Source organism: Halichoerus grypus, chromosome 15, assembly GCF_964656455.1.
Source record: "Halichoerus grypus chromosome 15, mHalGry1.hap1.1, whole genome shotgun sequence".
Lineage (NCBI taxonomy): Eukaryota > Metazoa > Chordata > Mammalia > Carnivora > Phocidae > Halichoerus > Halichoerus grypus.
Window position 1 is genome coordinate 58,980,729 of NC_135726.1, and position 57,519 is coordinate 59,038,247.

At 49.0% G+C, this 57,519-nt stretch overlaps 2 protein-coding genes, 1 long non-coding RNA gene and 1 other non-coding gene across 5 annotated transcripts; 1 reads left to right on the top strand and 3 right to left on the bottom strand.

Annotated features, from left to right (window-relative positions):
• Positions 1-332: 332 nt before the first annotated feature.
• ZIM2 (zinc finger imprinted 2) lies at positions 333-8,154 on the bottom strand. The gene is given in 4 exon segments (XM_078062649.1): positions 333-1,566; positions 4,226-4,318; positions 7,120-7,263; positions 8,142-8,154. Coding segments are annotated over 4 exon segments (1,101 nt in total). The 3' UTR covers positions 333-715.
• A 2,036-nt stretch (positions 8,155-10,190) lies between these two features.
• On the bottom strand, positions 10,191-29,765 carry LOC144378778 (uncharacterized). Its single transcript, XR_013444064.1, has 3 exons — positions 29,695-29,765; positions 12,601-12,825; positions 10,191-10,292 (listed from the first exon to the last, which is right to left on the bottom strand). It is a non-coding gene; the product is annotated as an uncharacterized LOC144378778 (long non-coding RNA).
• On the top strand, positions 20,383-20,489 carry LOC118526220 (U6 spliceosomal RNA). The gene has a single exon (XR_004912514.1). It is a non-coding gene; the product is annotated as a U6 spliceosomal RNA (small nuclear RNA).
• Positions 29,766-32,672: 2,907 nt separating the features above from the next.
• LOC118526208 (uncharacterized) lies at positions 32,673-51,844 on the bottom strand. 2 transcript variants are annotated; one of them, XM_036077266.2, is made up of 6 exons: positions 51,730-51,844; positions 47,561-47,650; positions 45,208-45,299; positions 39,284-39,410; positions 37,843-37,974; positions 32,673-35,545 (listed from the first exon to the last, which is right to left on the bottom strand). In XM_036077266.2, the coding sequence occupies exons 2-6, from the start codon at positions 47,592-47,594 to the stop codon at positions 34,239-34,241; spliced, it is 1,692 nt and encodes a 563-aa protein (XP_035933159.1). In that variant the 5' UTR covers positions 47,595-47,650; positions 51,730-51,844; the 3' UTR covers positions 32,673-34,238. The 2 variants fall into 2 exon arrangements, with proteins under 2 accessions (XP_035933159.1, XP_077918559.1); XM_078062433.1 differs by lacking the exon at positions 51,730-51,844 and adding an exon at positions 51,507-51,627.
• Positions 51,845-57,519: the final 5,675 nt, after the last annotated feature.

Below are 57,519 nucleotides of genomic sequence, written 5' to 3' on the forward strand. Positions count from 1 at the left end.
GAAATCTCAAAATAAAACAAAGCCTGGGTTCATTTCCTACTTCATCACTTACAACCTAGGTCAGATCAACCAACAACTTGGGAGTTTCAAGTTCGCTTTGCCTGTAAAAATAGAATAAATATGCCCACTAGGTCCATTGCAGCATTCCTTAAAAGATCAAATAAAATAATATACATGACAATGTTTTGTGAATTATGAGGTATGATGTAAACACATTACCAGTTACGTCAGCCTTGTGGACGAATCAATATAAGCACACCTTGAAAATCTTTCTACCACGCTCTGTGTTGACACATCCCACATGGTGAAGATACTGTATGTAAACACTCCTAGAAAAACTTGGGAACAGATTGCCTGTCTGGAGTCCAACTGCCAGTCACAGAATTTTTGTCAGGGTGTCAAAATGAAAGTTTTCCATTCCACGAATACCACCAAAAGAAAGGCAAAATCTATTAACTTCTTTCCTATGCAACAAAAATATTCTTCGTAAGGATTTTCAGCTGTGTGAAAATCTTACATGTGCTGAATCTTCTTTTGCAAAAGACTGTTCTATACCCTTGCAACCATTCGCCATTTTTTTTATCACATCATGATGAGTTTTCAAGTTACTAAGTTGTGAGAGCTGGAGGAAGGTATTCTCACATTCAGAGCACTCAGAGGGTCTCTCTCCAGGATGGAGCCAAAGATGTGGAGAATGTTCTCTGACTGGAGGTTTTTAGTAATGACTGCACTCATCAGGTTTCTCCTGAGAATGGAGCTGATAATGGCGAGTGAGGTATGAGGGTCGGCTGAAACACCTCCCACACAGCTGGCACTGGTAAGGCCTCTCGTGAGCGTGGATCCGATAGTGCTGAATAAGATGCGAGCTCCGACTGAAGGCTCGGCCGCAGTCACAGCACTGACGGGCTCTCTCTCCAACATAGTCATGCTTCCGCTGGTACCGAATTAAATACGTCTTAATGCGGGGCAACCCAGGTGGAAGGGCTTTTGCTGCCTCGTGGGCTTTGAGATGTTGAAGAAGATGCACGTCCTGGATAAAGGCTCTGCCACACTGGAAACATTCATAGTAGTCTTCCTGACTGTGAGTTCTTACACGGCCACAGGTATTTGCATCCTGGATGAAAGACTTCCCACCTTTGTTGCATCCAGAGGACTTACCATTCCGGTGAGTCCTCTGATGTCTGGTGAGGTGTGGCATGAGGTAGAAGGCTTCTCCACATTGTTTACATTCAAAGGGTTTCTTCCCAGTATGGATCTGCTCATGTCTCTCACGAGCTGTCTGGGTAATAAAAGTTCTTTCACAAAATCCACATCTGTTCTCTTGGAGGAAAGGCTTGTCATCCACCGGCTGGGGACTGGTGCAAATTCCAGGAGTAGCACATTCCTGGGGATCCTTTCCTGGAGGCCCTTCCGATTGTTTAGTAAGATATGAGCTCCTCTCAAAATCATCACTGTCATGGCTTCTTTCTTGAGTGGGGGTCTTGGGCTCAGTCATTGTTACCGGACTCAAAGGTTTCTCTTGGTTGACCTGGTACAAATCTGATGGATCATCAGGAGAAGATTCTCCTACATAGACACTGCAGAAGTTACCTACCATCAGATCCTCCATTCCTGCCCCCAAGGATGACTTTTCCATAGGCAGGCTTTGCTCTGGAGTTAGGTCTTTGGTTTTAGGTCTTTTCTCCCCATCTAAAAGAAATGTAAAAGTTCCTCTATTCTTTCCTCACAGAGACTCATCATTATAGTAGAAACATAAGAAAGGGACCAAAAATAACAGAACAGATCTTATGCAGATTGGGAGGGATTTAAATGTTTTGCTGAAAGTTTGGATTTTCTTTTGAGAGTAGTAGTAGTCAAAAGTTTGTGCTTTACAAAGGCAACTCTCTGTGTGGGAAAAAAACTGACAAGAGACAAGGATGAACACAACGGTCTCGTCCTGGCAGATAGCAGGCTGCGTGAGCAAAGTACAGATGAAATAGTAGAGCCAGAATACAGATTAGGAAATCATCAGGAAAGGGATAACTGGACCCACAATGGATTAGATCTTTTAGGAAATGGTCTTTGAAGAGAAGACTCGCATAGAAGACTAAGAGACAGCTGTTCTGCCCGTTCTCCTCACAGAGAACACCTCAAACCTGTACTCGACAATCACAGCACCAACCTCCATCAGCTTTAGCCTGTAATACCAAGCTCCCAACGGGTTTCTCTGCTGGTCTTCCTAAAGCCCACTTTCCACAGAACAGTCAGAGGGATCTTTCTAGACACTGCTGCCCAGTGGAATGCCCTGCCATGAGGTAAATGATGGATATTTTTGCTGTCTGATATATAGCCACTAGACACATGTAGGTAAAGAACACGTGAAATGTGGCTGGTGTGACTGAGTTTAAATTTACGCAATTTTAATTCATGTAAATTCAACTATGTGTGTCTAGTGGCTGTCACATCAGACAGCCCAGTTCTAAGGAGTCAATAATACTACCTCATTCCCTGGGCTCAAAACCCTCTAATACCTTTTTCACATCTCACTTGTGATGAAATCCACATTCTTTAACATATCCTATGTGAGTTGGCCTATGTCTATCTTCTCAACGTTAACTCCTATCCCCCTCCGGTTTACTCAGACCATATTGCTTTTCTTCCTTTTTCTGGAACACCCAAGCTCATTCCAAACTTGCGGCCTCTGTATTTGCTATTCCCTCTGCCTGCAACACTCTTCCTCAAGATTTCTATGTGGCTCCTCCTCCATCTGACTACCTGTCTTAAGTGGCTTCCCATTTGTCACTGTCTGCTTTACACTCAGACTCTATTACTTGTCTGTGTATCAACTATCACCCCCATTAGAATGAAAGGACTATAAAGCAAGGGATTTTGTCTGACTTGATCGTTACTGTAGCCACAGAACCTAGAACAGGGCTGGCCCACCACAAGGGCTGAATAAGTATCTGTGGAATGACTGAAGGAGTCAAGGAGCGAATGTAAAGAAGACATGAGGGCAGCACAGAGGCAGGTAGAGGGGTCCCCTTGGGAGGTCCTTGAATTTTGTTTGGACATCTTCTCTGCCTACACAGGAAAAGGCAGGGAAAGCTGTATTGATTACCACTAGACTGGGCATAGCTACTGGTTCAGGAATGGGATATGACCCAAATGGAACACTGAAAATGAGGAGAGGTGTGTCAAGGGCTTCTAAGAAAGAAGCATCCTCACTCTTGCGAATGCTTTTTGGACACACCTGCTCGCTTGCTCTCTCTCTCTCTCTCTCCCCACTGCCCCACCCCCAGACTGGAACAAGAAAGCACACCCAGGATTTGTTGGCAGAGTAAAAAAAAAATGAAAGTAGGCCCTTGATAACATCACTGAGCCTCTGAATCCAGCCATCCCTGAAGCCCAGATGAGCAGTATTGTAATCCCCTTATGGCTTATACCAGTTTGGGTGTGGTTTTCTGTTAACAGGAGCTGAAGGGCAACAATGATCCTGGCTGATACACATAGTGACCCGGTTCAGAGAAGGAGAGGATTTCATAAAGATGACAAATGTTATCATATTGTAGCCATAGAGTTTGGAGAGGATTTTTGTCCTTGAGCCATAAGGATGTTGGTAGGGACCTTTGGGGGGCTGTGAAACAGTGTGAGAGACGGAGAGGGAAAGACGGAGAGAGATACAGTGAGACTCTGTGTGTGTGTGTGTGTGTGTGTGTGTGTGTGTGTGTTGGCAGAGGTAGGGGATGGAAACCAGATTGTGGGGGTTAAAGAGGGAAGGGAAAGGGAGCCTTTGGGTGTCAACAAGTCTGAAGAGCTGCCATGAGGGAAAATGCGAGGCAAGTGGAAAGAAGAGTGGTATCACGCCAAGGTTTTTTCTTGTCTCAGTTCTCTTTCTTGTCTCTTTCCTCTTTAAGGAAAGACCGAGGCTTTCTAGCTGCAAGGGGAAAGGCACGAAGAAGTACAGGGGTTGGAACACTAGAGAAAAGGGAAACGGGCCTCCCTGGCACCAGGCAAGAGAGTCACTCCGACTACAGGAAGAGCAGATGAAAGAAGAACTAAGTGCACACTAAGTGGTGAAACCTTGTGAGCCCTGAGATGAGAACATCTACCAGCCCTCTATTTCCCTGGCCTGAGTGGACTTGGAGGGATGCTCTCAGACCAACAGCTCCCAGACCCCATCCCGACTGACTGGGGGGATTGTCTTCCCGTAATTCCAGTCTCCATGGGCTTCCCCCTCACTACTTACCTTGACATATCTCTGTATTGCTGTCTTCCTCCCTCACACGTGACTCTTCCTCTTCCAGCTGTGAGATAATGTCGGGTTTAGGGAACTGGTACCCTGTTGAAGAAGGAGACTCATAACTTGGGGGTTTTACTTTGCACCCACAGCGACTCCCAGCTTAGGCTCTAAAGACTCAGAGATAATAAGGAAGATGCAAATTCACACAAAAGAAAAGTGAAGCCTGTTTCTAATGATTTTGGCCCAAATGGAGACATTTTTGGTTGTCACAAGTTCAGGGAGAGGAAGGAAGGCTATTGATATCTAGTACATAGAGGCCAGGTCACTAAACATCCTGCAATGCCCAGGACATTCCTCCACAGCAAGGAATGATCTGGCCCGAACGTCAACTGTGCCAAGGTTGAAAAACTCTGCTTTGGAGTAAAAATTGAAAAGGGGGCTTGAGAACAGTGTGCTAGGCTCTCTACTTAAGCTTGGGGGGATCTGATGTCATAGCTGCTCAACAAGTTCTTTTCCTCATGATAGCTTCAGTCCCCTTGTCTTAAACTGCTCCTTCTCCCTCCCCTAGTTCTGTGTTTCCCAAACTTCAGTCATTTGCAGGCCACCTGCCGTGGTCTGAATGTTTGTATCCCCCCAAAATTCCTATGTTAAAATCCTAAAGCCCACTGTGGTGTTATTAGAAAGTAGGCTTTTGAGAGGTGCTTAGGTCATAGGGTGGAGCCCTCATGAATTGGATTAGTGCCCTTATAAAAAAAAGTCTTCAGTGAGATTCCCTAGCCCTTTCCACCCAGTGAGGAGACAACAGGAAGCCTGTGACCTAGAAGACAGCCCTCACCTGACTGTGCTGGCACCCTGATCTTGGACTTCCAGACTCCAGAACTATGAGAAATAAATGTCTGTTGTTTAGAAACCACCCATTCTGGGATATTGTTATAACAGACCAAACGAACTAAGACACTACCTCATTATTTCCGTATTGTCTGTCTCACCCCACTAGAATTAGTAACATCCACAAAAACAGGAATCCTCATCCATTTTGTAACACCAATGCCTATTCCAGAACCCGCCATACTGACAATTTCACTGACAAATTTATTAACAACCTTCACATTCTGGCCCTATCTATGTGCTACCTGTTGTAATATTTAGCATTTAATACTCTTCTTTAGATCATCTCTCTTTTTAACTTAAATACACTTATTTAAATGGAAGCTTTATATCAACCTTAAAAACAGAAACCACAGTCATTTGCAAAAAAGAAAAAAAGCCCCGAAGATAATACAGCAATAGATCCAACCAAAATTAATGTTATTGAGTGCTACCTAGTTTTGGTCGCCTGTCTAAGACTCAGGGCCTGAGGTCTGCTCTCTCTTTACTAAAATGGAAGGCCAACAAAAGGTACTACCTAAAATAACCTTCTCTATAATCCACTGTACTCATTCCACACTTGGGAAGACAATGTCCTGGGTGATATGTAAAATCTCCATTAACCCAAAACCTTCGGGGATACAAGAAGCCAAGGCCTCACAAGAAGACAGAAATGCCTCCAGGTTACTGCATGAGGGCTAAAAAGGTAAAACTGACTTATTCCCTCTATTTTAAGTCATAAATGTGGTAACCGAGGGAAGAGTTATATTGGAAAGGCACTCCTTTTTGCCTTCCTTGTAACCAACAGAAGTCACAGTTCAAATTACACACTCTTCTTTTTAATATTTATTTATTTGAGAGAGAGAGAGAGAGTGCGCATGCATGAGCAGGAGGGGCAGAGGGAGAAGGAGAGAGAACCTCAAGCAGACTCCGTGCTGAGTACAGATCCCAGGACCCTGAGATCACGACCTGAGCCAAAACTAGCGTCCGACCCTTAACCGACTGTGCCACCCAGGCATCCCTCAAATTACACACTCTTGTGAGGTACGGCACTTCCATCTCCTCACACAGGTCTGACTGCACAAGGACAAGAGCGTCAGCTTACTGCCATTGGAACGGTGTTCGGTTTGACTGTGTGTTTCAGGAGACCTCAGCCCCCAAAAAGCCACTGAAATGAAGACCCTGGCACTGGTACTAAAAATCTTTAGCTTGTGGGGAGAGGTAAACAACCTTGCCTCTGGATATGAAGAGAGACCCGCAATCCCTTACTCTTAAACTTCAAGTCTAGTAGAAGCCTTTGGAGCTCCTGAAATTTTCATCAATTCCTTCACATTCAAAAAACCTCACTGCGAGCCTTCTACCGTGCCAAGACCTGATGAAACCCACCCCCATCCAACAGTACAGTCATTTAATTTAAGGGAGCAGATTGTGGAGCTGAACCGCTAAGGGTCAAATCTCCACCTGCCACTTTGTAGCCGTGTGGTTTTAGATAATTTAACTTTCCCATGGCTCTGTTTCCTCATCTGTAAAATGGCAATAATAATAAAAATAACAGGAAATATACCTCTCCCTCACAGGACTAGTGTAAGGATTAAAGGAATTAAGACATGTACAGTGCTTAGACTAATGCCTGATACATATTAAGTACTCAATGTTGGCCCTATTAGGAGTAAGAGTGAATTTGATATTAAAATACTGTCTTTGAGGGGCGCCTGGGTGGCTCAGATGGTTAAGCGTCTGCCTTCGGCTCAGGTCATGATCCCAGGGTCCTGGGATCGAGTCCCGCATCGGGCTCCCTGCTCAGCGGGGAGCCTGCTTCTCCGTCTGCCTCTCTCTCTCTCTCTGTGACTCTCGTGAATAAATAAATCATTTTAAAAAATAATAATAAAATAAAATACTGTCTTTGATCTGAGTTGAAATTCACTGACATGGTGAACCACTATTACTGATGTTCCTGATGTGAGGACAGAAAAGAGTTGAGAACCACTGCCCTAGTGGGCAGAAACCAAGTTCCAAGGAGAAGGCAGCCTTACCTAAGGAGACCAGGTTCCTGTAATTCTCCAGCATCACCTCCCGGTAGAGGTTCCTCTGAGCAGCACTAAGGTAGGTTAATTCCTCCGGACTGAAGTCCACAACCACATCCTTGAAAGTCACCAACTCCTAAAATACCAAAAACACTTCCAAATGGTCAAAATCCAGAAATTATCCCAAAGAGGGGGAAGGAGCCTGATGAGAGAGGACTGAACATAAAGCATTCAGACTGGCAGAAAGCTGCTTTTTTTTTTTCAAAGATTTTATTTATTTATTTGACAGAGAGAAAACACAAGCGGGGGAGGGGCAGAGGGAGAAGCAGGCTCCCTGCCGAGCAGGTAGCCCGATGCTGGGCTTAATCCTAGGACCCTGGGATCATGACCTGAGCCGAAGGCAGACGTTTGACTGACTGAGCCACCCAGGCGCCCCTGGCAGAAAGCTTCTAATCCAAATGTTCTAATCCAGAGGGTACAGGGACCTAGTAATGTACCTTTCTTTGTCGTGTAGTATGAAAGAAGGGGGAATATGTCTGAGATAGTGCCTGCTGCTAATTACCACAAATTTGGATTGAAGGCAAAAGATACTTCTAAGGGATTCCCTAGGTGGCTCAGTCCGTTAAGCGTCTACCTTTGGTTCAGGTTGTGAACCCAGGGTCCTGGGGTCGAGACCCGCATGGGGCCCTTGCTCAGCAGGGAGCCTCCTTCTCCCTTTGCCTGCTGCTCTCCCTGCTTGTGCACTCACACTCTCTCTCTCTCTGACAAATAAATAAAATCTTTAAAAAAAAAGATCCTTTTAAGCCACTTTATAAAGAAATAATGAATGTGCATAATTAAAAGCTAAGCAGTATACCTCAGCCTCAGGAATCAGAGAGAGTTAGGTTTAAGTCCTGGCTCTGGTTCTTACAATCTTTGTGAATGTGGGTAGGTTAAGCCTCAGTGACTCATCTGTAAAACCCAAAGAGCTCATAAAGAGATATTCAATCTTATTAATAAACAGAGAAATGCAAATCAAAATGACACAGTACCATTTATACTCATTCAACTGACAAAAATTAATAAGTCTAGCAATACCAAATGTTGTCTAGAATGTGGACTCATGAGACCTCTTATTAGATGCTAGGGGAAATGTAAATTGGTAAACCACTTTGGACCCAGAGATTATATTCCTAGGTATATTTGATTATGTGTACTTGGAGACACTTATATTCTTTTTTTTTTTAGTGAGTGAGTGAGAGAGAGAGAGAGAGAAAGCGTGCACAAATGCGTGAAATAGGGGGAGGGGCAGAGGGACAGGGTGCGAGAACCTTAAGCAGGCTCCACATCCAGCGTGGAGGCTGACATGGGGCTTGATCTCACGACCCCAAGATCATGACCTGAGCCGAAATCAAGAGTCAGATGCTTAACTGGCTACGCCAGTCAGGCACCCCCTGACATTTATATTCTTAACAGTGCTGTTTGTAACATCTAAAACCTAGAAACAATCCACATGTCTGTTTAGAGTAAAAGAGATAAATATATTACGGTAATAGTCACACAATGGAATAATATTCCAGCCATGCAAACCAATTAACTACAGTTACAACAGTCTTGATAACCTAAGGTTGAATCAATCAATTAATTAATTTAAAGATTTATTTGAGAGAGAGAGCGAGCGTGCGAGTGCATGTGCGTGCACATGTGCCTGGTGGGGGAGGGGCAGAAAGAAACCTAAGCAGACTCCACACTGAGTGCAGAGCCCAACATAGGACTTAACCCCACAACCCCCAGATCATGACCCAAGCCAAAACCAGCAGTCGGACACTCAACCGACTGTGCTACCCAGGTCCCCCTAAGGTTGAATTTAAAAAGTAGATACTGGGGCGCCTGGGTGGCTCAAATGGTTAAGCGTCTGCCTTTGGCTCAGGTCATGATCCCAGGGTCCTGGGATAGAGCCCCGCATCAGGCTCCTGGCTCAGCAGGGAGCCTGCTTCTCCCTCTCCCTCTGCTCTCTCTCTCTCTGTATCTCTGTGTCTCAAATGAATAAATAAAATAAATAGATAAATAAATAAAATAAAAAGTAGATATTAGAAGACTACATAAGAATATGATACACATTTTATTAATATACATCTTTTGTGTTTTCACGAAAACATTATGCAGATCTATGAACAACTGATTTAAAGTAGAAGTCATACACTGGCTGCCCAGCTCCTACCAAGGAGGTTATTTGGTTTTTATTATGGGTTTTTTTATTATTTTATTCAAAATTCATATTAACTGCCAACACTAAAAAATTTATAGATTTAGTACTATTAACTGGAGTTTTAAAATCAGAAATCAGGCTCCATGGAGTCTGCTCAGGATTCTCTCTCCCTCTTTCTCTGCCTTTCCCCCCCTAAAGTAAATAAATAAATTTTTAAAGAAATGACTTAACAAGAACATTAAGAACATTTTTGAAAAAAAAAATAAAACCTCACAACAGTATCACGTCCCTATAATAGCTGCCATTTATTTCACACATAAAAAGGAGCATAACAGTGCAAACCACATAAGAGTTGTTTTAAAGGAGCCAACACTGGGCATAAAATGGACTACTAAAAAAACAAACAAAACAATTAATTCAAGAGATAGAAAAAGCAGAAAAATGTTAAACGTGTAGTATGTGGGATGGTGATTAGTCCAACAGAGAAAAATAAAGCAGGGAAAGAGGATATAAAGAGTCAGAAAAAAATTTTTTTAAGATCTTATTTATTTGAGAGAGAGAGCGCACACATTAAGCAGGGGAGGAGCAGAGGGAGAGGGACAAGCAGACTCTGCACTGAGCATGGAGCCTGATGCGGGGCTCAATCCCACGACCCTGAGATCATGACCTGAGCTGAAACTAAGAGTCTGTAGCTCAACCGACTGAGCCACCCAGGCCCCCCAAGTCAGAAAAAAAATTTAAATAAGATAGCCAGGGAAAGGCTCAGTTAGGTGATACTTATATAAAGACTTAAAGGAAATGAGAATGTGATTTAATTCGATAGGGAAGGTCTAGAAATCAGGAAGGTGAGATCCCCATATTGGAGAACACAATCAGAAGAAAGCTTCACTTACCTGGGATCCAGCAGATGAGGGATTGTCAGACATCTCTGTGTCCTTTTGGAGGTCGTTGGTGTTCCTCTCTTCTGCAATGACAAAGTCCTGAGGAGGGAAACCTAGAAGAGAGAAGGAATGACCATGGAACTGAGTCCAGTCTGGCAGGACCCAGAGACACAGAGAGTGCTTGCCACCCAATACCATCCTTCCTGCCATGGAAGACGGCAGCAGTCCTGGACTTCCTGTAAGAGAAAAACCATAGACATCTTTTCTCCTTTCAGTATAGCAAGTTCCAAAAAAGAGCTCTGGGCATTTCCCAGCTTTAAACCCTTCAATGACTCCCTACTGCCTTCCAAATAAAGTGGAAATTCCTTCTTTATCAGTGGTTCCCAACCTCACTGTCCACTCATAATCACCAGGGAACCTCAGTTTCTCAACTGTAAAATGGAAATAATACTTATACTTCTAAGTGATCTTGTAAGGATTAAACATTACATATATAAAGGACACAAGCATTTTAAAAAGTGGCAGCTCTTAAAGATTTTCCTAAATCTTTTTCATTCACCACCGATCTAGAAGACGGCCACATTCCCTACAGTCACCAGAACCCTGAAGGCCTTCCCTGCCTGTAGTCTCTTCCCAAGTGCACCCTTTATTCATCTGTTGTTTCCTTCTCATATCCTAGATAGCTCTCTTTCTTTTCCCCTGAATTCCAGCTCCATCAATAGCTCTGGGCCTTTGGCCAAGTTTTTATTTATTTTTATTTATTTATTTTTTTAAAGATTTTATTTATTTATTTGACAGAGAGAGACACAGCGAGAGAGGGAACACAAGCAGGGGGAGTGGGAGAGGGAGAAGCAGGCTTCCCGTGGAGCAGGGAGCCCGATGCGGGGCTCGATCCCAGCACCCTGGGATCATGACCGAAGGCAGACGCTTAATGACTGAGCCACCTAGGTGCCCCTGGCCAAGTTTTTAACCTCTGGGACAATACCCACCTTGTCCACCTGAGGCACTATAACACCATGATTAGAGTACAGATGCTGGAGCCAGCTGCCCAGGTCTGAATCCTGACGAATTGTGGGGTCATGGGCAAGTTACTCAACCTCTATATGCCTGTCTCCTCATCTACAGAATAAGGGTAACACCTGTTTCAAAAGCACCTAGAATATAGTACATTGAAAGTATTCAACATGGGGCGCCTGGGTGGCTGTCAGTTAAGCATCTGCCTTCGGCTCAGGTCACGATCCCAGGGTCCTGGGATCGAGTCCTGCATCGGGCTCCTTGCTCACCAGGGACCCTGCTTCTCCCTCTCCCTCTGCCTACTGCTCCCCCCTGCTGTGCTCTCTCTGTATCAAATAAATAAATAAAATCTTAAAAAAAAAAGTATTCAACATGTTCACTATTATCATCTTCAAAATCCTTTTAAGAAATGCAGGTACAGGGACGCCTGGGTGGCTCAGATGGTTAAGCGTCTGCCTTCGGCTCAGGTCATGATCCCAGAGTCCTGGGATCGAGCCCCGCATCGGGCTCCTGGCTCAGCGGGGAGTCTGCTTCTCCCTCTCCCTCTGCTTCTCCCACTGCTCATGCTCTCTCTATATATATATCTCTGTGTCTCAAATGAATAAATAAAATCTTTAAAAAAAAAAAAGAAATGCAGGTACACATAATTGGATTAATCATAATCCTTAATTCATGGTATCAGTATTAAACCATGCATGACCTTGTTTACTTTAAATTTATTCATTTACATGCTTAAGTATAATTAATGCCTGTGAATTCACTACCCAACCCCCAATCTAGAACATTCCCAGTAACTTATATCTACCCGTGTGCTTTTTCCTGTCTACCCCCAGCCTTCTCTCCAGAGGTAATTGTGGTCTTATGTTCATACTTTTTTTTCCCTTGCCTGCCTCTCTGTCTACCTCTCTCTCTCTCTCTACATATATATATATATATGTATATAAATACCCCTAAACAATACTTTGTTTTTAGTATCACTTTTATTCAAAGGACAATGAGGAGTAAATGGCTTTCTTCTTTCACTATTAAAATACCCTTAGTTCCAATCTAGTAACTTGAGTTTCCAACAGACCAAATTTTGATAAAGGTTAAACTTCCAGGCCTCGTAGCTCCCACATTTTATAACCTCCTGTGTGTTGTCTTGTTTTGTGTTGATACTAAAGTTTAGGTGAGATAAGAAATGGAGCAGGGAAGAACAAAGCTGGAGAGAAGGGGTGCTCTCAGAGAAATAGTAAATATTAAAAGCAAAAGCCAAACCCAAAATTTCGTCCATCTCATATGAGGCAGATTAGACTGGATTATAAAATTTATTCTTTCACTTATTCATTTGACGTCTCCTATTGCATGCCAGGCATACAGAGGATGTTCAGTAAATGGAAATGGCTAGTGGCTTCCTTTCTCTCTCACCTTTCTCCTCACATGCTTGGATCAAACTGGCCACCAGGGTTCCCGCCTCCTTGCTGTTCTTAGGCTTTTTTGACCTCACCCAGGTCCGAACCTCCTCTGGTAGGGTGTTCAGAAACTGCTCCAGCACCAGCTGCTCCATCATCTGCTCCTTGGTGTGGGTCTCCGGCTGCAGCCACTGACGGCACAGCTCCTGGAGTTGGCTCACGGCTTGGTGAGGCCCGGTCACTGAAAGATACCGAAAATCCCTGAACTTTTGATGAGAAACTTTCAGAGCCCCTGGATTTCTTATGGGGATGGTTTCTGGATTCTCTTCTTGATCATGTAGACGGAAGAGCTGGGGATTCTTCAAGATATCCAAAACATCTGTCATGTGCAGCATCTTTACAGCTTGGCCCTTCACAGGATGGAGATACTTTAACGGCAGGCTGCTTCAGAACATACTTTGTGGAAGATGGTAGGCAGAGTTGTATCGTATGAAAAAAAGACACAGAAACCCAGGACCTGTAGAAATTATGTAGAGAGACTTACAAACGGCCTGCACAGTTAGCACTGGACACGGGGTGGAGGAGATTTGAAGCAAAAGGAGTTACTTCATTTCACACAAATGCCTAAATACACACACAGAAATTTGCACATCTCCAGATAAGATTCTACTTTAGCCCCATCCCCAGATCTGGAAAATGCACAGACACAGGCTTGAAATATTTCAGAAATGGCACTGAAGGGAAAAGAGACTTGAACCCCAAACACAATGAACTGAATTAATTTGATGAACCACAGAAGAATTTCACTTCAAAAAATAAATGAGTTAAGGTGACTTTATACTATACAGAATAAGGAAAGAGTCTTATAACACATACATCACACAAAGGACTAGATTCTTATGCAAAATATTTAAAGAACTCATACAAATCAGTAAGAAAAAGGGATATAAGCAACAGCAAAAAATTTAAAAGATTTGAGCCGGTATTGCACAAAACAGAGCTAAATGGCCAATAGACATGAAATGGGGCTCAACTGCATTAGTTATCAGAGAAATAGGAATTAAAACCATAATGAGCTATCACTACACACCTTCCAGAACATTCTAATTGAAAAGAATCAGACAATAGTAAGTGTTTGAGAGGAGAAAGAACCATGGTAGAATAGTACATTCATACAAGGCTTCCACTAATTTCCTCTTCCCATCTCAATACATAAGATTACATAGCCATCTTGCAAGTCAGTAGGGCCAGCTTCGTGGGCATGCAACCAGGGCAGTCATACAAGGCCCCGTGCTCAGAAAGGCCTCAAGCTGTTTAATGCTCTGCTGTTGCTATCCTGAGATTTTTCATATTTTAAACAAGGGGCTTCATATTTCATTTTGCATTAGGCCCTGCAAATTATGTAACTAGTCTGCCCAGCAAGAATATTATTTCTCAAAATCTGTTGCCAATTAAACAGATGAAAAATATATTTTTTATTCTTTAATTTTGCATTTCCTTAAATTAATAATAAAGCTTACTATTTTTTTTTTCAGACTTATTGGCCCTTTATAAATTGCACCTATCCTTTGTCTTCTTTCCAGTAGGGTGTTTCTGTTGCTGATTGGTAAAGACTATATATAAATGAAGGATATTCCTTGTCCTACTTGATTAAAAAAAATTCTAGCCACCTTCTCTTTAGTCTTTGTAGAATTTTAGTATATTAATGTGCAATCTATCACTGTCCACCCAGAAATAAGTTAAATATGCAATTACATTTTATTATTATTTAAACATTTCATTTCATCCTGGGTGGGCAGAGGTGATGGTGGAAGGAGGAAGCAGGGGCTGAAGGGGACAATGGGAAGAGTGGTGCCAAGGCAAGAGAAACGGAGCAGAACAAGGTAAGGCAAAGAGCGGGGCAGAGCTCAAGGGGGAATGGGGCAAGATAAAGAGGAAGAGCCCATCGGAGGGGCCAGGGCAGGGAGGAGAGACTGACAGCAGGGGTGGAACTGAGGTAGTGGGGAGGACCGAGAGAGGAGGGGCAGGAGCAGCGCAGAGGGGCGGGACAGAGGCGGGGCCCAGGGGCCGGCGTGGGGAGAAGAAAGTCGGAGCAGGGGCCTTGGTGGGTGGGGCTGAGGGTGGGGCCTGGGGGCGGGGCTTAAGCTCAGGGCGGGACCCGGGATAACGGTGGGTCTGGGGCGTGAGGGGCGGGGTCTGGGGCGTGAGGGGCGGGGCCTGGGGCCGACACCGGGTAGGGGTGGGGCTTAGGCGGGGCCTGGGGGTGTCGGAGAGACTGGGGCCAGGAGGGGCGGGGCCTGGCATGGGGGCGGGGCCGAGACCATAGGCCACAGGGAGGACGTTGGCCTGAGGCCTAGGAGGACAGGCAACGGAGGCCGAGGAGTTGAGGCACAGAAGGGCGCGGCGAGGGCGGGGGAGGCCACTCCCGCGCACCGGTGATCCTCGGCTCCCGGGTGTCCGCAGACCCCACGTCCGACCCGGGCCCCTTCTCTACAGGGGCCACTACTTCCCGTCGTCTCCTCACACGGAGGCGCCTCCCTAACCCCCCACCGCCCGCACAGCTACTGGGCTGCCGCGCGTCGCAGCCTCGAGCCCGCCATGGCGTCGCCCCTCAGGGACGCCCGCGCCGCCGCCCTGGGCTTCTCGCGCGCTCAGGCGTGCCGCCCCTCGCCCTCGCGTCTCTTCCCACCGCGTTCGGCCCCGGAACGCCCGCGCGCCACTCACACGCTCGCCCCACGCCCGCGCGCACAGCGCGCGCTCACCTCGCCCGCCGAGCGCCTCGCCTGACTGAACGGCTCCCGCTCGGACTTGGCGCCCAAGCAACGGCGCATGTGCAATGCCGCGTCTGCGCGTGCGCTCTGCGGAGCTGCTGGAGCCCGCGTGTCGAAATCCGGGCCGCTCCTCGCTGGTTCCACTGGGGGCGCTCGAGGCCGCGGCTGGACGGGGAGGGGGGCAGAGAGGGAAGAAGGGACTGGTGCCAGGGTGGCCTTCCTCCCTAAAATGCTCTCGTTCAGTTTGAATAGTTAATATATGGTTTACATGTTCTTAAGTAAATAAATAGTATGCAGTGAAAAGTCTTCCCCCCACAGTGTGTGCACCACCCACCAATTTTTTATGCCCATAAACCACATGGTAACCACTGCAGTTAGTTCGTGTCCTTCCACGGCCTCTTCATGCTTGTATGTGTGTATATACATATATAGTACACATACACGCATGCATAGTATACACACACGTGTGTGATTATTATTGATATATGTTTTATACATATATGTTCCCATACATGCGTATATATCTCCAATACAAACGAATTTTTAAATATAAAATTAATATTTTTATAAATACATAAAAATTAAATATAATACAATATTTACACGTGCAATATGATATGTAATGGAAATATATAATTATATATTGTTATAATACATAGTTTCACTATTGTACATAATTATATATTTGTATAAATATAAGACATAATTTTAGGTCTGTGTAAATATTTATATTCTCATGTGCTCCCATTTTTAGACAAAAGGTGGCACACTTTACACACTGTTCCATGCCCTGGTTTCTTTTTACTTACTGGTATATCTTGGAGAAATTTCCGTATCAGTACAAAGAGAGTTTGCTCAGTTGTGTTTTTTTTTTTAATTTACTTTTTAAATTATTTATTTATTTATTTATTTATTTTAAAGATTTTATTTATTTGACAGAGAGAGACACAGCGAGAGAGGGAACACAAGCAGGGGGAGTGGGAGAGGGAGAAGCAGGCTTCCCGTGGGGCAGGGAGCCCGATGCGGGGCTCGATCCCAGGACCCTGGGATCATGACCTGAGCCGAAGGCAGACGCTTAACGACTGAGCCACCCAGGCGCCCTATTTACTTTTTTTAATACTTTAATAGTAATCTCTATGCCCAGGATGGGGCCTGAACTCATGAGCCTGAAATCGAGTTCCATGCTCTACTGATAGAGCTAGCCAAGTGCCCCTCCATACAGAATTTTAAAAATCTAGTCACATAATTCACTCCTTTTAAGTACTCTTCATTTTGTTTTTTTTAACTCAGAAGGCAAAGGTATACTACACGATTAAAGGAAAAACCATGCTTTCTAATTGTACTTTCTAAATTTAATTCAGAGTCTATTTCTGGACTTCCTTTTATCTGTTCTATTCATTGAGTAAGCTAGTCAGGTGCTATTATCAACATTTTACTCTTTTTGTAACATTTTAACATCTGGTAGGTCTAGTTACCCGGTATGATTCTACTTTTCCACAATATTATGGTTATTCTTATTTTTCCATATGAATGTTACGATCAACTTGTGTAGTTACAAAAACAATCCTGTTATTTTTATTGGAATTTTTATAAACTTACATTTTTCTTTAGGAGATTTATCTTTGGGGCACCTGGGTGGCCTAGCCACCAAGCATCTGCCTTCGGCTCGGGCCACGATCCTGGGGTCCTGGAATCGAGCCCTGCATCGGGCTCCCTGCTCTGCGGGAAGCCTGCTTCTCCCTCTTCCACTGCCCCTGCCTGTGCCCCCTCCCCCCGCCCCCCCCCCCCCCGTCTCACCATCAAACAAACAAAATCTTAAAAAAAAAAAAAAAAAGATTTATCTTTATGTTGAAATTTCTTAGACATGGTATGATTTACCATTTAAGGTCTCATTTGTGTCTGTCAGTATTTTAATATTTTCCTCATCTGTAACTTCCGTACATCTATCTAATTATTCCCATATTTATTTTCCTTCCAACTTATCTTCAAACCTATTACTTGTTACTTCAATGAACCACTTTCAATGGACACCCATAGACATATTTCCAAGTAAACTTACCATCTATGAGTGATTTTTACTTTTTTTTCTAATTATGTTTGATAGTAACCTTGAAAAAAGCTCTTTTTTTTTTTTTTTTTAAATAGGATCATTTCTAGGGTTTCCTCATTAAGCATCACACAGCCTTTTGGAGTAAGACACTTAACAGGTTAGGAATGTTGACCCTCAGCAGTTTTAGCAAATGCTGTTTTAGCATGTAGGGAGATTATTCTCTTTTCTTTTTTTAAAAGATCTCATCCAGTCACTTGATAGGGAGAGAGACAGCAAGAGAGGGAACACAAGCCGGGGGAGGGGGGGAGTGGGAGAGGGAGAAGCAGGCCCCCCGCCGAGCAGGGAGCCCAATGCAGGGCTAGATCCCAGGACCCTGGGGTCATGACCCAAGCCGAAGGCAGAGGCTTAACAACTGAGCCACCCAGGTGCCCCTAGGGAGATTATCCTTGATATATTGTTGAAATAATCTCAGAATGATTTTTCTGTGTTGTATTATTATGTAACTGTTTATTATATGTATCTATAACATCTTTGTGTCCCTAATTTAGCAGTTGTACTACTATATATGTAAAACTAAAATGGGAACCCTACTCTATTCCATCCTTTAATAAAGTAAATCTTTGGGGCACCTGGTTGGATCAGTCGGTTGACCGTCCGACTCTTGATTTTCACTGAAGTCATGATCTCAGAGTCATGAGATGGGACCCAAGCATCAGGCTCTGTAGGGGCCTAGAGCCTGCTTCAGGTTCTCTCCCTCTCCGCCCTGCGTTCCCTTTCCCAATTCTGACACATCATCAACATGCAGTAAGTGTTGTCAGTGTTGCAGACTGCCACACGTCCTGCAGTATATTTACAGGAATATCCTGTCCTGATGTCACATAGGGCTGTCAGACACCTGAGGTCCTGATGGGGGCAGATTTCTCACTCGGGTAAAGGCATCTGAGAATGCCATACAGACTGTTCACCAGCCACTAATTTTCTCTCTTTAGGAGGACCCAGGATGCCCCACTTTCTTTTTTTTTAAAGATTTTATTTATTTGACAGAGAGAGCACAAGCAGAGGGAGAGAGAGGGAGAAGCAGGCTCCCTGCTGAGCAAGGAGCCCGATGTGGGACTCGATCCCAGGACCCTGGGATCATGACCTGGGCCGAAGGCAGCCGCTTAACCGACTGAGCCACCCAGGCGTCCCAGGATGCCCCACTTTCAAGTCATCCTGGGGCTGCCTCTGTCCAAAGCCCACGGCTGTCCCCTCTTGGGAGAGCAATGGGCAGTGAAAATCGGAAAGGCTGGTTAAAACTAGATTGGAGAGGATGTGGATTATGAGACCTGCACATGTCTGAAGCTCCGCCGGGGTGCTCCCGCCGGAGCGGAGGCTGCAGGGAAAAGGTGGGTTTGCTCAGTTTTTGAACAGCTGTGTGGATGATCTTATATGGTTGTGACCTCACTTATTTAACTAGTTCCTGACTGCAAGTTGGTTGAGTTGTTTTCAGTCCTTTTCCATTGCAACGAGTATTGAGCGCATACGCTTGACCCTCAACAATTGTGCTGGCATGTAAATCTACAGGTGAGATAAATCCCTGACACAGAATTGCTGAAGCAAAACACGTATGTGTCTTTTTTAGTTTTATTTTATTTTATTTTGTTTTGTTTCGTTTTTTTTTTGTTTTTTTTGTTTTTTTTTAATTTTTTTATTGTTATGTTAATCCCCATACATGACATCACTAGTTTTAGATATAGTGTTCCATGATTCATTGTTTGTGCATAACACCCAGTGCTCCATGCAGAACGTGCCCTCCTCAATACCCATCACCAGGCTAACCCATCCTCCCACCCCCCTATTTGTTTCGTTTTATTTTATTTTATTTTATTTTATTTTATTTTATTTTTAAGAGAAGGAGAGAGAGAGAGAGGAGAGGGAGAGAGAGACTCCCAAGCAGGGTCCTTGCCCAGCACGGAGCCCCATATAGGGTTTGATCTCACAACTCCAAGATCATGAGCTGAGCTGAAATCAGGAGTTGGATGCTTAATCAACTGAGCCACCAAGGCACCCCAAGGTTTGTTTGTTTGTTTTTTAAGATTTTTAATTTATTTATTTGATAGAGAGACAGCGAGAGTGGGAACACAAGCAGGAGTGGGAGAGGGAGAAGCAGGCTTTCTGCCAAGCAGGGAGCCTGATGCGGGGCTCGATCCCAGGACCCCGAGATCATGACCTGAGCCGAAGGCAGATGCTTAGCGACTAAGCCACCCAGGCACCCCCCAAGGTTTTATTTTTAAGTAAAGTCCCAACATGGGACTCAAACTTAAAACCCTGAGATCAAGAGTCACATTCTCTACCCACTGAGCCAGCCCCATGCAGTTGTCATTTTTATAGAGATTTCTAAATTGCCTTTCATTAACACTATTGCATCTTAGACCCCCACCACCCTACGTGAGCATGTCTGTCCAGGGGCTCTGCTCAGGTGAGAAAGGGAAGCCCTGACTGAACCAGGGCTGAGACAGAGCCCTGCCTTGCCCAGGAAGCCCCAGAATGTCGTGACCAGGCTGCATCTCACAGATGTGGGAGCACAGGCCCAGAGGAACCAAGGAACTGATGAGTCTGGTATTATTTTAAATACATCATTGACTTTGTGAATATCAAGAAACTGATACTAAAGTTTATATGAGAGGCAAAAGATCCAGAATGGCCAATACAATATTGAAAGAGAAAAACAGGGGCACCTGGGTGGCTCAGTCAGTTAAGCATCTGCCTTCGGCTCAGGTCATGATTTCAGGGTCCTGGGATCAAGCCCCACATCTGACTCCCTGCTCAGTGGGGAGGTTTTTTCTCCCCCTCCCCCTGTCCCTTCCCCATTTCATGCTCTCTCTCTCACACACAAATAAATAAGTAATCTTAAAAATTAAAAAAATGAAAGAAAGAAAAGCAAAGTCAGAGGACTTCAGGACTTAACACTACCCGACTTTCAAAACCTAACTGGTGAGTGCTCACTTCGGCAGCACATATACTAAAATTGGAAAAATACAGAGAAGATTAGCATGGTCCCTGTGCAAGGAAGAAACACAACTTCATGAAACATTCCCTTCAAAATCAATAAAAATACGTCAACACCCTGACATATAATAGTGAAACTTGCAAATCTCAGAGACAAAGAGAAAATCCTGAAAGCAGCTCAGGACAAGAGGTCCGTAACCTACAATGGTAGAAACATTAGACTGGCAAACAGACCTATTCACAGAGACTGGCAGGCCAGAAAGGACTGGCACCATATATTTAGGGTGCTAAATGAGAAAAATATACAGCCAAGAATACTATATCCAGCTAGGATGTTATTCAAAACAGAAAGAGAGATAAAAAGCTTCCAGGACAGACAGAAACTACAAGAATTTGTGATCACCAAACCATCCCTACAAGAAATATTAAAAGGGATCCTTTAACCGAAGAGAGAGCCCAAAAGTAACATGGACCAGAAAGGAATGGAAACAATATACAGAAACAGTGACTTTACAGGTAACACAATGGCACTAAATTCATATCTTTCAATAGTTACTGTGAATGTAAATGGGCTAAATGCCCCAATCAAAAGACACAAGGTATCAAACTGGATAAAAAGCAAGACCCATTAATATGCTGTCTGCAAGAGACTCATTTTAGACCCAAAGACACCCCCAGATTGAAAGTGAAGGGGGTGGAAAATCATTTACCATGATAATGGACATCAAAAGAAAGCTGGGGTGGCAATCCTTATATCAGACAAATTAGATTTTAAACCAAAACCTGTAATAAGAGATGAGGAAGGACACTATATCATAATTAAAAGGTCTATCTAACAAGATCTAACATTTGTGAATATTTATGCCCCTAAAATGGGAGCAGCCAATTATATAAGATAATTAATAACAAAATTAAGGAAACACATCGACAATAATACAATATTAGTAGGGGACTTTAACACGCCACTCACTGCAATGGACAGATTATCTAAGCAGAAGATCAACAAGGAAACAAGGGCTTTGAATGACACACTGGACCAGATGGACTTCACAGATATATTCAAAACATTCCATCCTAAAGCAACAGAATACACATTCTTCTCTAGTGCACATGGAACATTATCCAGAATAGATCACATCCTGGGTCACAAATCAGGTCTCAACCAGTACCAAAAGATTGGGATCATTCCCTGCATATTTTCAGACCACAATGCTTTGAAACTGGAACTCAATCACAAGAGGAAAGTTGGAAAGAACTCAAATACATGGAGGCTAAAGAGCATCCTACTAAAGAATGAATGGGTCAACCAGGAAATTAAAGATGAATTTAAGAAATTCATGGAAACAAATGAAAATGAAAACATAACTGTTCAAGATCTTTGCGATGCAGCAAATGTGGTCCTAAGAGGGAAGTATATAGCAACACAAGCCTTTCTCAAGAAACAAGAAAGTTCTCAAATATACAAGCTAGCCTTACACCTAACGGAATTAGAGAAAGAACAGCAAATAAAGCCTAAACCCAACAGGAGAAGAGAAATAATAAAGATTGGAGCAGAAATCAATGAAATAGAAACCAAAAGAACAATAGAAAAGATCAACAAAACTAGGAGCTGGTTCTTTGAAAGAATTAATAAGATTGATAAACCCCTGGCCAGACTTATCAAAAAGAAAAGAGAAAGGACCCAAATAAATAAAATCATGAATGAAAGAGGAGAGATCACAACCAACACCAAAGAAATACAAACAATTGTAAGAACATACTATGAGCAACTATATGCCAGCAAATTAGATAATCTGGAGGAAATGGATGCATTCCTAGAGACATATAAATTACCAAAACTGAACCAGGAAGAAATAGAAAACCTGAACAGATCCATAAACAGTAAGGAAATTGAAGCAGTCATCAAAAATCTCCCAACAAACAAGAGCCCAGGGCCGGATGGCTTCCCAGGGGAATTCTACCAAACATTTAAAGAAGAATTAATACCTATCCTTCTGAAGCTGTTTCAAAAAAATCAAAATGGAAGCAAAACTTCCAAACTCTGTCTATGAGGCCCTCATTACCCTAATCCCAAAACCAGACAAAGACCCCACCAAAACTGAGAATTACAGACCAATATTTACCTGAGGAACATGGATGCCAAAATTCTCACCAAAATACTAGCCAATAGAATCCAACAGTACATTAAAAGGATATTCACCATGACCAAGTGGGATTTATTTCTGGGCTGCAAGGGTGGTTCAACATCTGCAAATCAATCAATGTGATACAATATATTAATAAAAGAAAGAACAAGAACCATATGATCCTCTCAAGAGATGCCGAAAAACAATTTGACAAAGTAGCATCCGTTCTTCATTAAAACTCTTCAGAGTATAGGCATAGAGGGTACATACCTCAATATCATAAAAGCCATCTATGAAAAACCTACAGCAAATATCATTCTCAATGGGGAAAAACTGAGAGCTTTTCCCCTAAGGTCAGGAACACGACAGGGATGTCCACTATCACCACTGCTATTCAACATAGTACTAGAAGTCCTAGCCACAGCAATCAGACAACAAAAAGAAATCAAAGGCATCCAAATCGGCAAAGAAGAAGTCAAACTCTCACTGTTTGCAGATGATATGATACTTTATGTGGAAAACCCAAAAGACTCCACCCCAAAACTGCTAGAACTCACACAGGAATTCAGAAAAGTGGCAGGATATAAAATCAAGGCACAGAAATCAGTGGCATTCCTATACACCAACAACAAGACAAAAGAAAGAGAAATTAAGGAGTCCATCCCATTTACAACTGCACCCAAAACCATAAGATACCTAGGAATAAATCTAACCAAAGAGGTAGAGAATCTGTACTCAGAAAACTATAAAATACTCATGAAAAAAATTGAGGAAGAGACAAAAAAATGGAAAAACATTCCATGCTCATGGATTGGAAGAACAAATATTGTGGAGATGTCAATGCTACCTAGAGCACTCTACACATTTAATGCAATTCCTATCAAAATACCATCCACTCTTTTCACAGAGATGGAACAAACAATCCTAAAATTTGTATGGAACCAGAAAAGACCCCAAATAGCCAAAGGAATGTTGAAAAAGGAAACCAAAGCCGGTGACATCACAATTCCGGACTTCAAGCTCTATCACAAAGCTGTCATCAGCAAGACAGTATGGTACTGGCACAAAAACAGACACACAGATCAGTGGAACAGAATAGAGAGCCCAGAAATGGGCCCTCAACTCTAGGGTCAACTAATCTTCGACAAAGCAGGAAAGAATGTCCAATGGAAGAAAGGCAGTCTCTTCAACAAATGGTGTTGTGAAAATTGGACAGCCACATGCAGAAGAATGAAACTGGACCATTTCCTTACACCACACACAAAAATAGACTCAAAATGGTTGAGAGACCTAAACGTGAGACAGGAGTCCATCAAAATCCTAAAGGAGAACACAGGCAGCAACCTCTGCGACCTCGGCCACAGCAACTTCTTGCTAGACACGTCTCCAAAGGCAAGGGAAACGAAAGCAAAAATGAACTATTGGGACTTCACAAAATAAAAAGCTTTTGCACAGCAAAGGAAACAGTCAACAAAACCAAAAAACAACAGACAGAATGGGAGAAGATATTTGCAAATCAGATAAAGGGCTAGTATCCAAAATCTATAAAGAACTTATCAAACTCAGGTGGGAGGTGAAATGGGTGATGGGGATTAAAGAGTACACTTATCATGATGAGCACTGAGTAATGTATAGAATTACTGAATAACATAACATAATAAAAAAATTATATAAAAAAAGAATTACTGAATCACTAAATTGCAACTAAAACTAATATAACACTGTATGTTAACTATACCGGAATTAAAATTTAAAAACTTAATAAAATCTGGGCGACTATCTGGCTCCAAAAAAAAAAAAAAAGAGAACTTACCAAACTCAACAACCAAGGAACAAATAATCCAATCAAGAAATGGGCAGAAGACATGACCAGACATTTCTCCAAAAAAGATGTCCAAATGGCCAACAGACACATGAAAAAATGTTTAATATCACTTGGCATCAGGGCAATACAAATCAAACCCACAAAGAGATGCCACCTCACACCAGTCAGAATGGCTAAAATTAACAAGTCAGGAAAGGACAGATGTTGGCGAGGATGTGGAGAAAGGGGAACCCTCCTACAGTGTTGGTGGGAATGCAAGCTGGTGCAGCCACTCTGGAAAACAGAATGGAGGTTCCTCAAAAAGTTGAAAATAAAGCTACCCTATGACCCAGCAATTGTACTACTGAGTATTTACCCCAAAGATACAAATGTAGGGATCCGAAGGGACACCTGCACCCCATTGTTTAATAGCAGCAATGTCCACAATAGCCAAACTATGGAAAGAGCCCAGATGTCCACCAACAGATGAATGGATAAAGAAGATGTGATATATATGTACAATGGAATGCCACTCAGCCATCAAAAAAAATTGAAATCTTGCCATTTACAGCGATGTGGATGGAACTAGAGGGTATTATGCTAAGCTAAATGAGTCAACCAGAGAAAGACAATTATATGACCTCACTGATATGTGGAATTTAAGAAACAAAACAGAGGATCATATGGGAAGAGAGAAAAAAATAAAACAAGAAGAAATTGGAGAGGGGGACAAACCGTAAGAGACTCTTAATCATAGGAAATAAACAGGGTTGCTGGAGGGGAGGGGGGTGGTGAGATGCGGTAACTGGGTGATGGGCATGAAGGAGAGCTGGTGATGTAATGAGCACTGGGTATTATATAAGACCGATGAATAACTGACCTCTACCTCTGAAACCAATAATACATTATATGTTAATTCACTGAATTTAAACTTTAAAAAAATTAATAAAAAACCAAAACTGGTTTTTTATTGGTGAGAAAATTAATACGGGGAAACCTCACTAAAATGGAGCCGGCAGACCACAAGGGGGTGCTCTTACTCCGCACCAGTCTAAATCAAGGACTGTCAATTACAGAAGCCAGGGGAAGAAGGAATTACAGGCCCCAACAGGAAAAGAAGGCGCTGCAACTCCTACAAGAAATCAACCACCCCTGCAACTCAGCCAGTGAAAAACCATCACCACCTTGAACCCCTGCTTTTTTCCAATGGCCTTTCATTCTAAACAATCCCTGCCAACTTCCTCCTCCATAAAAAAAGTTCCTCTCCTTTGTTCATTGGACTAGCCTAGGCTTTTTGCAGCAGCTTGCTTGTCCCGAATTGCTATTCTCTGCTATTCCCAAATAAGAAAGACCCTTTCAGCTGGTAAAAGGACACTACGTTATTAAATATAAGGATTACATAGATTAAAAAGTTCTCCTCCACCCTCTGACGATCGCAACTGGGTCTGAACATTTAAACTGACAAAGACAGATTCACAGGAGAAAAGCTTACAAATTCAATGTAAGTTTGACGTGACCTGAGAGCCTTCATGAGAGAGTAAAGTCTGAAAGAGACCTGAGTATTTTATGCTCGGTTTGATGAAGAGTGGACGCTACTAGAAGAACATGACAGGTTAAGGAGTAGGATGGAATTGTAGTAAACCGTAGCAAGGCCTGCTTGTTAGAATTCTTCTTGAATTCTCTTTGTCTTCAGAGATAAGGATGCTCCTTTCCTCCTGGCATATGGAGGGCAACCCTCACATGAGAGTTTTATAAACTGTTTCAGGGAAGAAGGTGGGGGATGTCACAGCGACCTTGCTTCTGGTGTTTTCTCACACTCCTTGAGCTTCAATATGCCAAGGTGTCATATTTAGGGGTATGTTATCCTGAACCCCATCACATAACAAGTGATTAAATGGTGTCTGACCCCACTAAAGCACTTTATGTGCTGCCTACAATTTCACCACTATTAGTGGGTAAGGATCAGGAAGGCTCTTTCTCCACCTCCTTTCCTGGACCCCAGCTCTCCTGGATCATTGGCCCTGTAGTTGGGTCTTCACCTACCCTCAGATATCAGATCTCTTTGCTTAGTGCCCCTCCCCCCATGATTCCAACCCCTTGGTCTCAGCCAGGACTTATTAAAACAGGTATATTATGGTTGAAGGGAACATAAGTAGATCAGAGAACATCATACTTCGGAGCAGCAGAAACACAGAGGCCTAGATTTCCTGGTCTGGGTGGCTAGTGGTAGGAGCTGAATGCTACATGGTCATCACTCATATAATTAATAGCTCTCAGACTGCAAGAGAGCCTCCTCACAATGTGCAGAATTCAAATCATGAAAAATAACATTAACTGCCAAGATAAAGGAATAGTGGGGCGCCTGGGTGGCTTAGTTGGTTAAGCGACTGACCGACTTCCGCTCAGGTCATGACCCCAGGGTCCTGGGATTGAGACTCGCATGGGGCTCCCTGCTCAGCAGGGAGCCTGCTTCTCCCTCTCCCACTCCCCCTGCTTGTGCTCTCTCTGTCTGTGTGACAAATAAATAAAATCTTTAAAAAAAGGATAAAGGAATACTGAATTAACTTGACAGGGATTATCATTTCAAGAAATATGCTTACATAGAACATATGGTACCTTTTAAAAATGTAGAATTTTATTCACCAATGACACTTCAAAAGACGGACAATAAATTAAATTTGCTTTAGCTTGGGGAGACAGAAAGGCACACTTGCACCGCACCCACCATTACCACACCCTGAGCCACCCCCCCGCCAAACAAGGACACCCCTGTAGGAACTCCCACACACAAACTCACACCTAGGGTGGGAACAAATCATTGGCCGTAAGGCCTCTTTTAAAAACGGAGACCTGGGGACGCCTGGGTGGCTCAGGCCATTGGGCATCTCAGTTCAGCTCAGGTCAAGATCTCGGGTGCGGGGTGAAGCCCCTCATCCTGCTGAGAGAAGCAGGAAGCCTGCTTCTCCCTCATCCTCCCCTCCCCACCCCCTCCCCCGCAAGTGCTCTCTCTCTCTCTCTCTCAAATACATAAAAATCTTTTAAAAAAACATGGAGATGACGGCCACACACACCCCCACATTCTGCACACCAGGCAAAAACACATCAGTTCTACCCTGACACCCACACACCATCCACCAACACGTCTGCGGACGCACTCCGCAGGGAACCCCGACGCGCACGCGCACTCGGGCCAGCAGGGCTCTCTGCGAGCCCGGGACCCCCCCCCCCCCCCGCTCACGCAGGCACAGTCACGCATGCGCGCACACCCGGGGACACGCGCATCTGCAGAAGCAGGGCTTGGGCACTCCAAGTCACCCCGCGGACACGCACACGCCCTCTGGATGACACCCAGGGCCCACATTCAGCCCCACGGGTGGACCCACCCCCGCCAGGGGTCCCCTCCCGGATGCACACACCCTGCAGGCTCCCAGCCCCCACCCCCAGCCGAGCATGCGCACACACACACCGTCGCTGGGGGCTCCGGAGCCGGTTTGCACGCGCCCTTCTCGACCGCCAGTGCTCAGACGCGTCCATCTCAGGAGTCCCCCTACCCACCGGCCCAGCCCTCTCTGTCCGAGGCCTCCTGGGGAGGGGTGTCTCTGGGGGCCCCCCATCGGTCCAGGAGACGCCCCCCTTCCCACCCCCTGCCCCATTCTGACTTCGGGGCGCCTCCAAATTCGTTCTCCTGTGTCCCAGCTGGCCACGTGGGCCACTGTCTTTCCTGATCCCCAGTTGACCTCTCCACAGTCCCGGAGGCCCCCGAAGACCCTCCACCTCCGCCATCAGACTGCCATGAACCGTGGCCTGACCCTCCCGCCTCTTCAAGGCCTCCGCACCTGTCCCCAGGTCCCCAGGCCCTCAGGCCTGTCCTGGAGGGAGGCTGGACGGTCCCCTCTTGCGGGCCGGCCCCATCCTCCTCTGTCCCCTACGGTCTGCTCTGCTGCACTTGGCCCGAGAAAGCACGGGAGCTGGAGTCGCTAAGCCGTTCACAGGTGTCCAGAGAAGGGCTGCCCACCCGCAGAGGCGACACCTGGGTCCTGTGCTGGACTCTGAGGCACGCGTGCACACTGGTCTCAGCTTCACCCCTGCACTGCCTCTTGTCCCCACAGCCCGAAGGGGACACCGTCCCTGCCGATCTCCCGGGACCCTTCTGCCAAGGTCCTGCAGCCCCAACTCCCTGCGGCAGGGCCCCCTCCCCCGTTAGCAGTGCCATCGGCCCTCTGGGAGTGGCAGGGGCTGGACTGTGCTCTGGGCCGTGTCTGATTTAGGTACCAGGCCCCGCCCCTGGGTGCTCTGCTCTGCTCTGCGCCCTGGCTTGCAGGGGCCAGGAGGGCTCACCAGCTGCCCAGGAACCTGGCTGGACGAAGACATCACCAACGAAGGGGCCCAGGCACACCTCTCCCCTCTCCCCCCACCCCCACGCCCCACACGCTCAGGCACACATCCAAGAGATGAAAATGGTGCAGGAGACCGAGTGTGAGCACAGGATACAATGACACAGGACACTCGCGTTCATTCATTAAAACAGCCTGAGACAGAGTTTGGGCAGTTGATGGGCTGCCTACAATTTTATTGTTATTAGGGGCTGAGGGTCGGGGGGCCTCCCCCTCCACCTTCTTTCTGGCCCCCAGCTGCCCTGCCTCACTGGCCCTGCTGCCGGGGTCACAGAGGAGTCTCCCCTCCCCCTTCCCTCCCCCCCACACACCCAACCCGTCCCCGCCGCATACCCCCAAACACCCAAGTGACCTCCACCACAAGCCCAGCCCCTGGGCCTGGGCCAGCCCTTCCAGGGAAAGGCCAAGCTCAGTGCCAGGGGAGATCCGCGGGCCCCAGACGTCATGCTCTGGAGCAGCAGGGGCACAGGCGCCTGGCTCCGGGGATCAGGGGTGGCTGGGCTATGGGGGCCGGGCACCGGCAGGACCATCAGACGCACCCTGACCCCCAGGCGCCAGCGGAGCCCCAAGAGCCTGGCGCATGCGCAGACGCACAGACGCGCACACTCCTATTGGCCTACTTTCCAAAACTCTGACCCTCTCCTCCTGCCCGGGAAGCCTACTGGGAAAACAGACGCCCTCGGGCAAGTGCACACACTCGTGTGCAGTCACACACACACATGCCCGGCAGCTCCCTGGCGCACACAGGCTCTCACACACGGAGACACGCGCGTCTGCGGACGCCCGTCCCGAATCTCCAGGTCCCCCTCCAGGACTCGCAGACGCCCTGCCCTCTCTCCCTGACACCCAGGGCCCGCGGGCTCTCACTCGGGGCCCCTCCCCCCTGCCTCCCCCGGCCCCCCGCGCGCCCTTCTGGCTGTGCACCTGCGCTGTCTCCCCGCCCCCACACCAGGCCGGGCGCGCTCACGCAGACTCACTGGAGGTTCCAAGGCTGGTTTGCTGGTGACTTGCTCTTCCTCGAGTCTTCACATGTGTTCTCCGTGGACGCCCCCAAAAGCAGCATTCCACCCCCGCCCCCGCCCAGGCTGGCGCTCCAGGCACCAACCTCACCCCCACCCCCGCAAACCTCCCTCGGGACTCTCCCCTAAATTCCTTCTCCTGTGCCCCCGTGGCCAAGTCCATAACTTCTTGCCCTGACTCCTAAGTGACCTGTCCAGTGTCTTGAATCCCCCCAGGTGTGACCTTCCTCCCCCGCCACAGTAGCATGGAGGGTGCCCCCAGCCATCTCCTCTGGGCTGGTCCCAGTGTTGTGTGTCCCCTCCGGTCTTCTCTCCTGCAGGTGGCAGGAGGAATCCACGCAATTCAGGGTGGCCGGCAGCTGGGAAGTGGCCTGGAAAGTGCCAGCAATCCTCGGGATGAGTCTGTGGTCCTCTGCGGGGCTCCATGCCGCCCACACCCATGGGAGGTGCTCCTAGGCAGCTGGCTGGAGCCCCTGCGACCCTAAGAGCAGGGTTCCTGCTCTGCGGGGCCTCCACTGCCTCCACCAAGACCCCTGTGTGCTTCCGGAAGAGGCTGGGGATCCTGATCAATCCTGATTCCTATCCGGATCCTGATCCTCATCTGGAGCTCGCTGCCACCGGGCCGGCCCCAGATCAGCACCCCAGCCCTGAGCACAGCGCGGGGGTCCCTTCAGAGCAGGGCAGCAACCACAGACTGTCCTTCCAGGTCCCAGTCCCCAGTCTGACTTGGCTCCTGCTTTCCCGCCGGGCAGGGGCGGGGCGGGCGGCTTAGAGCCTCTCTTGTTGCCTGCCTAGGGCCCCCTCACCACACACAGGCCCAGAGACTGCCCCAGACAAAGAGTGTATGAAAAGAACGTGCTCTCACAAAGCTCAGGGACACTCCCCACCCCCACCACCCCCATTTGCGCTCCCAGGGCAAGTGATTCAAGCAGGGCCAGAGAAGGACATGGGCCGTGCTGGCAATGTGACTGTGTTCACAGGTGGAGGGGCAGGAGGCCTCTTCCCCACCTCCTCTCTGGCCCCCACTTTCCCTGGAGCCCTGTCCAGGCGCCTGGGGTCTTCTAGGGCACCAACGCAGAGGGGCTCTCCCCCCACCCTTCCCCAAGACTCCAGCCCCGAGGCCTGGCACGGGCCTTCCAGACACAGGCCAATCCCTGCTCAGGGAGGGGATGCCAAGGTCGCAGCCCTCATGCCTGCTAGCTGCGCTCTGGCGAGGCTCCCGCTGCTCCCCGACCGGGGGTGCTTGCGTGCAGGGCTGGCCCTGCACCATCATCGCACACACGGTGACCCCAGCACAGGGCGACCCTCTCAGGCGTTCGCAGACACAACAGCACTCTATCAAACGTTCAGAATCACGTGCTCGGCTCACAGGCCTACTTGTAAGAATGAAGACCCACAGACATCCAGGAACGTGCAGGAACACATCCACCTGCTCAGCCACACGCAGGACACACACACACACAGGCCACCATTACCTCTAGCTTTGGTGAGGACCTCAGCCCCGTCAGGTGTCTCCATGCCTGTACTCACTCTCCCCCTCCAGCCAGAGGGGTTGTTCTTCCTTGTTAAAGTCCTCTTCAAAAGTGACACATCCTTACTATAATCACCCCAAGAAAAAACTGATAAATCGAATAGTTCTCCTAATCGCTCCACCAATATTGCAGCCTTACTGGTATTGATTCAGAGTCTGTGGGGGAAAGACTCTCTCTCTGTCCCCCAGGGTGGGCCTCTGGGACCTCTGGTAGCCGTGCTTCGGGGTTGGTAGAGAACGCTCCTGTTTGCTGAAAGAAGGACAAGGCAAAGATCTGCAGAGAGGACCAGAGATGAGGGGTGTGCCATGGGGTCCTGTCTGCCTCAAGTTCTCCGTTCCTGTCCCTAAGTTAAAGATAACTTCGAGCAAGGAAGCTTCCCTGGTGTGTGAGCCAATACATTCCTTTTGTTGATGTTGGTCTCATTTAAGCTAGTGTGAGTTGGGTTCCTGTTATTTGCAACCAGGAATGTAGTGAGTATGTTCAGACACATTCTTCCCTTATCCCGGAGGGATCTCCTCAACTCCTCCTGCCTCCACAAATGTCTCGCAGACAAAAACAACCCGAAGAACGGGCATCTGCCACAGGTACTCCTTCCCAAACCACCCAGCCCTACTCCTGAGATAATTTCCAGGAGGATGCAGCCACACGGCCAAAGATGAGTCCCTCTTTTTTTTTTTTTTAAGATTTTATTTATTTATCCGAGAGAGAGATAGAGAGAGTGTGTGTGTAAGCACAAGCAGGGGGAGGGGCAGAGGAAGTGGGAGAAGCAGACTCCCCACTGAGCAGAGAGCCCAACCTGGGGCTCAATCCCAGGATACTGGGATCCGGGATCAGGACCTGAGCTTAAGGCAGACACTTAACCGGCTGAGCCACCCAGACGCCCCAGATGGCTCCCTCTTAAAGCCCCAGCAGAGTTCTTGGAGATCCTCCATCCTCACCCTTAGTCTATCTCCTAGTGCTGGGAAGGAAATGTTCTGGGGGTCATGAAAGCAATCTAGAGAACCTGGGTCTGTCTATCCACCAAGCTGCTCTGGGAGCAAGCACAAAGTCACACCCTGAACATGGTGGCGCTCTCCACTTTCTGCTTTCTGATAAATTCTCCAACGGTGATGCCAACCACTGACCCGCTTGAAGGCCTTAGATGTCTGACCTCTCAAAAAGGAGGCAGGATGTTACATTGTCCCGTCACCAAGTCAGGGCTTTTCAAGCTGGGGGTTGCACCCCATGTTGGTTGGTGAAATCGATTTAGAAGGTTGTGACCAGCACTTTTTAAGTGAAAGAGAATTGGTGTGTGCACACAATAAGGGTAAGTAGTGTTGCTTTAAACTTATCCTTCACGTATGCACAAACATACGTTCACACACGTAGAAAATACACACACATGCGCTGTACTGCAATACAGAATATCTTTTTTTTTTTTTTTATTTGAGACAGAGAGAATGAGAGAGAGCACATGAGATACAGAATATCTTTTACACTCTGAGTCCTAGTCACAAAAGTTGGAGGGTTTATCTCTTCCTTTGCTAACCACTCCCATGCTTCACCCTTATTCATTTCAATTCGTCAGCTGTTCAGAGCAGGGATCAGTCAACTTTTTTGCCAAGGGTCTCAGAGCAAATATTTTAGGCTAATGGACCATCCGGTCTCTGTTGTAATTACTTGGCTTTGCGTGGAAGCAGTCATAGACAATACGTGGCTGTGTGCCAATAAAACTTTATTTACAAAAACAGGCCACGGGCTGGGTTGGTCCTAGTTTGCCCACCCCTGATCTAGAGTCTCCTCTGTGCCTGCTCCTGCCATAGGTAAAGCCAAGCTGCTCTCTGCCCAAAACGGCAGTCTGAACAGAAATGTAAACACCTATACTTTTTTTTTAAAGATACATTTTGTGAAAATTCGAATGACATGAATTCGAAAGCATGGAATATAAAAATAGCAGGACAGATCTTGATTTATGTGCAAAATATGAAATAATCTTTAAAAAAAAAAAAAAGCTCTCCTGAGCCTCATTTTCTCAGCTATAACATGGGATTCCTATTTTATAGGACCTATTTTATAGTTCCTATTTTATAGGACTCCAGAGAGAATTCCAGGAGGCTGTGTAAAGTGCTCAACACCATGTGCGGCAGGTGAGGTGCTCAGGAAATGCTGGCATTTATCAGTAGCATTTTCAGCGATCTACTGGCTGTTCTGCTCTGGACAGAAGGGGATGTCCTGCGAGCAGGATGCTGGCCAGCCCTGAGACTTCAGAGTGCCCACAGAACCATCCATGGGGGCCAACATAGTCTCAAAGCCATTCATGGAGCACGACATTTGGCTCTTCCGCCTTCCATCTCTGGCGGCTGAACCCCACACTCACTTTCTCAGGGCTATGCTGCATGATAATTTTGATAAAAGATCCAAGCCAGGGCCCAACCAGAACCTTCTGCAACAATGGATACGTTCTCTATCCGTGCTGTCTGATTCGGCGCCCGCCGGCGAGTTTGGCCACTGAATCCTGGCTGGGTGCAGCTGAGAAAACATTTTACCTTTTATTTATGTTTGGTTCATTTAAATGTAAATAGCCACACACCGTTTAGTGGTTACTGTAGTGGACCACGCAGAAAACTATTCCTGAATTTCTTCTCAAATTTAATTACTCATAGTGCCGCTACTGATATTTGGGGCCGGAACATTCCTTGTAGACGGAGGTGTCTGGCGCATCGTAGGGTTCGGAGGATTCTTGGCCTCTATCCATTACTGCCAGTGGCCCCAACAGGCTGGGACAACCGAAAATATCCCCAGGCACTCCCCAAACGTCTCAGGTGGGGGCCACGTAGAGGTGTCCCCTGAATGAGGACCCCTGGTTGGCTAGGGAACCTCTGATGAGAGGCACAGGGAATCTCCACTCACACAGTTTGCGTCTGTCATTGTGACTTCTCTGGGGATTATGAAGGCGTGGGTCCTGGCTGAAGGCTCCCTCACACAGGGAGCTCACTGTCCCTTTCTAGCATGCACTTTCTGGTGGAGCACCAGGGACGAGAGCTGCTTGAAGGCCCTCCCACATTTGGGGCACGGGTGCAGTTTCCCTGTGGTGTGGATTTTGCGGTGATTGGTAAGGGTAGAGCTGTCGGTGAAAGCTTTCCCGCACTCAGAACACACGTAAGGCTTCTGTCCAGCATGCATCCTCTGGTGTCTCTGAATGCTTGACTTACACCGCAAGGCCTTCCCGCATCCCTCACACTGGTAAGTATGATTCTCTCCGTGGCTTTTCTGATGCTTGAGAAGGGCCGCCCTGCGCCGGAAGGTTCTCCCACACTCCCGGCATTGCTCCGGGGGCCCCAGCTGGTGAACCCTCCTATGTTCCGACAGGTGGGAGCTATTCCGGAAGTACTTTCCACACTGCTCACACTGGTAGGACTTCTCCTCCTGATGAATCCGATGGTGCTCGAAAAGGTGAGAGTTGCATCTGAAGGCTTTCCCACACACTTTGCAGTGGTACGGCTTCTCTCCCGTGTGGATTCTCTTGTGCTCCGTCAAGGAGGAGCTGCGGCCAAAGGATTTCTCACACTCACTGCACTGGTAGGGCTTCTCCCCAGTGTGCACCCTCCGGTGACGAGTGAGCTTCGTGCTCTGCTTGAAGGTTTTCCCACACTCCTCACACTTGAAGGGCTTCTCCCCCGTGTGGGTCCTGTGGTGGCTGCTCAGTGTGGAGCTGCTGTTGAAGGCTTTCCCACACTCCTTACACTTGTAGGGTCTCTCTCCGGTGTGAATCCTATAGTGAGTGAAAAAGTAGGAGCTGTGCCGGAAGGACTTCCCACACTCGTCACATTTGTGGGGCTTCTCTCCCGTGTGGATCCGCTCGTGCTCGATGAGGTGGAGGGTCTGGTTGAAAGTTTTCCCACATTCTTTACATTTAAAGTGTGCCTTCCCCCTTTGGATTCTTGGACGACCATGCCTTGGGAAGCCTGGCGCCTGTGTTTTTCCATTAATATCTCTTTTCAGGGTCTTCTTTCCTCGAGGGGTGCTCTGTGATGTTGTTGGTGGTGGTGGACGACCCGGGCATCTCGTCATGGCCGTGGATTCATGCCTTTTCTTTCTAGGGAGAATTTTTTTGCATGAGTCCGTGGCCAGCCTGGGGCCAGCTTTTTGCTTGCTCCTCAGTGGCCTGTCCTCAGTTTCCAAAGTCCTTTCCATCTTAGCACCCCTTTGGGCCATTTCCTTTGCCTTCCCCAGGGATGGCCTCGTAGAGATGCCTGGCTTTGGAAATGTGGTCTTCGGCACAAGCCTTGTCTTCTTGTCTGAAAGGGATTCAGAATGTAAATCTCTCTCTTTTTTAGTGCCATTGTCTTTATCTTTGGTTGAAAATGTTTTGTCTCAGTATAAAATACATACAAAAAAAGCACACAAATCATAAGTGCGTGGTGTGATTAGAATTCACATCGTGCCACCAAAAAAAAAAAAAGGTAATTATGTGAGGGGACGGAGGTGTTCTCTAACTTTATTGCCATAATCATTTCGTTATATATACATGTATCAAACTACCATGTTACGCACCTTAAGTCTACACAATGTTATATCACAATAAGCTCACATGACTCTATCCTAATAAGGATAGAAAAAGAAAAGACAGCCAGTTCAAATGAAATGGAAATAAAGAAGGAAAAAGAATCAATGCAGAAATGAGTTGGCACAGAAAATAGAAAAAAAAAAAAATCCTATATCAGAATAATTACTTAGAGATGAGTAATGAAATGTCCCAGAAATAAATCAAGAGTTGATCTATAGATTGAAGGGAAAAGTGATACAGAATGTTCCATACTGAATGTAACTGTTTTATAAGCTATCATTTATAGTCCGTGAACCCTGTGCGAGCCAGCGACCATGCATTACCCCAGAAGCATGGTCAGTTCTTAATGTTCCCTTATCACTAAAATGATGTGATTCTCTCCTTAAATAAGTGGAATAACATATTTTTGTGAGTCTAGCTAGGGGAAAAGAGAGAATTCACAAGGTGAACACATTCACGTGTCCAGCGCAAAGATTAAGATCAAGAAACAGAAACCTAGAAACACCCTCCCCGACTCCAGCCCTCAGTCCGTTCCCTCCAATGACCCTCTCCCTCTTGGAAAATCGAGACCCTGACCTCCAGTAGCGTAGATTGGCTTTGGCTCCTTTTGTACGTTATATAAATGCAGCCTTGTGGCATGCACCCTTTGGTGTCTGGCTTCTTTCACTCAACTGTTTTGTCTATGAGATTCATCTGGATTGTTGCGTGCAGTCGCAAGTCATTCATTCGTGTTGCTTATAGGGTCCCATAATGTGACTATACCACAATGTGTTTAACTTTTTTATTGTTGATATGCATTTAGGGAGTTCCCACTTTGGGACTATTAAGAATTGAGCTGCTATGAACATCCCCTGCTCAGTGGGGAGTCTGCTTCTCCCTCTCCCTCTGCCACTCTCCCTGCCTGTGCTCTCTCTCTCTCTCTCTCTGTCAAATGAATAAATAAAATCTTTAAAAAAACTGAAACTGGGGAAATAAAAGCTGGAATGAGAAAGAGGCTTACTATTATTATTATTTTAATGAAAACACCTGGTTACTCTTTGGGTTTTTTTTTTTTTAAGATTTTATTTATTTATTTGACAGAGAGACAGAGAGAGAGAGCACAAGCAGGGGGAGTGGCAGAGGGAGAGGGAGAAGCAGACTCCCAGCTGAGCAGGGAGCCAGATATGGGCCTCAATCCCAAGACCCTGGGATCATGACCCCAGCCGAAGGCAGAAGCTTAACCAATTGAGCCACCCAGGCGCCCCTCTATTTGGGATTCTTATTAAATCCATGTATTATCTTTATTTTTAAAGTTTTATTTATTTATTTTAGAGAGAGAGAGTGCTCGAGAGCACATGGTGGGGAGGGGCAGAGGGGGAAGGAGAGAGAAACTCTAAGCAGACTCCGCGTTCAGCATGGGGCTTGATCCCAGGACCGGTGATCATGACCTGAGTGAAACCAAGAGTCAGTTGCTTAACCGACTGAGCCACCCAGGCGCCCCTTAATTCCATGTATTATCTTAAAGGAAAAACTCTCTCTCAATTCTCCTATATTCTTGAGGTTCAGATGCTGATGGGGGATAGTTTTGCTGCCCCAGAAACATGCTGTTGTTTTTCCAAGTCAACAGAGGGCTACCCAGGGGTGATAATCTTAAGGATTTAAGTCCAGTGCCAGACCAGCCTGCACCAGAGAACTGCTGTGAACATCTTTTTAACCACGAAGACATCGACACATGCATACAAGGAGGAAAGTGAACAGATGCTCGCTGAAGCAATCAGGGAAAACCCTGGGGAGGGGACTGAGGGCAGAGCCAGCAGCCAGTGCAAAGGCCCTGAGTTAGGGTGTCAGTTGATGGCAGCCCGAGTCTGATACGGAGGATGTGGCGAAGGAAGGAGTGTGGGAATGAGATCCCAAGAGGCCAGAAGAACGGCAAAGTGTTCCTGGAAGGAAACACGCCCTGCAGGCTTCTTCCTTCTCCTTACACCCCTCCGCATGCTGCGCCTTTGGGGAGAATTTCTCGTGGAGACTGCCATGGCGTCTCCTACTCACCGGTGGAGATGCAGCTCTCGCTGACCCCAGCACCGCCTTGCTGGGGGGCTCGAGGGACGTCTCTCTCCTTGACACAGGGCTCATCTCCTTGCTCCAACCTGGTGATCAGCTTGGGTTTGAAGAGCCGATACCCTGCTCCAGAGAAGGAAAGAAGTGCTGGATGCCTCCCAGACGCCCATTCCAGACCAAGAATTTGCACAGAGAGAAGTGTGTTTATGTTCTGCTCCCAATTCCAGAGTGTGGGTTTCCTACACACACACACACACACACACACACCAAGCAATTCTCTCCAACACAGCTGGGGTCCTAAAATTCAACTAAATTCTGACACTACCTGGAGGTAGGGTTGCACCCCACAGGTTCCCACAAGACTGACACCCCGCCCCCTAAATTCAGACACCAATCACAAATCCAAGTTGTCACCTGTCCCTCTGACTGACAGGCTATGGATTGGACGTTGCAACCGACCCCCTTCTTGGGTTTGATGAATTTGCTAGAGGACCTCACAGAACTCAGAGAAACATCTTATTCACTAGATCACCGGTTTGTTATAAAAGGATATAACTCAGGAACAGGAGGTGGAAGAGATGTACAGGGCCAGGCGTGGAGAAAGGGTGTGGGACGTCCATGCCCTCTGACGCCACCCCTCCCCCCAGATCTCCACTTGCTCACCATCCTGGAAGCTCTGTCCTTTGGGGGTTTTGTGGAGGCTTAATTACATAGACATAGTTGATTAAATCATTGGCCATTGGTGACTGATTCAGCCTCCAGTCCCTCTCCCCTCTCCAGAGGTCAGGGGCGTGAGACTGAATGTTGGCTCCCCTGGTAACCAGTCCTCATCCTGAGGCGTTATCCCAAAGTCACCTCATTAACATAGCGAAAGACACCTTTATTCCTCTCACCAGTTCAGAAATTCAAAAGGTTTTAGGAGTTCTGTGCTAGAAACAGGAGGGAGATCAAATATATATTTCTCATTCTAAATGACAATATCGCAGTGATACAAAGGACCTCCGGAGGGAGCGTAGGGCAACTGCCTTGCCAGCCTCCCTCTCCCCATCACACCAGCACAAAGTTCTATGGAGGGGTAGCCCCATGGTCCCCAGAAAGCAGAGCCCGCCCTCGAAGAGCACGACAGCCCATCAGCCTCTTCCTGTTGCACTGGCCACTGCGAGTGGTTTAGCTGTGCTCACGTGACCGAACCAGCTCCAGTCGGAGCAAAAGTCAGACTTTAGGACGGAACACCCAGGGCCGACCATGCGACCCTTTCGGTTGCGAGTGAGTTACAACGCTGGTGCCTCCGAGGCTGCTCGCAGCTGTCCTGAGACCGCGAAAGCAGACGCAGGTTTAGAGGGAAGCCAATACCACCAAACCTTAGTGCGCGAGACCAGTCCTAGGGCGGAGCTCATCCAAGGCTTCCGAACTGTGGGGGCGCTGTCCTTACCCAAGGAGGCCAGGTTCCCATAGTTCTCCAGCATCACCTCTCTGTACAGGTCCTTCTGAGCGGGCTCCAGCAGCTGCCACTCCTTCTGGGTGAAGTACATGGCCACATCCCTGAAGATCACAGGTTCCTGAAACCCAAAGCCCCGTTGGTATTCACCCAGGGCCTGGTCCTTCACTTGGCCCAGGACAGTAGGTGGAAAGCCGACAGAAGTTTGGGTTGTGTTCAGAGTCCTGTGTTGTGTCAGCTTGCAAATAAGGCCTGGGCTCCTTCACCCTGCCCCATATCCACACCCTCTGCTACGGGGCTGTGCAGCGCGCTCCTGTTCCGAATCTTCGCTTGGCCATGGAACTTGCTGTGGCCAGTGGGGTGTCGGCCAAGTGTGACAGAAGCAGAAGCTTCAGAAATGCTTGTGCAATCAGCACTGCCTTCTGTCTCGTGCCTCTCCCGCCCCCACGGGTGAGGCTCTGCCCAGGCTAGCCTCGGGACGATGCAAGATAGTAGAGCAGTGCCGAGTCACCCCAGTCCTCTGAGAAAAGCCACTGCAGGTGAGCTGACAAGCCAGAGTCCACCCGGCACGTGAAGGAGCCCCAACACCGGAGAGCCACACAGCCAGACCCTCATGGCTGTGTGCTCCTGACCGTCCATGCGTGGTGGTGGTGTTCACACAGCATTCTTTTGGCCACAGAGCACACTCGGAGTGTTCATGTGTTATGTGAAGGCATGAACAAAGGGATGCTATGAATGTTGGAAGCGGCCCTTTCACTCGCCAGTTGGATGGCCACCTGGGGATCTCTGTTTCCACTGAGGCACATCGATACCATGATGGCTAAGAGCATAGGCTCCGGGGCCAGACCGCCTGGGCTCGAATCTTGGCTTGGCTACTTAGGATCTGTGTGACCCTAGGCAAGTGACGTGAACTCTGTGCCCCCATTCTCTTATCTTAAAAATGGGGATAATACAGTACCACGTCCTGGAGTTGTGAGGATTAGGTGGATGAAAATAAGTAAAGAAATTAGCTCCGCTCCTCATACATGCTCCATGCTCAAGAAATGTCTATTATTCTAAATATTGTTTAAAAGGGGAGGGGATTCTAGTCAATGGGAGGGAGAATGCAGGCTTGGAGAGTAGCTTTATTCACTCACGTACTCATCACGGCCTGGCTCTGGGTAGGCTAACATAACAGACCAGGTCAGTGCTGGACACAGTATCCATTTTCCTTTGCCATAATAATGGAAGCCACAGGTGAGCCCATGCTTGCACAGCCAAAGAGTACATTTCCCAGCATCCTTTGCAGTGGGGTGCGGTCATGTGACTACACTCTGGCCAATGAGGTGAGAGCAGAAGAGCCGCGTGCGGCTTCTGCGCTTTGGTCTTTGAGAGACTAAGCATGTGTTCCCCTTGGGGTGCCCCTGAATGTGGACGGGCCACGTGGGGCCGAGGCGCATTGTCCACACACACTGTCATCGTGAGGAATAAGTAATGTCTGAGTGAAGCAGCTGTGTTTTGGGCTGTCATGTTCCAGTAACCAGACCTATGTGGTTGGGGGGCTCCAGCTGCGGGCGGGAGTGCAGAGGGTGACGGGTGCAGCAGAGGGGCACAGGTGTGGAGGACCGCAGGTGCAGAGGGGCGCAGGTGCAGAGGAGTGCAGGTGCGGAGCGGCACAGGAGCACGGGTGCAGAGGGGTGCAGGTGTGGAGGGCTGCAGGTGCAGAGGGGCGCAGGTGCAGAGGGGCGCAGGTGCAGAGGGGCGCAGGTGCAGAGGGGCGCAGGTGCAGAGGGGTGCAGGTGCGGAGCGGCACAGGAGCACGGGTGCAGAGGGGTGCAGGTGTGGAGGGCGCAGGTGCAGAGGGGTGCAGGTGCGGAGGGCGCAGGTGCAGAGGAGTGCAGGTGCGGAGCGGCACAGGAGCACGGGTGCAGAGGAGTGCAGGTGTGGAGGGCGCAGGTGCAGAGGGGTGCAGGTGCGGAGGGCGCAGGTGCAGAGGAGTGCAGGTGCGGAGCGGCACAGGAGCACGGGTGCAGAGGAGTGCAGGTGCGGAGCGGCACAGGAGCACGGGTGCAGAGGGGTGCAGGTGTGGAGGGCTGCAGGTGCAGAGGGGCGCAGGTGCAGAGGGGCGCAGGTGCAGAGGGGTGCAGGTGCGGAGCGGCACAGGAGCACGGGTGCAGAGGGGTGCAGGTGTGGAGGGCTGCAGGTGCAGAGGGGCGCAGGTGCAGAGGAGTGCAGGTGCGGAGCGGCACAGGAGCACGGGTGCAGAGGGGTGCAGGTGTGGAGGGCTGCAGGTGCAGAGCGACGCAGGTGCAACAGGGAACAGGAGCACAGGTGCAGAGGGCCGCAAGTGCAGAGGGGCTCAGGTGCAGAAGGGTGCAGGTGCAGAGGGGTGCAGGTGTGGAGGGCCGCAGGTGCAGAGGGGCACAGGAGCACAGGTGCAGAGGGGCACAGGTGTAGAGGGGCACAGGAGCACAGGTGCAGAGGGGAGCGGGTGCGGAGGGCCGCAGGTGCAGAGGGGCGCTGGTGCAGAGGGGCGCAGGTGCAGAGGGGCACAGGAGCACGGGCGCAGAGGGCCGCAGGTGCGGAGGGCCACAGGTGCAGAGGGGCACAGGAGCACAGGTGCAGAGGGGCGCATGTGCGGAGGGCCGCAGGTGCAGAGGGGCACAGAAGCACAGGTGCAGAGGGGCTCAGGTGCAGAGGGGCACAGGAGCACAGGTGCAGAGGGGCGCAGGTGCAGAGGGGCACAGGAGCACAGGTGCAGAGGGGCGCATGTGCGGAGGGCCGCAGGTGCAGAGGGGCACAGGAGCACAGGTGCAGAGGGGCTCAGGTGCAGAGGGGCACAGGAGCACAGGTGCAGAGGGGCTCAGGTGCAGAGGGGCACAGGAGCACAGGTGCAGAGGGGCTCAGGTGCAGAGGGGCACAGGAGCACAGGTGCAGAGGGGCTCAGGTGCAGAGGGGCACAGGAGCACAGGTGCAGAGGGGCGCAGGTGCAGAGGGGCACAGGAGCACAGGTGCAGAGGGGCGCAGGTGCAGAGGGGCACAGGAGCACGGGCGCAGAGGGGCGCAGGTGCAGAGGGGCACAGGAGCACAGGTGCAGAGGGGCTCAGGTGCAGAGGGGCACAGGAGCACAGGTGCAGAGGGGCGCAGGTGCAGAGGGGCACAGGAGCACAGGTGCAGAGGGGCGCAGGTGCAGAGGGGCGCAGGTGCAGAGGGGCACAGGAGCACAGGTGCAGAGGGGCGCATGTGCGGAGGGCCGCAGGTGCAGAGGGGCACAGAAGCACAGGTGCAGAGGGGCTCAGGTGCAGAGGGGCACAGAAGCACAGGTGCAGAGGGGCTCAGGTGCAGAGGGGCACAGAAGCACAGGTGCAGAGGGGCTCAGGTGCAGAGGGGCACAGGAGCACAGGTGCAGAGGGGCTCAGGTGCAGAGGGGCACAGGAGCACAGGTGCAGAGGGGCGCAGGTGCAGAGGGGCACAGGAGCACAGGTGCAGAGGGGCGCAGGTGCAGAGGGGCACAGGAGCACAGGTGCAGAGGGGCGCAGGTGCAGAGGGGCACAGGAGCACAGGTGCAGAGGGGCGCATGTGCGGAGGGCCGCAGGTGCAGAGGGGCACAGAAGCACAGGTGCAGAGGGGCGCAGGTGCAGAGGGGCACAGGAGCACAGGAGCACAGGAGCACAGGAGCACAGGAGCACAGGTGCACAGGAGCACAGGTGCAGAGGGGCGCAGGTGCACAGGAGCACAGGAGCACAGGGGCACAGGAGCACAGGTGCAGAGGGGCACAGGAGTACAGGAGCACAGGAGCACAGGTGCAGAGGGGCGCAGGTGCGGAGGGGCACAGGAGCACAGGAGCACAGGTGCACAGGGGCTCAGGTGCAGAGGGGCTCAGGTGCAGAGGGGCACAGGTGCAGAGGGGCGCAGGTGCGGAGGGGCACAGGAGTACAGGAGCACAGGAGCACAGGTGCAGAGGGGCGCAGGTGCAGAGGGGCACAGAAGCACAGGTGCAGAGGGGCGCAGGTGCGGAGGGGCACAGGAGTACAGGAGCACAGGTGCAGAGGGGCACAGGTGCAGAGGGGCACAGGTGCAGAGGGGCGCAGGTGCGGAGGGGCACAGAAGCACAGGTGCAGAGGGGCGCAGGTGCGGAGGGGCACAGGAGTACAGGAGCACAGGTGCAGAGGGGCACAGGTGCAGAGGGGCACAGGTGCAGAGGGGCGCAGGTGCGGAGGGGCACAGGAGTACAGGAGCACAGGAGCACAGGTGCAGAGGGGCACAGGTGCAGAGGGGCGCAGGTGCGGAGGGGCACAGGAGCACAGGAGCACAGGTGCGGAGGGCCGCAGGTGAAGAGGGGCGCAGGGGCCGTGGCCGCAGAGAACGCCCCGAAGGCACGGGGGATGCGCACCCGCATGCATTTCCTAAAATGCCGGGAAAGGCTGGGAGGGGAAGGCCCTGCAGAGCATTGCCACAGTGTGCAAGGAGGAGCTGAAGCAAAGGGAGCGGCTGGAAGGGGAGAGAGCAGAGCAGACAGGGGACAGTGTTCGCTCCCGGGGTGGGGTCCGCGCCCCTCAGCGTGGGGGCCGGACAGAGGGCTCTGCCTCCTGCCTGGCGGCGCGCCGGCTGGGGACTTGCCTTCTGGCGCCTCAGTCTCCGCATCTGTAAAATGGTCAGGATAAAGAGTAGTGCTGCCTCCTGGCGGGGGAGTGTGAGCGTTCAACGGGACAGTCCAAGAACAGAATCCGTGACAGCACGCGGCGCTTTAGTAAGGGCCGGAACCTCAGCTGCTACAACTCTTGCCTCAGCCGGTTTCTTAAAACTATCTGCTTTCATACAAATGTAAACGCTGCTTTTCCAACAGGAAACAGCCCGCCTCGGTGTGCACAGCTGTAGCGGTTTCTGGCAGGGCTGTGACCTCTAGCACTGTCCTCCCCTGCAGGACTGACCGGTCATTGTCCCATTTCGTCCTCAGGAGGTAGCCTCCGTGCTTTCTGCATTCTACAGACGAGGAAACGGGGCCAGAAAGCACCAGTAACTTGCCCCACTCGTTACGATGAGACACAGAGGTGGGGGGATATGGGGGTGTCAAGTAGAGATGCCAACACACCCTTCTCGGGGGACAGGAATCTGCCACCATTCATGTTACAAACCCTTACAGGCCAGGCGCTTTCTAAAAACAGCACAGATGCGAGCTCATTCACTCTTCAGAATAACCCCTGGACCATGGTAAACCTTGTAGCCCCATTTTACAGATGAGCAAACTGCAGTGGGCCCAGAGTTGTTCCGGAACTGTCCCAGGTCCCACAACTGGGAGTGGCTGAGGGGGGATGTGACCCTGCAGTCAGACTCCGAGTGTTCGCCCTCCGCTGCGCCAGGCTGGCGTTCACAGCTGTGAGGCACAGAAGGGCCACGAAGGTGGTGCCTGCACTTAATGCCCCTTTCTTTGCAAAAGCAGCCCATCCCTATTCCGGGGTTTCTCGGCTCTGCACCGGTGAGATCATTTGGGGGCCAGATCATTGTTTGCTGTGGATTGCAGGATGCTGAGCGGCGTCCCTGGCCTCCACCCACCCCTCCAGGGCTGACACCCAAACACGGTTTCAGCCACTGCCAGTGTCACTGTCTTGTCCCAGCCTTCTGTCCTCGTGGTTGCGTCACACAGCAATAACTACTCGGAAGAAAATTAAGCAAGGCAAGGCGTTACGGAGTGATGAGGAGGAAGTGAGCCGGGAGGCTTCCTGGAGGAGGTGACATTCCAGCGGAGGTAGAAATTAGGGAAGAGAAGAAGGCAGGAAAGAGGCCCAGGAAAACCATCCCCCACGGGATGGGGCCATAGCCTTTTGTGGAGGTGCAAGGGGGGCCCTGCCACCCGAGGGTCTCTGCCGGGCAGAGAGGGTGGCAGATGCGCCTGACCTCTCAGAACTGAGGGGCCCTCTGGTCAAAGGGAGAAGGCTTACCGTGCTCCAGGCCGGCAGGAATCTGACTGGCATTCTTCCCTTCTTTTTGGAGAGCTTCTCTGAAGTAGGAGCAGGGCTCTGAGAAGGCAGGACTGGGAAGGAAGAAGGAGTAATGAGGTCTGCCCTCTGTGGGTAGGGAAACTCAATAAAATCCCAATAATGAAACCCACAAGAGCTAACATGGATCAAGACTTGCTGTGTGCCAGGCTGTCTTCTAAATACTATACAGGTATCACCTTATTTGGTTTTTCATAATAACGCTACAAGATGGCTACCATCATCATCCCACTTTACAGATGAGAACCCGGGCACAGAGAGGTTAAGATATTTGCTCAAGGTTGCACAGGGGTGCCTTAAGACATGCGTTAAACTGCATCCCAAAGGTCAAAAGGGAACAGGCAGGAAATGTCAGTGAGTGAAGGGGTTGGGGTAAGGCAATGGGGGCACTGGAGTCTGTGGTGGACTAGAACTCCCAGGATCTCAAATACTCACATTTGAGAGAGGCAGAGAGACCAAAACCAAATCAGTACACTAGAAAATACCAGAGAGTGACAGACATAGTGACAAAAATAAACTAGGTTGGAATGAAGGCAAATCCCTGGATGCTGATGACTTTGTTTTGACCTTCATTTTGAGAAGGAGATGGCCAAGTGAGCATATGATGGGAGAACATTCTTGGGGAGGGAAACAGCATGTGCAAAGGCCCTGAGGTGGGATGTTAAAGGCAAAGCTAGGAGGCCAGGGTGACCGGAGTCTGTTGAATTGGAGGGAGAGAGATGGGTATGATGAAGGCAGGCCAGCAGGGTCCCGTCCCTCGGGGCCACCGGGGCCCCCATACAGAGTTTGTATCATTCTCCAGCTTGAGAGGTCTGACAGGACCTGATCCTCATTTTTATAAGAGTCCTTGGCCTGCTCAACGGGGAACAGTTTGGTGGAGGCAGGAGTGGAAGACAGGATACCACTTGGTACAGAGCAACAGTGGTTTGGGCCACGTTTCTTCCTGGATCAGAGTACGTGGGTGATTTCCTGAGGATATGAGGGAAAGTGGTTTCTTAGATTTTAAAACACAACATCCCAACACATCTTGTTCGTCTGGCTGATCTGTTGGTGAACGATCGCACTCCTGAGCATTTCTGCCAGCGAAATGAAAACACATTCACGCAAAAACCTCTACTCGCAATAGCCAGCAACTGGAAACAACCCTGGTGTCCCTTCAGGGGATAGCGACGTCACGGAACCCCACTGAGCAATAAAGAGGGATGAAGTGAGGGTGCCCACAGCAGCCCGGATGGCTTTCCGGGGCACTGTGCCGAGGGGGGAAAAGTGAATCTCAGAAGGTCACCAGCTGCATGGTTCTGTTGATACAAGGTTCTCAAAATGACAGAATCACAGAGATGGAGAGGATTTGTCACAGCCACACGGGGGAGGGGGAGGGACAGTGAAGGGGGCAGCTCCAGGGAGATCTCTGTGGTGACAGAACAGTTCTGTATGTTGATTGGGGTGATGGTCACACTCAGCGACAAATGTGAGAACCTGACCCTAAAAAATACACATGCATTGGGTCACGATGTATTTCCTTGTTCAACGTTGTACTATCACTGCTTAAGATATGACCATTTGGGGAAATGGGATGAAGGTCCATGGGACCTCTCTACTATTATGGCAACTTCCAGTGAATATAAATTATTTCCACATAAAAAGTGGTTTTTTAAAAAGACTTTATTTATTTGAGAGACAGAGTGTGAGAGAGAGAGAGAGAGATTACAAGCTGGGGGAGTGGCAGGCAGAGGGAGAAGCAGGCTCCCCGCTGAGCAGAGAGCCCGATGCGGGGCTCCATCCCAGGAGCCTGGGATCATGACCTGAGCTGAAGGCAGACGCCTACCCAGGCGCCCTACACATAAAAAGGCTTAAAACAGGAAGCATCCCGGCAAACCCAACAGCCCTCCCTCATCCAGCCAAGCCGCCAGCAGGACCCCAAACTGGCCCACTCCTGCCCATTCCCTCCACCATCTCCTTGGATCGGACCTCCATCATCTCCCACCTAGGTGACTCTGTGGCCCCCTGAATGCGCAACTGATTGCAGGGTCACAATGAGGAGCCCAGGTTGCTTCTGGCTCCCCGAAGACACCCCTGCAGGCTCCGAGCAGAGGAGTGCCCAGGATCCACGGACATGATGTTGTGTCGGAGAGAGTCCATCCTGGGGGCCCCTCTGCACCCTCCCACCCCAGGAGAAGCCAGTGGGTGGTGTGTGGGGCTGGGGGCCGGTCTCCAGAGTAAATCCTCCCGCCATCACCAGGCCCTAGAGGCCTGCCCCCTCCCACCTGCGCAGTTTTCCACCCTGTGTTTCTCTTACCTCCTTTGTCAGGCGGCTGGGTCTTCGCCTCCATGGCGCCCCGCGCTCTGCGATGCCGAGCTGCAGTATCCCGTACAGCACAGACCTCTCCTAGGGGCAGAGACCAGAGCAGTTAGGGCTGGGCCGCAGCGATGGAGGGCCCGGGTTCTAGTCCCAGCTCCAGGGAAGCCGGGGGGGTCCTGGGCAGGTGACGTCACCCCCCCACCGTTCTGTGTCCTCAGCTGTGGAGGAGAGGTGTTAGCTACACCTCCCTCGTAGATCGCCTTCAAGGCCAACTGGATGCTCTACGAAGAGTGTGGCGTGGCGCCCGGCAAGGCCGAGGCCGGGGCTCGTGGGGCCTGGGGCTCGTCATACGCAGTGCTGGGGCCCTGACGGTGAAGCTTGGTTACCCAGGCATCGGGGGGCCTCCGGTGCCTGGCATCACAGCAGGCACTCCATACGTGTGGGTCTTGGCCAGTACTGGTGTTCCTGTCTTTCTGGCCTGTTCTGAAGCCGTACGGCAGCCTGACAAGGCGCTTCCGAGCTGGACCTCGTCTGGCCGCCTCCTCCTTCCCGGGACTGTGGTGGGGACGAGGCCGCCGGTTGCAGGACCCCTCACCACAGCCCGAGGGGGGAGGCCCGCGCCGCCACGGTGCTGCTGGGGAGGACCAGCCCTGGGATCAGGGACCCTGGCCTGACCTGGGAAGGAAGGCCCAGCAGTGAGGCAGGGCCGTGGGCCAGTCTGTCCGGAGGGTGGGGAGGGGGTCCCGGCCCTCCAGGCACCGGCTGTGAGAGCTGCAGGGTCAGGATGGCTATAGTTAATCACAACAAGCACACAGCCACCCGAAACTTGGATTTGAGATAAACGAATAATTTTTAGTGTAAGTATGTCCCAAACGCTGCATGGGACACGTCTATATTAAAAAATCTTTTTTTTTTTTTTTTTTTTTTACTTATTTGGATAAATTCTTTTTTCTTTTTTAAAAATGTAAGCTCTATGCCCAACGTGGGGCTTCGGCCTCTGAGATCAAGAGTTGCAGGCTCAAGGAACTGAGCCACCCAGGTGCCCCCTGAGTCAATTATTTTTAAGTATAATACGGCAAGTTCCATGCAATAGTTGGAACATATTTATACTAAAACGTAATTCACTATCTGAAATTCAAATTTAAGTGGGTGTCCTATAGTTTTTAGGAGTGTCCTATATTTTAAATCAGCAACACACAATTTGGGGGTTTTTAGCCTCTTTGCTTCAGTTTTGCCCGCCATAAAAATGAGGCCATTAAATGACTGTACATGAGAACGCTGTGGTCCAGTGATGATGGCAGCGCCTTAGCCAGAGTGCAGGCGGTTTCTGTGCTGGTTACAATGTACTTGTTCTTAGGGGTGAGGCCTCAGCCCCCCATTCTCCCATCTCCACCTTCCCTGCCTCACTGTCCCTGCTGCTGTGGTTTTCCAGCTGGGTCTCGATCCTGTCTCACCACATAGCCCTCCGGGACCAATCTAGCCCCTGGGCCTGGGCCAGCCCTTCCAGGGAAAGGCCAAACTCAGTGCCAGGGGAGATCCGCGGGCCACAGACGTCATGCTCTGGAGCAGCAGGGGCACAGGCGCCTGGCTCCGGGGATCAGCGGTGGCTGGGCTATGGGGGCCGGGCACAGGCAGCAGCCACGGGACTGCCCTCTATGCCGGGGGTCTAAATCAGCGAGGGCTTCCCCTCCATGGCAGCCGGCCCACCGGGCATGGGCTCGGTACGCTTGCCCGGAGTGTCTCCTTGGAGCCCGCACGGGTCAGGCTCCAGAGATGCCCAGGGACCACCCTGGCGAAAGAGCGCGGGAATGAACAAACTTACGTGCATCAGATGCACCATGAACCCAGGCGCCAGCTGATCCCCTAACGGACTGGCGCGTGCACACACACATACACCACATAACACACACATGCACGCACACACTCACTTCTACTCTCCTGGCTACTTTCCAAAACCCCGACCCACTCCCTAGGCCTGGGGGGCCTACCTGGGACCACGTTCACACGCTGGCAAGTGCACACACACATGCTCGGCAGTCCCCTGGCGCACACAGGCTCTCACACACGGAGACACGCGCGTCTGCGGACGCCCGTCCCGAATCTCCAGGTCCCCCTCCAGGACTCGCAGACGCCCTGCCCTCTCTCCCTGACACCCAGGGCCCGCGGGCTCTCACCCAGGGCCCATCCCCCTCCCCACCACACTCCACCCCTCCCACCCCCGGGTGCACCTTCCTGGCTGTGCACACTGAGCTCTCTCCCAGCCCCCATGCCAGGCAGGGCGCGCTCATGCAGACTCACTGGAGGTTCCAAGGCTGGTTTGCTGGTGCCCTTCTCCGCAAACCTTCAGAAGCGTCCTCCCGGACATCCCCAAATGCCTCCTTGGGGCTGCCCACTGCTCCACTTGTCCCAAACTCCCCTCAGGACTGCCCCCCAGTTTTTCTATGCTGCAGCCGGCCAAGTCACTAACATATCCTGCTGACCCCCATCTGACCTCTCTAGCACCCCGGAGCTGACCTGATGTCTCTGCCTCCCCCATCAAACTAGCATGCCTCAAGTCTGACCATCCTGCCTCCCACATGGACCCGTGCTCCCCAGCCGGTCCTGGAGAGAGTCCCCATAGGAGCGGTTCCAGCATCCTCTTCCGCTTCATTTTTCTCGCCAGCAGTGACAGGAGAAATCTTTGAGACCCAGGGGCTCAGAAAGACCTGAGAATGCCAGTGGCCCTCGGGGCTAGTACCTGGTCCTCAGCTTGACCCTGAGGCACGCCGGCCACACCAGTGGAGGGTTTGGGCATCAGAGTCCCCTGTGTCTCTCAGACTGGGTTGCTCAGTGCCAGTGCGTACCCTGCTGGGCGCCTCCTCCCAGACCCAGGGTGGCAGGGCAGGGTGACAGGGTCTCCCTCAGCGCTTCGGCACTGAGCACAGCTGCCACGAGGAACCAGCAGCCACGGGACTGCCCTCTATGCCGGGGGTCTAAATCAGCGAGGGCTTCCCCTCCATGGCAGCCGGCCCACCGGGCACGGGTTTGGTACGCTTGCCCCGAGGGTCTCCTTGGAGCCCGCACGGGTCAGGCTCCGGAGATGCCCAGGGACGGCCCTGGCGAAAGAGCGCGGGAATGAACAAACTTAGTGATCAAACAGAAACACACAAACTCACCTTTGAGTACAAACGCGCACAGTCACAAACACACGCATACAGTCACACAGATATAGACAAACTCACACACACACACCCCCATATTTAAACACTAAGACACACACTGAAATACACACACACGCACCCACCACACAGAGTCCGACGCACACAAACTCCTACAGACAAACTCACCCAACTACACAGACGCCCACAGCTGCACCCGAACTTACACAACCACACAGTCTTCAGCCACACAAGTGCACACAGTCGCACGGATGCAGACACATCGCACACATCTAAGATACACACAACCTCACACACGTCATGTAACAGAGTGAGGCGCACAACCACCCCAGCCACACCCAAAAGCCAGACAGAACTCACACCCAGTCCCACAAGTAACACCGTGGCCACACAGCCGGACAAAGTCACGGCCCACCACGATTCACAGACACACAACACACGCATTCGGCTACGCCCGCCGGCAGACTCGGTGTGGCACGAACTCGCAGCCCCACACGGATAAGACGCCAGCCGCCCCAGGTCAGAGCCCATGGGGCGCAGCTGCAGTCGGACCCACTCGCACACCCACCGACTCCAGACCAGCGGCACTCGCGGCGGGCACGGCGCGCAAGCCGCGGGCAGAGAGGTGCCCACTCGCGAGGTCGGAAGGTCGGAAGCCGCGGTGCGTGGGATCCCACGGGACCCCCGCGCTGGCACGGACGCGCTCCACACGTGGCCCCCCGCCCCGGGTCAGTCCCTCGCGCCCGGGCACCCCCACAGCCACGCTCCCTCCCTCGCACACTCACCTGCTGGCGGGCCAATCACTGACTCGGAGCCGCCACCCCCAGACCCGCCGGCGTCCCAGGTCCTGCAGGACGGGAATCCGGGTGGCGCGGACCGGACGGCTCCTCGCCTCCTGAGCGCGCAGCCCAGCCACCCCGCTTCCTCCGGCAGATACGGACCCCCCAGCACACACACACACTCCCTCGCTTCCCCTAGCTCCCCCACCCTCTGCCGCCGCAAACTCACCGCTCAGCGCACAGCCCGCGGTCTCCGGGAGCTGAATGAGGCTGAGCGGAATTCAAACCCCGTCCCAAGTGCGCGCGAGCACCGCCCGCCAAACTACCAGTCCCAGAAGCCCCCGCGCCCGTCGCCCCCGCCGCTTCGTGTCCGCTAAAGGAGCCCAAGCCAGGGGGGCGCGCGAGGACCGCTGGGAAATGTAGTCCCAAGACCGATGGAGTCGTCCCAAGACCGCGCTTCAGGGGCGGGGGCAGCGGGGAGGTGGCAGGATGTCCCGTTCCTCCCACCCGGCAGAGGGGAAGATCTGGGTTCCCGCAGAGGGAAGGAGCTTTGGAGGAGGAGTGGACTTCACGCTCTGCAGCCCCCCGCCCCCCTTACCTGGCGGCGGAGGTGCGGAAGGGTCCCTAGCGACCCCACCTCAAAATTTCCAGCATCCCTCCCCAGCCGGGGAGGCAAGATTAACGTGCACTCAATGAAAAGGAAATCAAACAAACAAAAAAACCCTACATTCAACAAGATCTCAAGTTTTTGCAGCTTTTATATGAGAGGAACAAACTTTTAAAACCAGTTTCTTGTTTCTATTGGAGAAATTTGAGCACTGGGTATTTGGTGATATTAGGAAATTATTTTCTGGTGCCTGCGTGGCTTAATAGGCTAAGCATCAGATTCTTGGTTTCAGCTCAGGTTTTGATCTCAGGGTCCTGAGATGGAGCCCACCTGGGGCTCCCAGCTCAGCAAGGAGTCTGCTTGAAGATTCTCTCCCTCTGCCCCTCCCCCCATTTGTGCGCGCAACCGCGCGCTCTCTCTCAAATAAATATTTTTTTAAAAATTTAAAAAATTTGGGCTCCTGGTGGCTCAGATGGTTAAGCCTCTGCCTTCCGCTCAGGTCATGATCCCAGGGTCCTGGAATCGAGTCCCGCATCGGGGTCCCTGCTCCTTCGGAGCCTGTTTCTCCCTCTGCCTCTCTCTCTCTGATGAATGAATGAATGAATGAATGAATGAATGAATAAATAAATAAATAAATAAATAAATAAATAAATAAAATCTTTAAAAAATTAAAAAAAATTATTTTAGGTCTAATAGTGGTATTTGCAAGATTTATTTTTTCAGTATTTATCTTTGACAGATACATACTGGGACACAAGGACAGTTTAACATACACAAATCAATAAATGTGATACACAACATTAATAGACTGAAAGATAAAAACCACATGATCATCTCAATAGGTGCAGAAAAAGCATTTGACAAAATTCAGTACCCTTTCATGATAAAAACTCTTAACAAACTGGGTATAGAAGGACCATACCACAATACAATAAAGGAGGTATGCAGTAAGCCCATAGCTAACATCATACTCAACCACGAGAGGTTGAAAGCTTTCCCTCTAAGATCAGGATGGAGACATGGATGTCCTCTCTTACCACTCCTATTCAATACAGTATTGGAAGCACTAGCCAGAGCAATTAAGTAAGAACAAAATAACAAAAAGCATCCAAATCAGACAGAAAGATGTAAAATTGTCTGTTTCCAGATGATATAATCATATATAGAAAATACTAAGGACTCCACCCCCCAAAAAAAACCTGTTAGAACTAATACACAAATTTAATAAAGTTGTAGGATATAAAATCAGCATGCAAAAAATCAGTAGCATTTCCATATACTAATAAGGTACTATCCAATAAAAAAAAGTGAAGAAATAATTCCATATACAATATAATCAAAAACAATAAAATACTGAGAAATAAGTTTAACAAAAGAGGCAAAAGATCTATACACTGAAACTATAAAACACTAATGAAAGGAATTGAAGATACACATAAATGGAAAGATATACCATGTTCATAGGTTGGAAGAATTAATATTGTTAAATGTCCATTCAGCCAAAGCAATCCTCAGATTCAATGCAACCCCTATAAAAATTTCAATGGCATTTTCACAGAAATAGAAAAAAATCCTAAAATTCATATGATACCAAAAAAGACCCAAAAAACTCACAAACTTTTTAGCAAGAAACACAATGGTGAAAGCATGACACTTCCTGATTTAGCAATTACAAATCTACAGTAATAAAACCAGTATGATATTGGCATATGTCATATGGCATAAAAACAGACATATAGACCAATGGAACAGAATAGAGAGCCAGAAATAAATCTATGCATCTTTGGTCAACTGATCTCCAATAAAAGTGCCAAGAATACACAATGGGATATGGATAAGCTCTTCAATAAATGGTGCTAGGATAACCGGATATCCAAATGAAAAAGAATGAAATTGGACCCTTAATCTCACACCATGTACAAAAATCAACTCAAAATGGATTAAAGACTTAAACATAAGATCTGACACCATAAAATTATTAGAAGAAAACAAGAGATGGGGCACCTGGGTGGCTCAGTCAGTTAAGTGTCTGACTCTTGGTTTAGGCTCAGGTCATGATCTTGGGTCCTGAGATCGAGGCCTCTGTCGGGTTCCCAGTGGGGCTCCGCACTCAGTGTGGAATCTGCTTGAGTTTCTTTTCCCTCCCTCTCTCTCCCCCTCTGCTCTTCCCCCTGCTTGCATGTGCACTCTCTCAAAAAAAAATAAATAAATAAAAAGAAAACAGGAGAAAATCTCCTTGACATTGGTCTTGGCAATGGTTTTTTTGGATATGACACCAAAAACACAGGCAACAGAAGCAAAAATAAATGAGTGGGATTGCATCAAACTAAAAAACTGCACAGAAAGTAAACAATCAGCAGAGTGAAGAGAACCTATGGAATGGGAAAAAATATCTGTAAACCATACATCTGACAAAGGACTAATATGCAAAATATACAGGGAACTCATACAACTCAATGGTGAAAAAATAACCAATTTAAAAATGAGAAGATCCGAATACAGCTTTCTCAAAAGAAGACATACAAATGGTCAATAGGTATATGGAAAGGTGCTCAACATCATTAAATATTGGGAAAATGCAAATCAAAACCTCAATGAGATATCGCCTCATACCTGTTAGGATGGCTATTATCAAAAAGACAAAAGATAACAAGGATGTGGAGGAAGGAAACTCTTTTACACTGTTGGTGGGAATACAAACTAATATAGCCACTACGGAAAATAGAATGGAGTTCAACATTGCATGATCTCACTTACCTGTGGACTCTAAGTCAAACTCTGAGGGAGAGAATAGAATGGTGGCTGCCAGTGGCCGGGGGGAGGGGCAATGAGATGTTAGACAAAGGGCACACATTTTCAGTTATGCAGGATGAATAAGTTCTGGAGTTCTAACGTATAGCATGGTGACTACAGTTAGTAATATGGTATTGTATACTTGAAATACACTAAGAGAGTAGATCTTAAGTGTTCTCACTGCAAAATAAAATGGTACCCATGTGAGGTGATGGATATGTTATTTATCTTGATTGTGGTAATAATTTCACCCCGTATATGAATATCAAAACATCACGTTGTACACCTTAAAATAATATATATACTTTTTATTTGTCAATCATCTCTCTTTAAAGCTGGAAACAAACAAACAGAAAGGAAACACACAGTGGGTATCTGGGGGGCACTGTGCAGCAGTGGTAGGAAGAGCAAAAGTAACTGCCATTTATGGAAGAGTAGCTGGGCTACATGTATTTCTTCTTTGAACCATGAAAATAACCCCATTTTACAAATGAGGAAATTAAGGTCAAAAGGTTTAAAATACATGCCCATGGCAACATAGTGGGCCAGTGACAAAGTGGGGATCTGATCCCAGGAAGAACGGATCCAGAGCCCAAGTACCTGTCTGCTCATTTAACTCACATTTACTGAGTATCTATTATGTATGCCAGGCACCAATCCAGGTGCTGAGAATACAGTAGAGAACCAGGTAGACATAGATCCCTGAATTTGTGGCATTTCCTTGTTAATGCAAAAGAGACAATTAAAAACTAAGTAAGGTAAGTAGTGAGTCAGATGGTGGAAAGTAATATTATAGAGAAAAATTAAACAGGGGATATGTGGTGGGTGGGACATGTGTTTGGGAAGTGCTGCAATTTCAGGGTGGCCAAGGAAAGTATCCCGAAAAAGATGGCATTTGAACAAAGCTCTGAAGGAGCCCAGGAAACAAGATCTTTGATATCTGGAGGAGATATGTTCCGGGCAAAGGGAGCAGCTTTGTACCCAGACATGGGTACATGTGTAGTGTGTTTGAAGAGTAGTGAGGAAGACAGTGGCTGGACCCCAGGGCAGAAAACAGCTGACCCTAGGAGGCCTGTTGGGGATTTGGTTTGGGAGGGCCCCTCCACCCCTCATTCCAGATCTGAGGGACTGGGTGGAGGTGGGTATCCCTTATGTCCAAAACCACTGCCTGGAAAAGTTTGTTGCTCTCCCCCAGGACTCTGCCCAGAGTAGAGGCAGGGAAGGATTCCTGTTCCCTCTCTCACAGGTTGGTTGAATGATAGTTGCAGACCACTGGGACTCCCTGCCCCTGGCTGAGACAGTGGGGAGAGAGGAAGACCTACACCCAGGGCTCACTGTGTCACCAGCACCCCCAACCATGGCCAAGACACAGAACACCCCCTTCCTGGGTGTTGGAGGTGGGATTGGAAATGTGTCCCTAGGTAAGTTTAATGCTCTGCTGTGTATGTCTGAAATTCTTAATAATTTTTTAACATGGGCTCCCACATTTTAATTTTGCAATAGGCCCCCCAAATTACATATCCTATCCTGGATGGATATTATTTCTGTTTTTATAAGAAATGAAAGCACAGAGCTGTTAAAAGAAGTAACTAGGAAATGGGGAGCTGGGATTTGAAGCCAGAGTCAGCTTCACTCAAGGGTGGGTGCTCTTAACCACGAGTCTAGGCAACATCTGACCTTAGTAGACCCTTAGTAGACCTTCTTAGTAGAAGGAAAGCTTCTCCCCTTCTCACTCCAAAAAAAACAAAGCAGGCAACACCCTTGTCCTTTCCTTCTTTTCCAAACTAAGGGAGAAAATTTTAAGTAGGGTAACGGCTCCCCAAAGATGAAAGATGTCCACATCCTAATTACCAGAACCTATATATTATCTTCTGTGATGGCAAACACACGCGCACACACACACACACACACACACACACAAGAAATTTTTCTTCTTCCTTTCCAATTTGGATTCCTTTTATTTCTTTTTCTTGCTCGATTGCTCTGTCTAGGTCTTCCAGTACTACGTTGAATAGAAGTGGTGAGAGTGGTCATCCTTGTCTTTTCCTGATCTTAAAGGAAAAGCTTTCAGCTTTTTTATTATTAAGTATGATGTGAGCTGTGGGCTTGTCACATGTGGCCTTTATTATTTTGACATTGAATTATCCCTGTACTCCAGGGATGAATCCCATTTGATCATGGCGTATGATCCTTTTAATGTGCTGTTGAATTGAGTTTGCCAGTATTTTGTTGAGGATTTTTGCATCTATGTTCATCAGGGATACCGGCCTGTAGTTTTCTTTTCTTGTGGTGTCCTTATTTGGCTTTGGTACTGGGGTAGTGCTGACCTTGTAAAATGAGTTTGGAAGGGTATCTTCTAGTTTTTTTGGGGGGGGGTCGGGGGTGGGGGGAGTTTGAAAAGGATCAGTGTTAATCCTTCTTTAAATATTTGGTAGAATCACCAATGAAGCCATCTGGTCCTGGGCTTTTCTTTGTTGGGAAGTCTTTGATTACTGATTTCATTTCCTTATTCATTATTGGCCTGTTCAAATTTTCTGTTTCTTCATGATACAGTCTTGGTAGATTGTGCATTTCTAAAAATGTATCAGTTTCTTCTAGGGTGTCCAACTTATCAGTTGT

Coding starts and splice junctions, on each gene's coding strand:
- LOC118526208 (XM_036077266.2), bottom strand. CDS start 47,594: ATGGAGGCGAAGACCCAGCCGCCTGACAAAGGAG. Junction 45,300..47,560: donor CCAGCCGCCTGACAAAGGAG/GTAAGAGAAACA, acceptor CTTCCTTCCCAG/TCCTGCCTTCTCAGAGCCCT. Junction 37,975..39,283: donor TGGGAACCTGGCCTCCTTGG/GTAAGGACAGCG, acceptor TCTCTGGAGCAG/GGTATCGGCTCTTCAAACCC.